This window comes from Rhamphochromis longiceps, linkage group LG5 (assembly GCF_057381845.1).
Source record: "Rhamphochromis longiceps isolate RC_006_pf linkage group LG5, R_longiceps_female_GT1.1, whole genome shotgun sequence".
NCBI lineage: Eukaryota > Metazoa > Chordata > Actinopteri > Cichliformes > Cichlidae > Rhamphochromis > Rhamphochromis longiceps.
The window spans coordinates 38564731-38635702 of NC_140561.1; the positions used below are offsets into that span (position 1 = coordinate 38564731).

Below are 70972 nucleotides of genomic sequence, written 5' to 3' on the forward strand. Positions count from 1 at the left end.
ACATCCCACATTCACTCAACTGAGTGCCTCCTAACTACATTTATACACATTCATACTCTTGAAATGCAGCCAGGGTTCGAACCGCCAACCTTCCGATCAGCAGATGGCCTGAGCTACAGCCACCCACTGGCAAAGATGAGTAAACCGTCACTAGGTTTTGGATAAAGTGTACACTCACAAACCTGTCAAACCTGCATTTTAAACGTTGGCTACCATAGCAGTATAGTATTGCAACATGGCATTTGGGTCTTCTAACTAAAATAGGAAAATAGGAACATAAACAGTGCCATCATTGCCAGACTTGGCCCACATCTGGTTGACATACAACCTGCCATGACACCAGTCAGTCAGAAGTGCCAGCTTGATGCCAGATCCGGGCCAGACCTGTTTTCTATTAGCCTGGGCCACATAAACCAAACCACAATCGGACCAGATATGGCATGCCATCACATAGACAGTGCCATCTATGCCAGGTCTGGCCCACATCTGGATGACATACGTCTTCTTGACATACGGCTTGATACCAGATCCGGGCCAGACCTGCTTGCTATGTGGGTGTGGGATCGTCCAGAGAGAAAACAGGATAAAAGCCAGACAATATCGGAGGTCCTTCAGAGTCTGCTGGACTCTGTCAAGGACATTCTATGACACTGTGGTAGCAGCCGCCTTTTTCTATGCAGTGACCTGTTGGGGGAGCAGATGCACGGACAAGGACAGGAGCAGGATTGACAAACTGATGCAGAGGTCTAGTTCCGATGTCTTCTGGAGTCTGTGGAGGTGGTGGGCGAGAGGAGGATGTTAGTATAGCTGAATTCCATCATGCACAACCCACATCACCCTCCATGAGTCTGAGTGTGCTGAGCGGCTCCTTTAGTCAGAGACTGAAACACCCTCGCTGTAGGAAGGAGCACAGTTAGACTCTAAAACTTTATTTCTTGCATATTTGTACAACCATCTATCTATAACACATTCTGGGTATGCATGTACATAGAACCTCAGCTACTGTTGTATATATTGTATTGTATTATATATCTTATTGTCTTCTAGTCGTCTTATCTTATATCCATTGTAGAAACTGTGGAAGAGTGTCTTAAAGAGGTTCTCCCCATCAATATAAAAAAATAAAAAATAAAAAAAACTTATTTCCCATGTTCCTGGCAAAATATAAAAAATTAGGGTTGGCTCTTACGCAGCACTGCACATTTGAAATCAGCTGTGTGTGGCATGCTGTAATACTTTTATTATTTTACATACAAACTATAAATTGGGCAGGGGCGACCTCTGCTGGCAGGTTGCACTTATGACTTGTATAGTATTTTGCTTTGTTTCATTTATTTTATTTTTGTATTAAATTTTATTAAATTTATTTTTGGTTTCTTTCAACAGTACTGTTCACTGCGTTTCAAGACAAGATACAGCCTAATAAAGATATCCAGCTGGCAGGGATGTGGTCATACAAACACCATCTGCAGTGAACACAACACAGGACAACAAAGGCTCCTGTTCAGGCTCCTGAAATAAACAAATAATTTAAACCGTCCAATGCTGTGCTTTCATACGCATGAAATATGTTATTAATGATTTACTTAGGCTTGTTTATAAAGGATATATTAAAGTGGAATAATGCTATTTAAATAAAGTGTTAACTAATACACTTTTTAATAGCATGTAGTTATAGTTCTAGGATTTTGTTTTGTTAAGTATGAATCATGTTAATGGTGTTTCATCACAAATACCACAACTTGATCCTCATCAACATTGTTGAATGTGAGATTTGTAATTACTACAGAGGGACAGTTGTCTACATAAACACAGACACTGTGGCCACGACAAGGTAGAAATGGTTTCATTTGATTCCTCTTTTTATTTGAGTCGATATGTGTGTTTTGGTATCTGTTTGATTAAAAAAAAAGAATAAGAAATTCATCATTGAGTCATGTAAAAAGTTAAAGGAATTAACATTACTGATGCAAAATTTCAAAAAGCAACAACACAAACATGTTCAGAAATTAGGAACACTTATTTAATTGTGTGAATGCTGATTGGGAGCTCTCCTCATGTAAACACAACGTAATCCACAGATTTTACATGTTTTTGAGAGCCGAGGTTCAATTAGGGACCAGATACAAAAACACTGTATTATTCTAAGAAAACTAAATACAAAAGCATACAAAGGTATACACATTCATTTCTAAACATCTTTATATTACATACTTTTGGTTCTTAGTTCAATCTTTGTTTGTGTATTTATTTGGATGAAAGCTAAGGATAGATTTAAACATGGGGTTCCACCCAACTTAGAAGTGATTACCTTAGTGTCAATCCAGCATATTAATCCAGAAAATAACATTATCACACATTTGATGACCTCAGCGCTGGAACAACACACACAGACACACACACACACACAAAATTTACTGAAGGTCAAAAGTAATGGAAGCTCTGTAAGTTCCGAGCAAAGGACCCAGGCGAAGGCCATACAGGAACAACACAAAGCAGCTGTCAGTACACACAATAGGCATGGCTGCCATTTGTAGCAACTACAAATACCTAAAAAACAAATTCACCTAAAAATGTATTTTAACCAAGAATCTACCTGATCATACACAATATTGTTTTGGATAGGCATACACAGCATTGTTTATACATTCATCCCTGGGTCTTTAAAAGCTGTAGTGTGGCGTAGCAACAGTCTGGTAAGCTGTATATACATTTAAGGCCTTGGATTATGAGAAGGGTTGTACGGTGCTGGCTGAGCGTCCTCTGAATATGGTGGCGGTGCAGTAGCCTGGCTTGCAGGTTGCAGAGGGTACATCGGCTCCCCGGTGAACAGCACTGGGTGAGTAGGATTGGCTGAAAAGACAAAAGAAACTGATTTTCTATGTTTATATTGTTATTGATCAAATTATTTTTTCTAACTCATTAGGCCATATGAACATTTTAATAGTAAATGGTATGAAGAGTCAACAAATTTAATAATTTCCTTTATAACTGTGTATTGATCCACGTAACAGAACAAAGAAACGTGCTGTCTAATAGATCAAATGGACCATCAGCTCCCTCTTGTTTTTAAATGAAAATTAGTCAGAAATCACTGACCACTTTATTAGGTACACCTGTTCAACTGGTGACTAATGCAAATCTGTAATCAGCCAATCACATGGCAGCAACTCAACGCGTTTAAGCACGCCGTATTTCAGAAACTACTGATCTGCTGGAACCATCTCTAGTGTTTACAGAGAATGGTGGGAAAAGAGAAAATATCCAGTGAGGAACAGTTCTTTAGAATGACCGGAGTGCTTTGAGCTGACAGGAAGGAAACAATAGCTGAAATAACCAGTTGTTACAACCAAGAACGTCTCTGAATGCACAGCATGTTGGAACCTTGAAGCAGATAAGTGACAGCAGCAGAAGACCGCACCACTCGTCTCGGCTAAGGAAAGGAAATGTTGACTACATTTCAAACAGACACTGCAAAACTGAACAACAGAAGCTTGGAAATCATTGTCTGGTCTGATGAGTTTCAATTTCTACTGTGATATTAAGATCAGAATTTCATGTGAACAACATGACAGCTTGGATCCATCCTGCCTTATGTACAGTTCAGACTGCTGATGGTGGTGTAATAGTGTGCAGAATATTTTCCTGGTACACTTTGGGCACCTAAGCATAAATTCATTATCAGTTAAATGTCGGAACCCATGTAACTGCTGACTATGTCAATTCCATCTTCTGATGGCTCCTTCCAGCATGAAAACATCCTCTATCACGTGCTCAAATCATCTCAAACTGGTTCCTTCAACATTATAGTGAGTTCACTGTTCTCAAATTGGGATGGTGTCATGTGAATATGGACCAAAATCTCTGAGGAATGGTTGCAGCACCTTTTTGAAGGCAGCAAAAGGGGTTCAAACTCGTACCAGCAAGGCAACTTGAGTGTATATTAAATCACAGCACAAACACAGATACATAGCTTCATCAACACCTGGGTGTCATCAGCCAAGCTTGCTGCCAACTTTAAAAACGGGAAAAGTTGTCAGTTGACATATTTATTATGTTTTAAAATAGAATGAAACAACTTACTACTTTCTTGGTAGGAGGGTGGTGGAGCTGTGGGCATGGGCGGGCCTGAAGGCACAGCCTGGTAGCCTGGGTGGGGCGGCTGCTGAGGTGTGTTGGAATTTATCACAACTGGAAAAAGTCAAAGATTTACTTCAGCTTGAAAATGAGTTTAAAGACATCTGGGAAAACTCCCATCTTTTCTAATCTTTTCAAAAAATCCAACATTAAAAATGACAGATTGCTGTTTTATTGTTCGTGCATCAGACTGTTTCTTGTTTCCAAAACTTCTCCAAAATCCCACCTTATCAACTGAGAAGGTGTCTGGCACATAAAATCTCACAAAACAGACAGCACATGTCTATGAGAAGTAAAACTCATTTCAAACAAGAAACAACTGGATAATATGCTGACTTAATTACAGTGTCACTGCTTGTAACTGTGACCAACTTACTTATCTGTCTTTGAGTCGGCCTTTTTTGACATTTCATGTAGCAAAGGCAGCAAGGAGCCAAACAGCAGATTATGAGAACCACACACAGCAGAAGAATTAAACTCCCTACGACGATTCCTACAATCAGACCGATTTGGCTTGTACTGCAAATAAAACATGAAAAAAAGCTTTAATTTCTACTCACATTTGTATCACGAAAAAAGGTTAAATAGAAGACCACACCTTTCAAAACTTCCAGAACAGAATTCCTGATTTAGCTGATTGGACTTATCCTTGCAGCAGTGTCTTCGATTGCATGTGCCACAGCAGTACTTGCTACATTTTTCAGCATCATGTGAGACACCGAACATGTCCACATAGCTATGGCACAAGTCGTCTGTAAGACATGAACGAGGGTAAAGTGAAGAGAGGGTAAGAGTTGAACCAAAGATCTGGTAGACAGATGCTGTAGTGATGGCGGAGAGAGACAAACACACCGATGAGATCACAGGCCTGATGAAATAAATATCATAATAAAAACTCACCTGATTCTGCTGGGACCAAAAACACACACAAAAGACACACAAGACAAGGTAAGACACTCGAAACTATAAGAGACATGATGTCGTGTAAAAGGAAATGAGCTCGACTTACAGGGACGACTCTTCCTACTTGTGTGTCTGTCACACCCTGTAAAAGGTAACCCAACAACATTCCTTCAATAGCATACATGACTTAGCACTAGATGATCAACAGAGTGCAACTACTTGCAAATAAACCCTTTGAAAACAGTACAAAGTGTATTAATCAAAGGTTAATCCTAACAGTTAGATTTTTTTTTTTTTTTTGTAATCTCTTGCCAGCAGTTTTTAAGCTTTTGGGAACTAAAGCAGTCATATACCGAACTTCTGAAATCAAAACAGCTTCCCATTCTTTCTTAGAATTAGATTAAAGCTCCTCATTATTTTGGGGTCATATTTTTGGTTTCAAATAAGTCAAAAGTTTTCCTCGGGTAGCAGATGTGAACAATCGAGGCCACAAGCTAAAATGCATCAGTCAAGCAGTAAAGTTGCACTTTAGCTTTTATTACATGCGTTTTTAGTACAGAGCCATCGTTTTGCACTATGTGCATGCTTGACACTGACTTTCTGAGATAAGAATCACATTCCCTGATAAGGAAGTAATCTCAGTAGCCATTGATGATGCATTTACAGATGTGCAAGAATTGCTCATTTCATCCCAGATGTTTTCTTTTGATGCATGCTCAATCATCCAGATAGTTAAATCTCCAAAGGTTGATTCTGTTCACCTGGACGTAGCGTTTTCAGTGGGAGAAACGTTTCGTCACTCATCCAGGTGGCTTCTTCACTCTCAGCTGACTGCAGGTTTCCCCAGTCTTGTAAACAGTATATTTGCATAATGACAGAAAGCAGCCCACTGAAGGAACAATGGGCTTTTAATTAAAACAGCATCGAATCCTAGATAAGTCGATACATAAATTAACAAATTCAGGATATTTACAGACACCAGTACTGTAGTCACTGGGTTGCTGCTATACCATATAAGACTTTGATATCAAACCAGATTTACTTCATTAAGCTATCTAAAATCTAGAAAATAAAAAAAAATTCCTGAAGACTCAGAACAAAATGAAGTCTCACATTACCAGTTTAAATGTGAGTTTCTGTTGTTGTGCAACATGTGAATGGAATACTTTTAAGCAGCTCCACCCAAACGTTCTCTGAACCAGTTACTGCTTGTTTTTTTTTTTTTTTTTATCTTGTCTCCACCCAGTCTCCGCTGATTGGGCTGGTTACACTTGTGCTCTTAGATCATATCCTTGTACACTCCCCCCCATCCCCTTACTCCCACCAACCACACACATAAACACCATTATTAAATGTATGCCAAAATGTATTTCTGAATGTTCCACTTTATGAAAACTAGTTTAGCAGGTACTAAAACAAGGACTGGTGGTGAAGCCTTAAATCCACATCATAACTCTGTTGTGTTGCTTGGCCTGTTTTCCATGATAAGCTCAGATGCAGAGCAGAGGACACTCAACTCCTTTCCTCATCTTTTTTTTTTTTTTTTTTTTAAACAAGTAAGTGATCAACAGCCCATCTAATCACCACCACGGTGTACCCATCTTTTTGCTGCTTCCAGCAGGATAACGTGCTCAGCCACAAAGGTCATCTCAGACTACTACGTGGAAACCTTCCTATTTACGTGTTAAATAACCCCCTGGAAATACTAAAATAGATAAAATAATATAGACTAAACAATAACCCTGTATTAATTAGACTAGATGCCATTATATGAAGTCTTTTGAAGTTATACATTAAACATAAATATTAGTGCAGTCATTATTTTCACTCCCCAAACTAACTTGTATTTTATTTATAATTTTTAAAACGTATTCACCAACATGTCAGTTCATTTTCTTTCGTTTGAGTCTGTCGCCCATTTCATAGCTGTCGATAATATATTAACACAAATTCACTAAACTGAAAATTAAACAACCAGCAACTGAAGAAAATAAAAAATAAACTTTATTGAACTTTGTAATAAGGTCTTTTTCACAAAAATATGACATTAACACACAAAGAAAGTCCAACATATACTCTTAAAGTGGAATTATTAGATTTTAAAGGAAAGGGGGGAACTGGAGCAAGAATAAATCTCTGAAAACAACATAATCTACTGTAATCCACACACGCATCAATAAAATAGTCAACACTGGCCAGAGAACAGAAACCACAGGAAGAACACGAATATAAGCAGGAAAAAGGAAAGCCAACAAGTGTTTTTCTATTCGTCAGCTGATGTAACAAACAAAACTAGAAACACGTGACACTGCATCCCTTTCGTTAGCTAACATTCAGGGACTCAAACATGAGTAGATCCCAAAGGCCGCTGCAGAGGTGTGACTGACGCACACTGAAATGTAAAGTTTGCCGCAGAGTTCGACTTAAGCCAAAGTCTAAATAAAGGAGGATGATACATTGTCAGAGAAGGTCAAGGTCTGGACGTCACATGAATTGTAACTGTACTTTTCCAGAATCAGCTGAGTCACGAGAAGAAGAAGAAGAAGAAGAAGAAAAAAAAAAGTCACTTCAAGTAATTTCAGCCAGCAGAAAGCAGAAGTGGTGGCTCTTTTCCACAATCAACACTTGAACACACACACACACACACACACACACAGAACAAGTTAAACAATACCAAAGAAACTTAATGTTGTGAGAACATTAGAGAGAAGGTTTGATGGCACGACTCAGGAAACAGGACACTGCTGAATATTGTGCATCATTCAAGCCTTTATGGTGACATAAAGCAAACAGACTCCATAATAAGTAGAAAAAGATATTTTAAATGATTTGGAATTGCATGTATGTTTCTGCAGGTAATGTGGCTGGAAGGCACAATTGTTTGTGTTTAACATGCGCTCATCATGTTATTGTTTGGTTAACTGAAAAGAAAAGAATCTCCTTTGGTAAAGTAACCAGAAGCTGCCAGCGCATTTCAGCTCAGTTAGATGTGCAACCCCGTTTACAACAAAGTTGGGATGCTACATACAACTAACAGCTAACTGGCAATAACAAAGGATTGGATTCAAAAAGAGCATTGGCAAGATTTAGACGACTTAGAGCTGGAAATGGAGAGCGGTCCGGCACTCTTTAAAAGACCGTGCAAGCAAACAGTTTAAAATATTTGTCAATGTAAAATGTAATAAGCAACAATTTCTTAAGAGCAACAAATCACGATAGCCATCTGGAGACAGTGTATTTTACCTAATATCACAAAAACATTCTGATAAACTGGGAAACTCTTTACATAAAAGGACAAATTAAATATCAGTTTTATACTGGAAAATGCTGCATGGGCTCAACAACACTGCTGGACTCTATATTAATATAGAGTTCATCTTATTCCAGGATTTTCTGGGCCCGTGTTTATTTAAGATGGGCTGTGGAAAACGCTCCTGCTGTCTGACCAATCACAATTTAAGGGAGCGAGCCCATCTGAATGTTTGGTACATTAGCGCACACGTTACAGCTAGCATTCAGCATTTTTCTGCAGCTTACACAGCATCCCAGCCCGGTTGGAAATGTGGTTGTAGGACGGGCAAATAAAACCTGAGTAATGACGGGAAAACAACATCTTAATGCCAATTCTTCTGTGTACGTAAACATCAAAATGTAAAGCAAACCATCCCTGTGTGCGAGGCGTGTTTCGGTGAATTGGAACTGGAGTGTGTGCTGAACACTTGTTAACTACGTGGAATTTGTGTGCTCAGGAAACACTTCTGGTCAACTCACATAACACAAATAATTTTAAGGTATAAACCCTCCAGTGATAAATGCTGCACACTTACAATTTGTTCCCATGTAACATTATTTACAAGGTGATACAAGGAAAATACAGGGAATAAAGGATCAAAGCACTTCATCGACCTGCAAACAGCTGCCAGATGGCAGTGGGAAAATGGCTACAGACACTGAGACACCTTAAGATCAACCACTGAATCTGACTGCAGTCACTGTAGAGGCCAGGTAGTTTGGCTGGTGGATAGTAAAGGCAAGAGGGATACGCTGAGGAATGAGGCTGAAAAAAGTACTTAAAGCAGTGAGAAACAGTGGTCTCATGTTTCATTTCTCAAAATAACTAAAGATGGACCCCAAAAAAGAAAAAAAAGAATATGCATATTGCATGCCCATGCAATGCAAGTAAAAAACATAATTTTCACTTGGTAACTGTTCAACAGAACTGCTGAATCAGCACCGCCCTAAAATTCCCAAATACAGGCAACAATGAACCAAGTTACTCTGAGGTTTCTCTTCTTGATTCAAAGAACAAACTTTCATTTCAGCAGAGTGCTGCAGCACGGACGTCCACTATCCAGGCTAGGGTGGTGGTGCAACAAAAGCTGGGTTGTATGGAGGCTGGACTAGGAAGTCTGCGCCTGCAGGTGGAACGTTGGGCTGCGCCTGGGTCGGAGGCTTCAGCGGGTACGCCGGCTGGCCGGGTGTGAACGCAGCCTGGCTGTAAGGCATCTGTTGTGGAGGATGGGCAGGGCCAGCTGGAAACAAAAAAATGAAGTTGGCGTGACAATGAACACAACCTCAACTTCAGCTCTGCAGCTTGAATGTTTCATTTCCCTTTTTAGAAAAACCTCAAAAAGACCCACGTCTATGCAACCGCAGTTTCCACCTCTACATTGAATACAGCTGTTTTGCATAATTGCAAAATATTATTGCTAAATCTGAAAACATTTAATGAAACACAATAGTTAATAATGTCGAGCATTTCTTTAAAAAACTCTTTAATTCTATCCGAAAACCTTTGTTTCGCACAGATCAGTTTGAAAAAGCTACACCTTCAGAATATTCTTCTACAATAAAAACTAAACATCTAACCTGCATTTTATAAGTGGCTACAATTAAATTACAGTCATTCAGTCTCAAATCAACAGGGCTTTCTGCTCAAACATCCTTGATTTGCATAAAAAGTTTGAACATTTATGATGATATAATTAAAATTTTAGCATTTTCTGCATTTTTGTGATTAAGAATTCTTTATACTTTTTTTTTTTTTTAGAGTGTTGTGAAAATCACAACAAATACTGGCATGCTTGTTTGTTTGAGATATTTTTGGACAGAGCAGCTCCTTTTCCCAGTTAGAAGCTTCAATCAGCATTTCCTCAAACACACTGTTTTGGTGTTCAAAGCCTATTTAAAGCTAGACCAACACAATGTTTGTTAATTACAGGGATGAGGAAAATTCACACTTACTTGCATCCTGATAAGATGGTGGTGGTCCTGGTGTGAATGGTTGTCCATGGTAGGGTGATGTGGGCATGGACTGAGCTGGATAACCAGACTGAGCTGGATAACCAGACTGAGCTGGATAACCAGACTGAGCTGGATAACCAGACTGAGCTGGATAGCCGGGCTGCACTGGTACTGGCTGGTAGGGCATTCCCTGGTAGGACTGAGATTGTCCAGGTACTGCAGTTGGTTGCTGCGGGTAACGCTGAGGAGTGGTGGTGGTGACCACTGTGGTGTGGGTAGTGGTCGCTACCACAGCTGCAATTAAACAAACAAATAGATTAGAAATATAGAAAACTTTGGCTGTTTTACATGCAGTGTAGGAGTACAACTACAGGAGGAATTATTCAGGTATGGAGATAAAAGGATTCAAACTAGTTTCACTTAAAAAAAAAAAAAAAAAGACATCCTCATAAACCCTTATAAATGTTTATTACACACATAACACACTCCATAGGCATATGTACTAAATCCACATTGGCTTTGTCGTGATTGCCAGTGCAGAAAGATTTAAACACATCAGGAAAAACGATCTTAAAAGAGATTCCAGTAGAGTCAAAGGTATTTGTACTTCCTATTCTGTTTGTATCCAGGAGGATATGAGATAACAGAGGATTACAGACCAACCAACAGCACAAATAAAATGATCCAAATGTCCTGAACTTGTTTGGAACATGCCACCAAGTTAAACACACAAGTAACTTGCCTTGGACAAATATGAGGCAAGAGCTACGCAACTTCTGCAATTAACCAACTGTAAAAACCCAGCTGTCAAGAAAAAAAAAAGAAAGAAGAAAACAAAAATAGTTTACAGTTTCGATTCCTGCAAATGGATCTTCTAACACTACAGCTTAAACACAGAAGACAGGATATCCTGGCTGGTAATTAGCCAAATAATTAACAGCCAAGATCCAAAACGTCTTCGATGTGTATCATAATGTATGGATAATATTCTTATAAAGAATGACTGAAAACTGAATATTAATCAGAGAAAGACAAGAAAAGGGTGCAGTCTTAAGTAAACATCCTCGATCATCCTCTCTAGCTTCGCCTAATGAAGAAACAGCCCTGCCATAGTCACACTCAGAGTGTAAACCCATCGCTGTGTAAGCTCAGTAAAAATGAAAGAAAGAGGGGGAAAAAAAACCACCTGGGGGTGTAACGAAGATGTTCTTCAACATCTTCACGACCACTTCCTGTAAATGACGTAGGATGGCTTTCTTTTCTTCTTCTTTTTTTTTTTTTTTTTTTCTCCTTTCCAGTCTGTGGTTGTCATAGAAACAATGAGTCACACAGCGTGGAGCTCTGACTTCCTGGATTTGATCCCATCATACCACTGGAACTGAGGCAGCCAAGGAAGCCAGACTGCGTTCCTCACTTGCATTTTAGCCTCTCCGCCAGAAGACTGTCGCCTAACAGCAAAACATTAACCAGCCGACTGACAAAGCTGACAGGAGGTGCAAGAACTGGGAAGAGCGTTCATTATGGTGAATGCACGTCTCTGTAAACATAAATATGGACGTGTGGAGTCAGATGCTTTCCTCTATTGAGCAGAATTTTTTTTTTAATTCTTTTTAGGGAAGCGGATCAAGATGTGGCCATGGACATTAGCGATTTCAAAAACACAGGATAGTAGAAAGAACTGTTTCAGGGAATTGTGGAATTAAGGAGGATAAAGTGGAATACAATGTTTATAATCTACCGCAGATAAAGAGTTGAGCGCTGCATTCTTGGCAAAATAATCTGTCAAAGTTTTCTCTTTCCTATTGAAGGCCGGTGCCCTCTTCACCTATATGGGAGATTCCTCTTTCTCTCCTCGTTTCTCCTTCACTAACTGAGAAATGCAACAACCTCCTCCTCTGTATATTTAAGCCTGTGATTTTGATGTATTTTTGAGGAAAGTAAATAAGGCACATTAAGTAGAGTTACAGGTAGAAAAAAGGCCAGTTCACCAGATATTTAATGGACAAGACTGATGATGTGGGATATTTTCATTACTCTCAAGAAAGCCAATGAAAAGCCCACAATGTTCCATCTTCCCTACACAGTGTGTGACATCACACTTCCCACTCAAATACCAAGGGTTAAAAAAAAGAAAAAAGGTCCCAAAAGAAACCTGTTTAGTTTAAAAATGTGTCAAATATTCATCTGCATTTTCTGGACTAAACAGTGACGCTTTCAGGAACTACTTTCAGCGGTCTTTGTTGTGAGGAAAAAGTGGAACAGGAGGAAAAGGGATAAACTGGAATTTACATTCAATGTGAATGTGTTATCGACAGATAAATAGACGCCTTTGGAAAAACATCCATCCAAAAGGAAAAAAAACAAAAAAAAAAAACAAAAAACGATGCTTTATGAGAGAAATCAAAGAAGGTGAAGAGGAAAGTAGTAGTTAGCCTGGGTCAACTATTTATATGATAGAGAGAGCTTCACGACATCACAAAAATGATTTGTGATCTAAAAATAAAGAAACAGTCAAACAAACTTCTGAGGTGAGAGAAAAGAATAAATGTTACATAAGCTACACTTAACCTATGTGGTTATCACAATAAATCTGCATTGCACTGAATTCCTAAGCAACTTCAAACAGTCTCGCTATGTTAATACGACACTGGGAAATGCCATTTGCTGTCTTTAATAGTATAAGTTTTTCTTGGTTTGCTATGTGAGTATTTCCCCCAAAAACGTGTTGATCATACTGACTAACAATCTGGTGTATCCAGGAGCCTCGTTTAGAGTGGTGCCAACAGCAAAATAAGGCAGTAGGTCACCCCGTGGAGAGGGGTCAAAGTACGATCCATTGAGGGATCGCTAACACAAACAGAGAACACATCCAGATATACCACAGTCCTCTGCAAAGTGTTGTGATGATGCCAAAGTTGGTTTAATAGCATCAGTTAATTTCTGGCTGTAGTTGGGTGAGATTTGAGAGTGGAAAAAATATATAAAGACACTTAGGAACGCTGGAGTTGTGGTTAAACAGACATAAACACCTGTGCAGGTGACTCCAAGTAGGGCTGGGCCATATCATACTGTTCACGGTAATACCGGTAAAATGTTGGGCAATGATAAGAAAATGAAATATCGCAATAGAATATGGATAAAACACGCATGCGCAGAGCCTTTGTTTTCATACGCACATGGCGGAAAAAGCATGGCGGTGACGGAGAATGAGGAGAGCGAAAGCGGATTGTTGAATGAAACTGATGAACCAGAACTGGTTTGTAGAAATGCTGCAACTTCACTGGTGTGGAACTGGTTTAGCTTTCGTCCGTCAGATACACAACAAAGCACTATTTTTGGTAGCGCATGCTAGCGGGCCGTCGTTATTACCGTGTTGTTTGGAAAATACGGCACACTTAAAATCAAACCTTTGATTTTTCTGAAAGTCGACAGAGCCCCTTATAATCCCGTGTGCCTTATGTATGAACTCTGGTTGTGTTTACTGACCTCGAAACGATTTTATGTGCACGGCACTCGAAAATCTGTCAAATGTTTCAGTACGACTTTGCTGAGCTACGAAGCCGCACCGCTTGATGGATTGTCGGAGCATTACGGCTATCGTAGGCAGGAGCCTCGCGGAGTGATACGTACTGAGCTTCAACATAATGTTACCGTATTGTGTGTGTATAACCTGTTTTTAAGTTTTGTGGATATTATACACGGTTATGCTGAGGATATGTCGGCCAGTTTCCACTGGAAATGGCTTTTGGTTAAACTGTCAGCGAGAAATTTGCATTTGCACGGTAAAAATTTTTATATCGCTTTAATGCACTTAAAAAACAGCTGCTTGTTCAAGTAAAAATACATTGATGGGTTTTTTGCACTAATAAAGTTGTGGAGTTGTAAAGTATTTTGTCTAGTGTCAGTTATATCGATATACAAATTTTCAAATGTATATCGTGATAAATATTTTTGGTCATATCGCCCTGCTCTAACTCTAAGCAACTTAAAGCTGGTGTTTCCATTTGTGGGAAACTCAAAGTACTCAAAGTAAGCAGATTCAAAAGTCAAGTAAAGACATGACCCCTGAAGAGAAACAAATAAAGCAGCATCGTAGTTTGGCACCAACTCTAAACAGCAATTATCTTTAATGACATGCTGAGTCATCGTTCTGAGGGGTAAACTCTCACCAAGAGAATCACTGAAAAGCCAAAACTTGTACAACAAACCAGAGAAACACAAAGTGAGAATGAGGAACTTCACAGCTCTGAAGGGTTCACAAAGCCTCTGTATACTGTAGTGATTCTGAAACATTAGGTCAGGTGGTGCACTGTGCCTCAGCTGTGATGTTAGTCGTCAGGCTACATTTTGCAATAATGAAAGTCATGTGGTGGGTGGGCCAACAGTCTTCAAATGAGTCCCCTCATGATCTGCTTCAAAAACTACACGGACAAATCCTCCAACTCACTAGAAACCAAGAGTCTGGCTTCTTTAAGACATGGCAAAAAAAGCAGACATTCGTGTCTATGTAGGTGAGAAGCTCAACAGCAGACTGTTTTTTTAAAAAGTGTTGCTTGTTGGCCGAGAGCAGACAACCTGCAAAAGTGCAGCAACATGTTGCAGATGCATCAGCACGGGCCTACACGCTGTCTACATACTAAAAATAGGAAGTGTCACCGCTAAAGGTTGTGGTTACTTTACGTGCAATAATTGCCAATAAGTAACAATTACTTCAATGTGTCAGAAATCCCCTGAACTGTAGAAGATTCTCCCAGTGCCATGAAAAAGCTTCTTGAATCAGAGACCACATGAGGTTTGGGATGTGCTGTAGACGAGCTTAGGTATGTGACTTGTGTAAGCTTGTTCCCCGAGTCTGCAGAGAAAATGTGCATACACGACAGTATGACTCGCGCTAATGGGTCCTCGATATAAAGGTGATAGAAAGATTTAAAAGCACCAGTCGTGCAACGCGACTAATGCCGTTACATTTATTTATCTAAGGCCCTCGTTATACTTTTTGCATCTCCGAGTCTTCCTGGTCTGACTGATGTAATCATCACACAGTGAGCGTCCACGTGTCTGCCAGCTGTTTTCAACTGCACTGACCTTTCTGCAGGGTCTTCACATTACAATGCACCAGCTGAATGAGCTGAACTCAATTCAGCACATTAACTCTTCATAAACTGCTACTGGTAAGAGCAGATGCTACAATTAGACCCTTATTGCGGCCCTTGGGAAAATATATTGTCCATTCTTGGCTTAAACAATCAAAGACAGAATTAGTAAAACTTACGGCGTGGTTTGCGGCACATGTTGTACAGGCAACAGCAGGGGCAGACGCAGCAGCAGATGAAGATGAGTACAAAAATGATGGAGCCCACAATACCAGCCACCATGGGTAACGTATTATCGATACGATACTCATAACTAGCACTGTTGAAGCTATCAACATTATTGGAGCTGAAAAGGAAAAAAAGAAATTAGTATGAAAAATTGTCTTTACATGACATTAACTTACTACAAAACAGAAAAAGGAAACATTTACAAGTCACCAAGTCAAATTTAACCATTTTAGGACCTTTTTAAAACTGGAATTAATCACAAACCCAAAGTATGATGAAATAATTAACAAGGCCATCATGTATTTACTAGTACGCTACAATTTCCAGACCTTCAAAGCACTACACAACAAAAACAACTCCTGATACTATAGTTCAAGTAGAACCACGGTGCTGCCTCCCTTTCCTCAGAGTTTGTGTTTGCAGGTGTGTCACCTTTCATAAACCAGCAGAAAACATACAAAAGGTCCTTTTTCTGGGCTTTGGGAGATATTTTTACGAGAAGCTGAATTCACTGTAGTTCAGTGGTTTCAAAAAGAACAGATAACCTGTCAGTGCTACAGCAGGCATGTGGAGGAGTATGGTCTATTAATCTTAGGGATAATGTGAATGAAGGCCTCGGTGCAAGCTGTAGCTGACTCACACTTCAGCTTTATGCTGGTGGTCGTGCACAGGAAAACCTTACTTCCTGTTTCTTAACGGCCTAAAACACACACTTGGCTGTAATTACACAGAGAAAAGGGGGGAAAAATGAAACCAACATCGAAAATAGATTGAAGGAGAAAAACATACCACTTTTTTTGGTCATCTTCTTTAAAACGACTGTAATAACGTGAACAACAATATCTGTTATAGCAGCTCCCACAGCAATATCCTGAATAGCATTTCTGGACACTTTGGCCAGTGTAGGCCAGGCAGTCGTCCCCTGCTGTAACAGAGCAGAAAGAGGGGCAGCAAAAATTAGCTCAATCGTCAATAAATCATTTCAAATAAATCAATTAGTTTAATTATTAGTTATGAAATTTCACTTTTCAGCACTGCAACTTGGTGACTTTTGGGAAACTGTTGATTCACCTTCAGTTTCATTTCAGAGGCTGTAGCTCTGGGTGTTGTTGAAGTCTACGACACTGTACAGAGACGTTTTCACACCCTTATTTATCCTCAGTTTAAAACCCCGCTGTTTCCACTTTGTGGGTACTTTGGATGATGTAGTTTCCACTGCTGCCAAATTATCTTTCACATGTTTCTTATACTACAACCGAGCTGTACCCTGCTCTGTACCTAATTAACTGGCAGCTTTTGCGACCAGATTATGCTTGATGGTAACTATGAGCTGAAACGTTAGAAAACAGCCGTACGTAAACCCCCATTACCGTGCACATGGCTTTCAACAAATAAAATGAGGCTGTAACAAACTAATCTTTCGGTCTTTTTAAAAGGTTTAAAACACGAGCTGTAACTTTAACGAATTTGCGTGTCATCCTTGCGCAGGGGCCATGCTAATCTTCTCTGTATCGTATCCAATTTAGCGTACGCGCTTGCCGAAGCAAGCACTTTAACGACGACCGTCTGTGACATCGCCCAAACAGCGGTCTAATATCGATGTGACGATAACATCACAGACTGCGTGGCGGCCTGAGACAACACGCAGTTCGATAGCTAATGCGAACAGCGACCGTTTACAGATTAAAACAGTCAAACTTACCGGAAACACAAGGGAACAGGACCACATACAAAGCCAACGCAACAATAGTGGACAGGCCTGGCGCCATGTCTACTCCAACACTCCCGGATTCAGTCAAGGAACTGAGAGTCTTCGACAGCTCCGGAGGAGGAGGAGGAGGAGGAGGTGTGATGGACTCTTCGACTGCGGCAAAGCTCGTCTATTCCCGAAGCTGCCTCGCTCGGTTCATGTTCCAGCCCACTGCCAAACTGTTTCTATTCATGGACTGTTTATAGGGCTTTGGAGTTGACGTCACGCCGCAATGCATTGTGGGAGCGCGGCACCATATTCGGGGTCTACGAATCAAATCAAACACACTGTGTTGGAACGACGATTACAAGATGCTTAAAAGTAGCTCGTGAGCATATTAATACGTCTTTATACGCAGTTTTTGGCTACGACCGTAGATGTTCTGTATAAAAACGTTTTACGAAGCGTGAAAACTACAATAAATACGGAAAAGAACTTAACGATAACGGATGTTTTTAAAGCGGCTGCAGACAATGTGGCAGACCTCCACAGGAAGTACTTCCGCGGCGGAAGTTGATCATTATTTTTTTTGTTTTATTTTTTGCTTTGTTTTTCTTTCGTGCTCATTTAGTGACATTTTACAATATTTAAATTAATTTGGGGCTGATTACCCAGAGCCCCAGTGACAGAAGGGGCTCCAACAAGCCTGCAAACAAGAGTTTTTTGTGTAATTTATCTCTAAGTAATAACTGTCACAAATTGACTCGATTTCAACGGAAATGGTTGATCATCGCAAATTGTGCATTTATTTCTTTGTTTAATCATAACTTTAAAAATAAATACAGTGAAAACACGGTATTGAGAGCGTGAGAAGTTTCTCAAAGTTTGTATTGTTGCTCATATTGTCTTTGCTGTACACACATGCAGAGCTTGATCATTTATTTTCAGAAAAGTAGTCGATTGACTCAAAGACCACGTGGAAGCCACTGCTGTGTATGTGAGTGAAGTTGCCCCCACCCCCCACCTTCTTCAAATCCAACAGAAGTGGTATCAAACGTTTGTGCTGCAAAAATTTTCGTTTGTGCTGCTATCATTTTAAAGATATTAATAAAAATTTCTAATAATAATAATGGATTGCATTTATATAGCGCTTTTCTGGGTCCTCAAAGCGCTGTACAATTCCACTATTCATTCACTCTCACATTCACACACTGGTGGAGGCTACAGTTGTAGCCACAGCTGCCCTGGGGCAGACAGACAGAAGCGAGGCTGCCATATCGCGCCATCGGCCCCTCTGGCCATCACCAGTAGGCGGTAGGTGAAGTGTCTTGCCCAAGAACACAACAACCGAGACTGTCCGAGCCGGGGCTCGAACCGGCAACCTTCTAGAGGTCATCAGAGGTCAACCAGCCCCCCCACATTAATTAATCCATCCATCCATTCGCTTCCGCTTATCCTTTTCAGGGTCGCGGGGGGCGCTGGAGCCTATCCCAGTTGTCATAGGGCGAGAGGCAGGGTACACCCTGGACAGGTCGCCAGTCTGTCGCGGGGCTAACACATAGGGACAGACAACCATTCACACTCACATTCACTCGCACATTCACACCTAGTGGCAATGTGGATTATCCAATTAACCTATCCCCACAAACTGCATGTCTTTGGACAGTGGGAGGAAGCCGGAGTACCCGGAGAGAACCCACGCAAACACGGGGAGAACATGCAAACTCCACACAGAAAGACCCCGGCCTGATGGTGGAATTGAACTCAGGACCTTCTTGCTGTGCGGCAACAGTGCTAACCACTGTGCTTCCAGTTTGCTGCCATCAGGAAGGATACTGAAGAGCCTCCGGGCCAGAACACGCAGACTGAGAGACAGCTTCATCCATCGGGCTGTCAGGATGCTGGCCATCTCTGAATCGAGAAGGGGGGCCCAAGGGTACATCTTTCGCCATCATACAATGCTGTGTAGCCATTCCCCACTTTCTGTGAATGGTACTCAGGGCCATTGATCAATAGGCTTTGATTAGTTGTCATTGATCAATGGTCATAAGAATTTGCATACTAATAATCATGGAAGTAACCCCCCAGCACATTGTTCATTCAGTGGTGCTAGTTTCCTTCACTATGCAAATGTACTGTTTATAAGGTTGGAGAAACCTACAGTCAGCTGAGACTGAAGAAGTCACTTGGATGAGTGACGAAATGTTTCTCCAACTGAAAATGTCCAGATGAACAGAATCAACCTTTTGGGATTTACTTACCTGGATGATTAAGCACGCATCAGGATGTTATTTTATTAATATTTTTAAAATGATAGCGGCACACACAAAAATTTTTGCAGCACAAACCAGCACAAGCGTTTGACATCAATTTTGTTGGATTTGAAGGTGGGGGGGGGGGCAACTTCACTCACATCTGCTGTATTTTGTTATGTCAGTGATCTTTGCCACATTTTCTTCTGCATGGATGTCTACGTCGTTTGAGTTAAGAGCAGGGTTTATCGAGGAAAATGTTTCATAATATTTTAAAGACTTGAAGATGTAATGAAGTCATCCTAGAGAATGTAGAGCAACACTTAACACCGGTAGGTTGTATTAGAGGGAGAATCCCAACAGCACATTTATCTGGCATCTATGTAACTAACACACACAAAAAGATTCTAAGTCTGACCAACCGTCTCAGCCGCGGGCAAAAAGATGATGGTCAGTACAATTCTGAAAGGTAATTTATTGACACAATAATAAAAGATAAAACAGTCCAGTGTCCCATTTGCGGATCAAGTAAAAAAAAAACACAGTCCCAAGGCCAGAGCCAGCTATGCCAGTTTCACAGAGAGACAAAATAACACCTTCACTATATAATTCATAGCACAAAACCCATCCATCCCAAACATATCAGCTTTCATCCCATTACATACCTGCACAGAGAGATAAAATAACACAGCAGTATTTGTACTGTGGGCTACAAGTAGGCTAGTGTATCAGAGCAATCAATTACACCTGCCTCTAATTAGTCCAACCCTATTACAGCCATTGGCTTACCAGAAATGTGACACACACACTCACACCCCAGTGCAACTTCACACAATAATATGGAGATGAATTAATACAGGCCCATTAGTCTACCATATTACATCTACTCATGGCTGGGTGGCTGAATCACTGTATCAGCTCTCTGTTGTTAGGTCTGAGGTAACAAAGGGGAAAATCCTAATAACATAAAAATATTTTTGACCCTGCTGAACCTCTACTGGCTTTTTCTGCTTTGTTTTGTTTTCAAAATCACTTATTAAATGTAATTTATTTTATTTATATGCATTTACATTGATTTTATATAATGGAGAGGTTTTTTCTTTTTGTTTTCTTTTAAGGTTGTGTTATACCACCTCCCTTCTCATCGATTTTGTTGGGTTGTTACAGGATTGACTAGTTCTTATGACTACCAGTCCTTTTTGTTGTTTAAAAAACTAACATACTCTTTCAAACCTGAAATAAAAACCTTTTTTCATGTATTGCTTACTTTGTTATGCAGTGATATTATATTTACTGTTAGTGTGATTCAGATAGGATTTTTTAGGGGGGGGGGGGGTTGTCTTGTCTTTCTTACAGCGACGTAGTAGCTGAAATGTACTGAAATGCAACCACCACAATCATCACATCCTCTTATACCACTCACCGCTGTGGTTACACTGACCTGATGTCATGGTCCAGGTGACCCACAGGACCGGCGTTTCCACCCCCGGACGGAGCCGCCACATTCCTTGATTATTATTATTCCTTGATAACTTTGAGCTATTCTAGGTTATGGTATGCACTTTAAGCACCTCTTACCTTTGTTCGCTGTTTCCATCTATTGCACCCACTCTAAATAAAGCTTTGTCACTTTTGGTTCCTGCGTCTCCGATGTGCTGCCTGCCTTAGAGTCCGTTTCCCACACTGGCCTCTGGCCGTGACATCTGATTAATCTGGATGGTGTTTTTTTTCCTCTTCTCAGTCTATATTGTTTCTCATACACACAGGTATTCCTGTACATAACCCTACGATCTTCAGTCTAAGTTAATCTGCTCTACTTGCCGTGTTGTTTTGCTGTGTCAGTGCCCTTTGAACCATTTTCTCTGTATGGATGTCTGTTAACTTTTTTGTAACAGTAAAGGTAAAAAAAAGGCACAAAAAGAGGAAAAGCATCAATCGTGTGATAGAATATGAAAAATACTTTGTGTGGGATATTTTAATATGGTTTAAAGAAATGTAACTTTATTTTCTGGCATTGCAGATTTCCTTCAGGTCAGATCCGAGGTTAAAGGTCAAATAGAGATTGTTATGGTTTCTAAATTTATGGTTTAAAGACATCCAACACACAAGATGGCACAACGCTGCTGCCCTTAACAAGCGAAAAAGAGATGAGAGCCCAGCTAAAAGAAACAGAGGAGGAAGAAGAGCATGAACCAAACACATGATAGGCTGTCTGATTCAGGGTTGTCCCTGAAACTAGTTCTGGTAAACTACACTGAACAAAAATATAAACGCAACACCTTTGTTACTGCTCCCATTCCCCATGGGATGGACGTAGAGACCTAAAATTCATTCCAGATACACAATATAACCATCCCTCCCAAACAGTGGTCACAAATCAGTCCAAATGTGTGGTAGTGGGCACATCTGCTATATTGAGATAATCCATCCCACCTCACAGGTGTGCCACATCAGGATGCTGATCTGACATCATGAGTAGTGCACAGGTGTACCTCAGACTGCCCACAACAAAAGGCCACCCTGGAATGTGCAGTTTTGTCTCACAGCAAAATGCCACAGATGCCACAAGCAATGAGGGAGCGTGCAATTGGCATGCTGACAGCAGGAATGTCAACCAGATCTGTCGCCCGTGCATTGAATGTTCATTTCTCAACCATAAGCCGTCTCCACAGGCGTTTCAGAGAATATGGCAGCACATCCAACCGGCCTCACAACCGCAGACCTCGTGTAACCACACCAGCCCAGGACCTCCACATCCAGCAGGTTCACCTCCAAGATCGTCTGAGACCAGCCACCCAGACAGCTGCTGGAACAATTGGTTTGCACAACCAAACAATTTCTGCACAAACTGTCAGAAACCATCTCAGGGACGCTCAACTGCATGCCCGTCGTCCTCATCGGGGTCTTGACCTGACTCCAGCTCGTCGCCGTAACAGACTTGTGTGGGCAAATGCTCACATTCGATGGCGTCTGGCACGTTGGAGAGGTGTGCGCTTCACGGATGAATCATGGTTCACATTGTTCAGGGCAGATGGCAGCTGAGAATGTCCCAGTTCTTGCATGGCCAGCATACTCACCGGACATGTCACCCATTGAGCATGTTCGGGATGTGCTTGACCGGCGTATACGACAGCGTGTACCAGTTCCCACGAATATCCAACAACCTCGCACAGCCATTGAAGTGGAGTGGACCAACATTCCACAGGCCACAATTGACAATCTGATAGACTCCATGCGACGATGTGTTGCACTGCATGAGGCAAATGGTGGTCACACCAGATACTGACCGGTTCTGGGTCCCCAGACCCCCAATAGCGCAAAAAACTGCACATTCCAGGGTGGCCTTTTGTTGTGGGCAGTCTGAGGTACACCTGTGCACTACTCATGATGTCAGATCAGCATCCTGATGTGGCACACCTGTGAGGTGGGATGGATTATCTCAATATAGCAGATGTGCCCACTACCACACATTTGGACTGATTTGTGACCACTGTTTGGGAGGGATGGTTATATTGTGTATCTGGAATGAATTTTAGGTCTCTACGTCCATCCCATGGGGAATGGGAGCAGTAACAAAGGTGTTGCGTTTATATTTTTGTTCAGTGTACGTTAAAACCAAAACAGAAGTGCCGCTGAATCCCAACTCAACCTAAATGAAGCTTTAAATGCAACAGAAATATAAAATAGGTATGCAGGTGCAGATCGGGAGAAATAGACCCTGACACCAGCTGTTAAACACCAAGCTCCGCCTTCTCTGATTTGTTCAGCAGTGAGAACAAATCAGAGAAGTGAGAAAGCAGGTTAAAGATGCTAACATAAAAACACACATAACATAACATAAATGATGACTGGACCCACACACTGAGGTCACGTATAACAGAGATAATATAACATTTGAACTCTGACAATTACATTTGATAGCTGATGCAGTTTCAGTTCATAGCAGCTCAGTTTCATCAAAATTAGAATAGTTCATGAAGACTGGTCAGCTGAAATCATTACTTGCCTCATGTTCGCCAGAATTCAGGGATCAGAATGGGTTTTATTCATAACTGCTTTCAATTAAAAGCTTTTTGTCTTAGAACTGACCAAGTATCATATAATGAAAACCAGAGCAAACAAACCATTTTAACCTTCAACGACTCGCCTCCTTTTTGTTTTTTGCTGTAAACCACTAGATCGCACCATCCACCAGCACTTACCCTACTTAGTAACTGACCCCAGCACCTGATCCAGCACAAAACACAGTTTTTAGTAAAGAGAAAATAAGTCATCCTAATCTTAAAAGCTGAGAAGATTTATATCTAAAACTATTGAATTGTTTCAGTTGTAATCCGGGATAATATTAGTCAATTATTTTATTTAGTCTATATTGATTCTGAGCTAAATCTGTGACTGCCCAGACCATCATTACAAATTAAGTTGTTTTTTTTAACAGTTTAAAAGGCCTGGTGTAATTATGAGAGAATTGGGGTCGAAACATCTACTATAGAGCAGCAAAATTGAAAGGAATGTGTGCGGGGGCACCTGTGCACCATTGCATCACGCCTCGCCAGCTTAAAATCTGTGTAGAGTCCTGTGTTTGGAGTTGTTTGTTGATGTGTATGGCTGGCAGAGGCAGAGCTGCAGCAGAGTGTGTATAGCAACCATGACCGAGATAATAAAGGATGCTAAAAAGCATGAAGGTACACCCGGGTCTGCCGTGGATTTCTTCCAGCATGTTTACATCTAAATGTTTCCTCTGATTTTTGTATACAAAATCTGTTCTGTGTAGACAGTTAGTACAAATAAAAGCTTTCAGTTTTAATGTTTGACTCCTCGTTCAGTTGATAAAATATTTTCTGACTTTCAGTAACTATTTTTGTAGATTTAAATGAAAGAGTTTGACAGAACTGCATGTGGGTAAAATTTCAACAAACACTCCTAAAGACAAAACAGATCAGCAGAGGGCAGCAAAACACCACAACCACTGGTGTTGGCCCTCTTCCTTGGCCTGGTTGAGAGGAACAAAAGGACTTCCGAACAGAAAATCTATTTTTATTCAAGATTGGTTATCAAAAGGTGTTTGGGCAATTGCCCATTTTGTAGATGAGGAAGGACATGTTTTAGGACATCAAGATTTTTGCCAAAAATTTAATGTCCAATGTTCTAAAAGTAAATTTAATTGGGTTATAAAATCCATTCCATTGTCACTTAAAAACATAGTTGTAAATGATATAATATATTCTCCCCCAAGTTAAGGCAATTATATATAGATGGTATTCGGTTTTGTGATGTTAAATGCAATAATAAGTTTCTAAGATCTTCATTAAGGAGTCTTTATTCCCCAAATTTACTTAGACGTAATTACATATTAAAAGATTTCCAAAGGGAAGAAATTGAAAGAATAAGAACTGATTATATCACCTTCCCTATCCCTCCTAAAGGGAAAGAAGTCCAATTTAAAATCTTGAATAAAATTTACCCGACAAATAGACTCCTTGGTGATAGATTCAAAATAGAAACTGGTAATTGTGTATTTTGTGAAACAGAAGAGGAGGATTTGGACCATCTATCATTTTTGTGCAATTTTAAACAAATTTTTTGGTTGGATTTTCATACCTGGCTTTATTCCAGTGGGATTCAAATTACCCCCATTTACCTTAAATATGGTAATGTTTGGAGTGTTTTTGAAAGAAAAGAAAGCTAATTATGGTGTCAATGTGTTATTAATCTTGTGCAAGCAATTTATACATAAATGTTGTTTTTTTTTTTTAAGACCAAACCAACACTAGCTTACTGGAAAAAACGACTTAAACCTGTTGGTTAAATCTTTGACTTTAATTAAAAAGAAAAAGGCTGCTCTTTTTGTTTCCTTTGTGGAAGATTTTGATTTAGTGAGTTAATAATCTGTTAAATTATGTGACCCCATCTTTATATTTTGTTTTTCCTATATATGAAAGTTGCTAATATGTAAGGAATGTCTATTCTCTGAATGTGTAATATATGGTGCATTTTGTTTGTATGTTAATTTTACTAATAAAAAAGAAAAAAAAGAAAAAAGGACTTCCTGTTTCCTGTCCAGGTATTTGTCCTTTTTGTCCCCCTTCAGCTACTAACCACAGAAGATGCTCAAAGCATGCTATCGCCCACTAGTGGACAGGAGAATCATCTACCCATCATTTCTCCACCTAGCTACACAAGCAAATGTTGACTTACTGATATGCTTATGTTGAAACATGCACTTACATCACGCACCAGTACATCCACAAGAGGAAGGCTACAAACTACAAAAATGTAATTTCTTATACAAATAAAGCTTGTTTAAGCCTTAAAACCTTTGAGATAATTCTTTCTCTGGATAAATTTAGCAGTGGGAGTTTTTACAATAAGTACGTAGAATGAATGGATTAAATATGTACACTAAAACATTTTAAAATGTTTTTAAAAATGCATCGTCTCTGGAAATCACTCTGTCCAAAACGCCACTGTACAAAGAAAAAAACAAACATGTATTAAATGCAATTAAAAGTACAGTGGAACCACGACTTACGAATACCCCGTTTCACGAAAAATTCAAGTTACGAAGGCTCTGAACGGCAATATTTCTGCCCGTGTTACGGCAAAATGCCCGCGTAACGAAATCCACTGGATCTGATTGGCTGAGCCTACAATGCCCACAATGCCTTCCGAATCATGTGACAACCCCTTGGCTTCCGTACTTGCACTTCGCTGTTCCACTTAAGATAAGATAAGATAAGATAACTCTTTATTGTCATTGCACAGTCATACATAGTACAGTAGTACAATGAAATTGGAAAAACTGTCCTACGTCGGCACTACATATAACACAACACGACACGATATGACACATCACAACGTAACAAACAACACAACACAGTATATTAACTTAGTATAAAAAAGAAGAATAAGTGTATGTGTATTGCACACTGTTATTATTGCACATTAATTATTATTGCACCTTGTTATAAATATAAATATTATTGTTATCGTTTTAAACATTGTTACCTCCCCCTTGAACGACATATTGTTGTACTAGTTAGCAATTAGCCTATAGCCTATCGTTCAGCATCGCCTCACTCAAAACGCGCGATGGGTGCTTCGACTTACGAAAATGTTCGACTCACGAAAGACCCTCGGGAACGAATTAATTTCGTAAGTCGGGGTTCCACTGTATATTCAAGCATCACCAATAGAAAAAAAAAATCCTCAAAACCAGAAAAATACACAGGAAATATCGACAAGAAAAAGGGAGACAGCGAGAGAGCGAGAGAGAAACACTTTCCATTACCGTTTTTTTCTCTTAGAGATGCAGTGGGAGAAATGTGTGTAGTTCATGCACACATTAACATCCTAATTCATCTGCTATCATTCATGTACTGCATTATGAATAAACACACTGCAGTATGACCATCATTAATAATATTCAAGAACCAAAAACTGAGGAAAAAAGAAAACATACACTTTAATGAACATCACAATAAAGTATTTTTTCTCCACAAAATTGAAATATGACTAACCAAAAATATATAAAAAAACAAATAAACAGTATTCCTACATACACAGTTTAGACAAAAGGAAAGCATACTACAAAGTGTTTTTGGATTAAAATACTTCTTACATCAATGGTCTAAACTACAAACATGTGACCTTGCATCCCTTTCATTAACTGGCAGATGGTGTCTACAGAGAAGCGACACTGAAATGTAAGAATCTAAACAAAGAAAGATGATGAGATTTTCACAGAACATCAAAATGTAAACTGGCACACGAGTTTGTGACTGTACTGCTGGGTCAGCAGATGCACAAGAAAAAGGTCACATCTGTAAATGATGTTCAAGTAACTTCAGTCAACAGAAAGCGGAAGTGATGGCTCTTTTTCCATAACAACAGTGAAACAACACACGAACAAACCCTCACTCGTACGGGGCACTTTAAACAATAACAACAACAAAAAGAAATATTCGTGTTCTAATAACATTTAACAGGTTCGATGGCAGCATTTAAAAAAACTGCACGCTGCAAAACATCAAGGCTCATTTGAGTGAAGCTGTTATTAAGATAGCCGAGTAAATGTGACAACATTTTGTGACTCAAATGGATCAATAAATAGAATAAAATGAGATAAAATGCTTTAAAATATTTTTCTTTTAAGTTCCATGCATGCTTTTTGTAGGCACAAATCTTTCTCATATTTAACACGCGTCAATCAAGTTGATGTTTAGTTCAACTGAACATAAAAGACTCCTTTGGTAAACCTCGCAGTGCATTTTGGCTCAGTCCTGTTTTTAACAAAGCTGGGACTTTATGTAAAACTGAATCATTACTGGAACATCGCTAAAAGATTTAGAGAGTGTTTTAGAACAGGAAACGGAACACTCGGGAAAAGACAGAGTCAGCAAATTAACAATTCAAACTTCTCAATGTAAAACTAGTCAATTAAATCATCAAAGAAAGTCATATTTGCAGGAAATCACAATAGTTGTCTAAAGGCACTGCATTTTCCATAATAGAATTTAAATAGTGAGATAAGCCGGAAAAATTGCTTTACACAAAAGCACAAAGGAAAAAAAAATAAATCAATATCTGTTATCACTTAGCACAGTTCTGTAGAGGAAATCATAACATGGACTCAGTAACACTATCCAAGTTTAAAAGAGGGGAGACCACCAAGCTTGATATGAGCATGAAGTTACATGACACAGGTCACTGCCATATATCAGTGAAAGCAACATTAAGGCTAAACTAATATATATGTATTCCTGAAATGATAAATATTGCACTTTGTTCCCATGTAACGTGACTTACATGCGAGTACAGGGAAAAAGGCTCAAAGCACTTCCTGGGGCTGTACTGATGTCCACGATCCAGCCTAGTGTGGTGATGAAGCAAAACCTGGATTATATGCAGGCTGAGCAAGAAAGTCTGGAGTTGCAGGTGGAGCACTGGGCTTCGGCTGGGGGCACGGTGGCTGGGGGTATGCTGGCTGCCGGGGCATGAACGCAGCCTGGCCATAAGGCATCGGAGGATAGGCAGGACTGACTGGAAAGTGAAAAAAGAGCTTACATGAGACTGAACATGCAGACAGCACTAAAAAAGTAACCACAGCTAAAGTTCTGTAGCATAAGAAGAAATATTATATTAAAAAAAGTCTCTGGCAGTAATGGATGTGTTTATTTGTGTTTATTTACTGTGTATATTTTTTTCTGTATATATATATTGTATATTTTGATGACACAGATTCATCACCTTTACTTTAGCCAGTCGCAGTATTTTACACAACATGACTCACAGAAACAAGCTTCTGCCTCAGAGGCTAAATGAACTTCTGTAGAAATATTTTGTACATTGAAGCTCCTTCCCCCCCCCCCCCCCCCGAGTCAGGAGCTTCAAATTAATTAGGGCTGCCACGATTACGTTGACTATCAAAATCGTCGACGACTGATTTAATAGTCGACGCGTCGTTTGAAGCTCTGTAAGATCCCAAAAGACGCAGGAATAAGTAGTAGGGTTTAAGAGTGTAATAACGGACTGAAACAGAAGATGGCAGCACTGCATCTACAAGGATGCCAGCTGCCGTTAAACCCCGAAGAAGAAGAAGAAGAAGAAGTGTCCCAGAATTCATAGCGCAGCCCAGCTCAGTTTCCAACAATGGCGGCAGCTAGTTAGTTTTAATATTACTCTTATTATTATTTCTGGGTCACAAAATAAACGTTTAGCATATTTTCAGGCGAGAATGTAGCTGTGTAAACCTCAAATATCTGCTCAGTTTATCAGGACACCACATATTTTCAAAAGCGCTCCGACGTTTTCGGAGACGTCTGTTACCCACTAGCTCGATAGCTAGCCGGGGTTACAGGCTCACTAGAGCCGTGAGAACACCGGACTCCCGGCAGATCGTTTTCAAACCCACCGCCATCTTTCGCTACTCAGGTTAAACATATACAAGTCACTTAGATAACTTCAAAATGTTATTGTTTGGCTTTTTTTTTTAGTATTTTATTTGTTCCTGAGTAAATCGGTTTGGCTGAGCTTAAAGTTTCTCAGCCAAAAAGTTTTTACACAGCTGAATAAACATTAAGAAGACAACTGATTATCAGAAGTGTGAGATGCTCGAGAATATACTCCGGTGTCCTGTTATATTTTAGATAGCAAGGAGTTTATTAAACTTCACCGAAACAATCTGCAAATTTCATTAAAATTTAATAAACTATCATCTTGTCTTTATTTTTAGTTAGCACAGACCTTAAACACTTAAAGCTGTAAGCTAATGATAGTTATATAAGAGCAGATCAGATGCTGCTGGTGCAATAAGCTGTACGTTTTACATCCAATGGATGATGATCTGATTAGTCGACTAATCGCAAAAATAATCTGTGACTAGTCGACTATCAAAATAATCGTTTGTGGCAGCCCTACTATTAATATTTCCACAGATGCGCAGTTTTGGGTTTCAAAGCCTACCTTTCACCTGGTTCTGCAAACAAATATATTCTCTTTAGTTAAATACGGGCCTCTTTTCCAGGAAGCATTTACAAAAAACTACGTTTAAAAATAAACTGAGTTGATTCACTTTGAGATAACTCTGAGTTTCCTGTTTCAGAACAGCTGATCAGATTTAGTTCAATCAACCTTGAGTATATTCACCCAGAGTTAAGCATCTGCATTAGTAAAGAAAGAAAGCCATGATCAATGGAGTTGTGGCATCACGATTCACCATGGCAATAGGTAAATAAAGAGCATGAGAAATATGAAGACCACTCAGTGCTGAGCAGGATATTGATCGTCCCTCTTTCATCATCACTTTTAATGTCTGCTGGAAAGCTGGAATCCAAATGTTGCATTTGATTTTTAAATCAATCTTTTCTAATTATTCAGCTGTAACCTGACAGGGACAAAATGTAGGAACCAGGAACTGATGATAAAAATCTACAGAAACTCATTAGACACAGTTTACTGATGGATCTGTGATATTAGTTACCCAGAGAGCAACAGACTCCACCTTCAGGTCAGTTTATTAAATGAAAACCTGCCTTCACAGCAGGTTATGACCATTTTGTTGTTTGAATAATTATTCTCTAAACATTTCTTTCTTTTTTCTTTTCCTTTTTTGTGTTTCTGCCATTACTGGATAGAAATGCATAATGAGATTCTCAGAAAAAATGTTCCCCAGTTTAATCTGTTATAATCTGATTTCAGTCTTCACTGATAGATAATGGCTCTTACAGCCATAGCACTATCACATTGAACTGAAAAAAGCAAGGCAGCTTTCTGAGTCTTTAATGAATGTAAAATCACATCAGTAGAGACAAACATGTTATAAGAAAAGTCTTAGCTTTTGCAAGGAAACTGGCTGACAGTCTGAAAACATTACTGGCCAAGTTATAGACTATATAGATTTTATTCTGAGCTGATCATAAAACAGTGATGTAATTGCTGTCATCACTTATTCATGGCTGTCAAAGCTCTCACGTTAATTACACAAAATACCAAAACATCCCATAGCGTTTTAGTTTCTGTAAAAATGTACACTTCCACGCTGTGAACGCTGACAGCGACTTTATGAATAAGAAAATGACTCAGTGTGTCACACAAGTGGTTCAGGTCCAGCAGGACGGGAGGAGTCAGAGAGAAGCTCAGGGTCTGTTCCCAGTAACTAACAGAAAACAGGAGTTTCTCTCAGCTCGCAGTTAACAAACTCAGACTTGTTAGCTAAACCTGCTTCCTGGAATAGAGCTCAAGGCAAATCATAAACCACACTCACTGGCTTCCTGATAAGATGGCGGTGGTCCAACTGTGAATGACTGTCCATGGTAGGGCGGTGTGAGGATGGGCTGAGCTGGGTAGCCAGGCTGGGGTAGATGGTGGGGCATTTCCTGGTAGGATTCAGGGGGCCCAGGTGCTGCCGTTGGATGCTGAGGAGTGTTGCTGACCATTGTGACCTGGGTAGTGGCCTCTATCACAGGTGTAAGCAAATAAGTAACAAAAAGTTAGAAATGGAGAAACATGCTACATATTATCCAAAACACCTTTAATGTGTATTGTCATTTATAGGTAATATTCTAATAAAGATTCAAAAATAAATTTTTAAGGAAGGAGAAGAGCAAATGGTGCACTTTGAGTTAAGATACATAATTTATCATCCTCTCCTTAAGGTCTGCATCAAGGAAACTAAACATGATGTCGTTTGCTTATTGAATATACACAGATTTACACTTTTGAAGTTTACAGAGACTCAAAGAAACTCTTTGAGAGATTTTTATCATCGTCAGAGTGTAAACTGATCTCTGCGTAAGTACAGTGAAAATGAAAAGGCACTGCTTAGAACAGGAAAAAAGAAAACTTGTGGAAAACAAGGTGTCTTTAAACAGTGGGTGTCATCACAACCACTTCCTGTAAATGACGTGGAGTTGTCATGGAAACAATGAGTCACACAGGGTGGAGCTCTGACATTCCTGGATTTGATCCCATCATGCAGCGGCTTAAGCCAAAGATGCCACATTGTGTTCCTCACTTTATTGTAGCCTCTCTGCCAGAAGGACTTCCCCTAACGGCAAAACATTTACGAGCTGACCAAACTGACAGGAAGTCGGAAATGTAAAAATGGTTGACTGTAAATACTGACAACAGTCAGCTAAAGTACCAGTTTGCAAAATAGAAATGTGTTTATTTGACACGACAAACTGTTGGTTGAACATAATTTAATCATGTCACGCATTTCCATGTAATTACATTACGTTATGTACAGTAACCCATTCTTTATCATGTCACATGAACACATTTACACAAAACTAACAAGTAGTAATGATTTAAAAACATAAACACTATATGTACATGTTAAATGAACACATGGGATCTAACCAGCACTAAGGGGGTTAAATTAAGATTAAGACATTGTCTATTTATAAAAGTCTAGAGACTCAGAGTTAAACATTCATGTGTGAGGACAATTATGCATTTATGAGTCAAACATTAGCGATGAATAAACTTTGGAGGCCACCGAACATGCTGATACGCTCTGAACCTGAGAAGTAGATGGACCTGTGATTGTAGGTTGCACATACATCTGAGCTGTTTTTCAGCTGTTTTTGACTAACATGTTTAAAACAACAGCCTATTAATAGGGCTGGTCACAACCAAGCAACAAGAAATCCTCACAGCAACCTAAGTGTTTACTGCTCAGAGGTAGATCTGCAGATTCTTTGCACTGATCACATTTCATGTACATCGTAAAAACAACACTAGAAACTACAGGCAAGCACAGGCAAGGCACAGCCTGCTTATTTAAATAAAAAAGAAATTTTGTCCCAAGTAGAAGGGACCAAAAAAAGCAAATTCAGCAATCATTTGATGGGCAGGGGTGGAGATTAGGAATGTAGAATTATTTGAATGACATTGAAAATGCATGCTTCTCCAACAGATCGCAAAGCAAATTGAGCACTCCAAAATCCCAGCGCTACACCTTACACCTGTGCGCCAATCACAGCTGTTCACTGCATCGTAGCCCGGAGGAGTAACACTACATCAAAGACAGGCAACAGACGGTCAAAACAAAAATCAAATGTCTGGAGCAGCAGAAAGCGAGCTTGCTTCCAAAAGCAGGTCTGCTGTTTTGGATTTAGAACAATCATGTTAACCAAGAAGAAATCATCTGCGAAGAGTGCTGTAGATTTGTGTCAGGACCACAAAGCAGCACAGCGAACTTATTCAACCACCTGAAAACACACCTGCAAGGTGAAGTAAAAAAAATGCAATTGTTGCTAAGGTTAATCACCCAACATCAACTCAGATGTACATAAACGCGAACCTGTACAGCTCTTCGTGGTATCGCTAGAGCTCACAAAGAAGCACAATCTCATTTGGCCAAGGTAAGTAATTAAGGCTTTAGGTAATATAGCACATTTAAAAACAGAAAGTTTGCCCATAATAGCCTATAATGAAAAAAGAAGAGGGCCAAGGATTAAGCCCTGGGGCACCTCACAAGAAAATGGGGCTGAGGTGGACTTTTTCAACATTAACACTGAAAGTTCTGCGACTCTAATATGAATGAAGCCAATTCAGTGCAGCACCTTTGATGCCAACCAGGTGTTCCACATGGGAGATAAGAATATTGTGGTCAACAGTATCAAACGCTGCAGTAAGATCTAAAAGCACGAGGATGACCGAAATTCCACAATCAGTAGCTAAAAAGAAAAACACGTAAAAGTGCTGTTTCAGTGGAGTGTAGCTGTTTAAAACCAGACTGAAAAACTTCCATCATACCGTTAGTATCTATATTCAGATGGATAAAAACTATTTTTTCCAATAACTTTGCGAAGAATGGAACTTTTGAAATGAGGGGTCAGCGCCAGGTTTTTGTTAATAAAGGGTTTACAATTGCATGTTTAAAACCCATCAGGAACCACACTGGAAGTAATACTGCTATTTATAATAGCAAGGACTGAGTTCCAATAGAAGGGAAAACGTCTTTAAAGAGCCATGCAGGAATAAAACATCCATGGGAATAGGGCTGCTCAATTAATCGAATTTTAATCACGATTACGATCTGGGCTTTCAACGATCATTAAAAATGACTGAGCCGATTATTAGCCCCTCCCTCATTTATCCGCGACACCTTAAAGGCCGGTCCGTGAAAATATTGTCGGGCATAAACCGGTCCGTGGCGCAAAAAAGGTTGGAGACCGCTGATTAAGAGGACCCGAGGGAAGCTCGGAAAGCTAAGCAGAAGTTATTTGGAGAGGAGAGAGTGACTGCTGTTGGTTGAAAAGAGAGGTAAAAAAACTTCAGTGGTGTTGCACACTATTTTATATTATTTTTTAAAGTCATTGTTAACCCTTTAAAGCCGGTCAGAGCAGCACGCTTCGTGTTGTGTAACTATTTTTAAATCCCTGTAGAACCTGAACCGTGTAAGCTAGCGCAATAATTTGTTTTGCATATGAAACCGGAGGAGTTGTACTTACATCTGATGCCATCAGCTTGTCCTCGGTCACGGTTTCGTTCCACATAAAGCTTTGCAAAAATTGCATAAAAAGCGCTTGCAGGAACAAAAACATAATATTCCAGAAACAGGCTTTGCCGATCCATCAGCTGTTCGTAACACTTCCCACAGTGAAATGATGCACCTGCTGTTTTCTTTGCAAATTTGCATCATAGGATTGTTTTTTGTTTTTCCTGCAGTATATAAAAATTGCTGTATCTCCAAAATAAAACTATGAAGACACTCAAAATAAATTTCCTGTTGTTGTAAACTATTTTTTGCAACTTTATTGTATTTAAAGTTTTGAGGGATAAACCTCTTAAATTTCTCCAAGTAGAAATATATGTAAACAAAACAAAAGCGATTTTCAATTTTTTTTGTAGTTTATTGCACTTTTTTGCAATTTATGTAATTACTATGGACTTAATGCATACATATTATTAAAATATGGGCTATAACAGTTGTATTGATGTATAGCAACTTGAAATGCTCCCACAAATGGCACTACAGCATGTAAAAAAAATAATATAAGCTCTGGTGGACTTGGTTCTATAGTACCCGTTGCCTACTGGTGGTGGTCAGAGGGCCCGGTGGCGCCAGTGTCAGGCAGCCTCGCCTCTGTCAGTGCGCCCCAGGGTGGCTGTGGCTACAATGTAGCTTGCCATCACCAGTGTGTGAATGTGTGTGTGAATGGGTGGATGACTGGATATGTAAAGCGCTTTGGGGTCCTTAGGGACTAGTAAAGCGCTATATAAATACAGGCCATTTACCATTTACCATTTAGGTCTTAAAGGGTTAAATAAATATCGTCAAATAATCGTGATCTCAATTTCAGTGAAAATAATCGTGATTATCATTTTTGCCATAATCGAGCAGCCCTACATGGGAATAACCTTTCCAAAGTGCCAATGCGGGCACTATATGCAAAGCATCCAAGGGGAAAGAGATTAAGCTCTAAGATCGGTTGACTACTTTGCTATGAGTTTCCATCACGCAGATGCCAAGAATGGAGTGAAAGAATTTATATTTTACTTTTAGGAAATGAATAAATATCTTATTTGTCTGCAATTAAGTTTTATTTAAGAAGAATATAGCACAATGGGGAAAGCAGGGCTGTGTTGATGTAATTTTGCATTAAGTTTTTGTACAATTTTCTTTAAACTGACGTAATTTTTTTGCTCAAAGAGAGGCACTGAATTTAAATGAATGATGAGTAACAGCTTTATTACAGCACACATATTTGCAAAGTAGCAGGATCACAACATGACATGCACATGAAATCTGTGTTATGTGATGTCTCTAAATTTATTATGAATATTTTAAGGCCTAATTTAGTTTATATTGACTAATCGTGATAATAGTAATCCTAAGATTGGGCAAAATGATAAGGATTAGCATTTTGGCTATAATTGTGCAGCCTTAGGGGTTTTGCAATTTCATTACTGTCAAGAATTGACAAAGTGATGAAAACACAAGGCTTCCTTGCACAGTACATGGTATTCAAATTCCTACTGAAAATAACAACTGTAAAAAAACAAACAAAATTCCCGTTCATTATTAAAATCTATAAAATCTTAGTCTGCATTTTATCCAGCATTACATAATCCTTATTGCTATTAGCATTATTGCTACTATTATTGCTCCTCGTAAATATCGGCTGACTGGGGATAATAGAATCATTACAGCTAGAGCTGGGCGATATGAGATTTTTTCATATCACGATATGTTTTTTTCATTTCAGGCGATAACGATATCTATCACGATATAAGCCAAATAACTATATTTGTAAGATTTAAATGTGCCGTTGCTCACAAGTAAAATGTGAAATAATCAGCAGCTTGTTTTTATTTAAATATTTATTTCCCATAATAAGTTCAACAGGGTAGATGTACTTAAGGAACATGAGACTTTTTCAGATAAATAAAGGCAAATATTGCAAACTACACAAAAGGCAGCCGCTAAAGCGTTTAAGTTTCAAAATAGAACAAATGAAACAGACTAAATTGTCAATTCCACTTAGAAACAAAATATTAATTCTAAAAATAAATCTTAGTTTGTTTTACAGAAGAACAGACAAAACTGACTAACTTTTGTCAATATCAAATAAACTGAGAACTAAAAGGAAATTCTCAATCTCTCCTTGTTGTATAGCTGAGCTTTTCAAACAGTTTTAACAGTTACTTTAGTCTGACAAAAGCCGAATGACGAATTAGCGCTTCCAGTCAGAGACTGAGGCTACGTCCACACGTACACGGGTATTTTTGAAAACGGAGACTTTCCGTTTTCGTTTTAAAAAATAATCCCGTCCACACATAAAGGCAGAAATGAAGGAAAACGCTGCTATGAACATGCCAAAGCAGCAGGTGGAGCTAGATTCCTAACCGTGCAGAAATGTTGGCCAATCAGAAGTCTAGAAGCCTCGGTGGGAAAAAGTAAACAAAGCTGCGGCATAGAAGCAGAACCGAGTCGTATGTGTGGACGGACAGTAACTGTGTGTATATGTAAGCATTTAAACACTGCAGAGAGTAGAATTAACAGTAACAGTATTGTAGAAATTCATTTCACCGAAACAATAACGTGGCGCACAGTGTGACGCATGCACCAGTTTATTGTATTTCCAGACTTGCTTTCGGCACAATTTACAGTGCACGCTACTCTGTTTTTGTCAGACTTGAAATAGCCGAAATACCTTCACACTACGGAACTTCTATGGCTCTTCCGCTCGACAATCTCTCCGGCATTGGAACCATCATCTGTTTTCTCTTCGGTCACGCTCGGTTGATTTTTCCAGTCGGCACACTCATTTCCTCCATTATGCGCTGGCTCCATTACCCGCTGGCTGCTTCCCAAACAAACACACGTGCGGCTTGGCACTTGTGCTGTACGTAACAAGTCACGCGACGTGACGCTGCGGCTGTGATTGGTTTGGCTCTGCGCTACTTAATTTGGATCGGCTGACCTTTTTTTTTTTTTTTTTTTTTTTTTTAAGAGGACAAGAGCGGCGAGGTCTATCGCGATAGCTTAATTTCTCTATCGAGTAAAAGTTATATCGCGATACATATCGTTATCGTTCTATCGCCCAGCTCTAATTACAGCTATGCTGTGTCTAACAGGTTTGAAATATTGACAATGATTCTCTGGCTACAGAGACAATACTCAGTAGGATCAGTTAACTGCTGGCTCTGATCTTTTCATGTCATTTGAGAAAAAAACAAAATAAAGATGCTAGAGTTCAAAGCCCCACACAGCTGTTTCTGAGCGCCTTAAAGTTGGTATTTGAAAAATTGATACGGCTGAGCTCAAGGAATTTAAAGCACTCAGAGTAAGCAGAAGCAAAAATCAAGTAAAGACATGACCCCAAAAATCACACCAGCATCAAACTTAGGCACAAACTCTAAACACCAATTATCGCTGATGACGTGTTGACTCATTGCCCTGTGGCATATACGCTCACCAAGAACACCAATGGAAGGCAAAAGAATAGAATAGAATAGAATTCAACTTTATTGTCATTGCACATGCACAGGTACAGGGCAACGAAATGCAGTTGCATCCATCCAGAAGTGCTTTAGTGATATAGATATATTACAATATATATTAGCAATAATATAGATATGTGAGTATATTACAGAAATGGGTCTATTATGGTATGTTATAATGTACACGGTATGAAGTATGTTGTGAATATTCTATAACTATAAGTATGTACAGGCTGTAGTGAGTAACCTAATCCTAATCAAACACCAATGAGGAGCTGAAAAGTTTACAAAGCCTCCAATACTGCAGTGATTCTGAAACATTAGGTCAGGGGAGGCTCTGTATCTCAGTTGTTTTGTTTCTTGTCAGACCAAACTGCTGAGGTAATAAAAGTCATGTGGTAGGTGAGCCAACAGTCTACAAACGAGGCCCTCATGGTCTCAGACAAATGCTCCAACTCACCAGTCAATCACTGCAATGTATGAGAAATCACCCAAATGTCAGACTCACACTAATACTGTAGGTCCTTGTTCACATGAAGTGTTCCAAGTACTTCATTCATTTGACTGAGCCGGGCACTTTAGGTTTTTGCATATTGCATCACACAGGCAGGAGGTGAAATCCAGCATCACTAATCTTTTTCAGTGTTTGACATGTTTTGTCCTGCAAGGCTCCGACTTACTGTGAATATGGCTCTATTCAGAGGAACTCAGCCGTCTTTTCTAGTTGACTAACAGGTTTGTTCTAGAAGACGGATACGTTTCACAGGTTTCAGCAGCTGAGTTACTGAAGACTAGAATGAGAAGTTTTGCCGACAGGAAGCAGAGATTTGTTTAAATAATCATTGACTCGTCAACTAATCGAAGGAATTAAGATTAGTCGAGTATGAAAATAATCGTTAGTTGCAGCCCTACCAGTGAGTAAAGATAATCACATTATTGTCTTTGTGGACTTTTTCATCTCTGATAAAAGACATCGAGAAGAAAAAAAAAAAAGAAAGTCAACAGCTACTGATGAACGTTTAATTCGCATTTTCATAGGGTTTTATCTTTTAGCCACTATAGAAACAAATGAGGTGCCTTAAACTCCGTCATGCCACAGTGCCTACTCTTAAGTTTAAGGCATCAATGCATGAAAATTGTGTTTTGAGAGCTTGAAATATTCTGTAAATGCCAAAAGGCACAAAACAACAGCCTTCAGATCTATATCTAAAGCCTTGACTATACTTTGTGTCCGCTGAGGTTTGAGTAAAGTAAAATCCGTCATCAGAGAAAGCGTGTGAGAATCTGTTCATGTATCTGTAACTGCCAATATTTTTTGACTGCAATAACTTTACATTACAATGCACCAACTGTAGTAAATGTAAAGGTGCCTTCCAGAAGTTTCACACGAATGACGAAAGTTGTCTTTGCTCACAACAGAGTACAGTCAAAAAAGCATCACCCAAATTAAAGTACTAGTTCTAGTAATACCTACCACGTTTGTTGCACAGCTTGTACAGGCAGCAGCTGGGGCAGACGCAGCAGCAGAAGATGAGGAATACAAAGGGGATGATGCTCATGCCAACAATGAGAATGAGTAATGTTTTGTTGTTGAAAGCAGTTAACTGATCCTGAAAATTTTTTTCAGGATCTTTGCTGCTGAAAAAGAAGCAAAGTAGGGATTATGCCCAAAACAAAATAGGAAAAAAACAAAAATAAAACAAAGTATTACAGCTAGGCTACGGTCTGTTTACTGTCGATTTTCAAAACTTCCAACTATGCAACAACTCCTCATGCTATAGTTGTGTCTGCTACGTTTTTTGCAACACTGACTGAAAAACAGGTGTAGGTGTGTTATCTTCCAACAACCAGCACACAGCATGCAAAAGCCCTTTTTCTACCCAGATACCCTGTCAGTCCTCCAGCGAGTAAGCAAAGCAGCACACTGATGAATGTTATGTGAATGAAGGCCTTCGTTTCAGTCTAGTGCACTTTGGCTTTATGCTGATGGCCGTGCGCAGGAAGACATTGTGTCCTGTTTTTTAACAGCTTAAATGTGGCCTTAAACACATTTATACTGGGAGAAAAGAGAGACTTAAAAAGAAATCACTTTCTAAAATAGGAAATTGTTCATTTTACACAAACTAGCTAAATGCAGGTTTTTTTGTGGATTGCAGATTGAAAATGAAAACATACCACTCTTCTTCATCAAAGCGTTTTGACGGATCTAAACAACAATATCTGCTGTTGCAGTCCCCACAGCAAAAGCCTCTATGGCATTCCTGGGCTTCCTTACCACTGTAAGCCAAGCAGTCGTCCCCTGCTGTAACAGAGCAGACCGAGAAAATCAGAGAGGGGCAGCAAAAGTTAGCTCATTTCAGGTCAATCAATTAGTTATTAAAATTAACTTTTCAGCACTGCAACATTTTGACTTTTAGGGAATTGGTGATTCACTGTCACTGTAGCTCTTGAAAGTGTACTACGCTGTACAGAGGTGATGTTTTCACACACTTATCTATGCTCAGCCCTGAGTTTGAAACCCTGCTGCTTCCACTTGGTGGTCACTCTGAAGGATGTAGTTTGTACTGCTGCTAAATGATCGTTCACGCGTTTCTTGTTAATTAGCGGGCAGCTCGAGTGACCAGAATATAGTGGATAAAAACTATAACCTAAAACATGTGAAAATAGCCACTGACACTGACTGATTGTATATTATTTTTAAATGACTTTCATTTCTTTTTTTATGGGTCTGTAACAAACTAATCCTACAGTGTTATTAAAAGGTTTAAAACACAAGCTGTAACTTAAAAAAAAACAAAAGAAAACATGTCTTGATGAGTTTTATGGCCTTTCATAAAAATGAAAAGTTTTCGGATAATTAGACGCTACGTCACTGACTTCGCCCTAAACGTGGTCTGAAGTAACGTCACAGACTGCTTGGTGGTCAGCGGCTACAAGAAAACACAGCGGCCGTTTAAGGATGAACATAATTAAACTTACCGGATACACAAGGGGACAGGATCACAAACAGAGCCAACACGGCAGCAGAACACAGGCCTGACGCCATGTCCGTGTGTAAAACTTTCCCGGATTCACTCACGGACCCGGGAATCTTCCCCGACAGTTACTCTGCTCCGCACGGACTGCTGCACAGATCGTCTATACACGAAGCCGCCTCACTCAGGTCGTGTTCCAGCCCACTGACACACTTATTCCACGGACTGTGCAGAATCACGGGTCTGTAAACACATCATTACACACGGTTACGAGCTGCGAACAAAAAGTCTTTTAAGAAATTGTAAACAGAAATGTTTAAAGAGACGAGGCTGCAGACACGAGCGGAAGTTATTCTTCCCTCTTGTCGTCTTTTTCCGGTGAGTTATTGAGCAGATGAAAAAAATACTTTTTCCCTCTTTTTTTACAATTTATACTAATGTAAAAATTATTGCGTATTTTATTTATTCGGGTATCCGAATAGTAATATTACCCAGTGCTAACTAGCTTGAATACCAGTGAATTATTTTACACTATCTTATTACTATGCATTTTAAAAAGTAGTTTACAGACTTGTAATTCGCAATATTTCAGAAATATTGTACATTTAACTCTTTGCTGTTTCTGACAAACCACCACAGTGAAATGCATTTTTACCTAACAGTTAAATCATAAGACATTACATTTTGGACAAGCTGTTTTTAAAATTTAATATTTTGCCTGTAGTCGTATTTTTATAGTACAGTGTAAATGTTTTGAGCCACTTGTCATTTCATTATGTTGGGGAAATGGGTGTAGTGATGTTTTTGGAAAAAGTGCTTACACATGTGCAAGTATACAGTATATAAGGCAAAAATAATGTCTGTATAATTCTAATTATTCTTCAGTACAGCCTAAAATAAGGCAGCTTTCATGTAAAGCTCTGCAGGCTTTTTGAAGGACATTCAAAGCTTTTATTTGCATGTTGGTGCTTTTTGTTCTGTTCTCAGTCAAGATGGTCCCATACTGCTCCCACACTGCTAACCAGGAATGCTTTTACTGCCTTGACAGTGTACCTGCCATCATTGTCATACTACATAATGAAAATACTGCCAATGAGACACCTGAATATTGTGTTTTGTCTCAAAATGTGTTTTTTCTGCACTTGTTATTCCGTCAGTTTGACACGATCCCCTGCACCACCTGCTGAAATGCAGCCCAAAGCATGAAAGAGCCTCCACCATGTTTTACAGATGTGTTTTACATTCACTGTTGTACCTCTCTCCTGACATCCTGCATACATACTGACAATTTTAAATTTGGATTCAGCACTCCACAAAACCTGTTGCCACTGACTTTCTGTCCGGTTTTATGTGTGATGAACATAACTCGGACTCTTTGCCCACATTTCCCTTCCTTAAAAATGGCTTCTTGACAGCCACCTTTCCACTGAGACCATATTTAATGAGGCAATAGCTTAGTCTCTAATTGTGTTGTGCTTTCATTGAGACAGAATATTAACCAAACAAATCCAGAAAAAAGTATGCATCACATAAAACTTAAAAATGAATCTGCAAGTCACTGAGTGAAATAAATAAGATCCCCAAGCAAAACATGACTTAGTGCTTTGTGGAGAAACGCCTGTGTGCAGTACAGGGGTTGGACATTTCTTACAGTTGGCAGGCTAAGTGCAGATGGAACAGAGGAACACTTTAAACGGCTCAAATAACTCAGTATGAGTCACAATGTCTCAAATGTAGCCATGGCTACATCCATTTGCAGTGAATAATGTATAGATCAACGGTTTCACATGGCTGTTTACAAGTCATGTTTAGACAACGATGTTGATGTTTGTTATATTCGATGGCTGGTATTCAAGGCCGTGGCGACGAGCAATGGCTTCCTTTCTCCAACTGTTGCACATGGTCACATGTAGAATGAGAAGCAGCAGCTATTGCCACCATTCTTAGCCAGTAGGTGGATGAGTGACTGTTTTGTCTTTTGTGTTTTTGTTTAAATGGTTTACTAGGCTTTTATTATGCAGTAGCTGTTACTGCATAACTGCATGTCATGTCAACAACATAAACTACTTGTAGATGTTACTGATTATTGCTTTTGTAGCCAACTGTAGAGTCCACCTATCATTTATCAATCTTCCTTAACTATCTTGGTTGTCTTTAATAGCTTGTCGTTTAACTTCTATGTAACAGACTCTTGTTGACTCTACGACGGGACTATTCTAACTACTTTGAGGCTCAAGACCTCTCTCTTGCTCCTATTGAAAAAGGTGGGTCACTTTGGCCAATGTTACCTTAGCAATGGAGTCCAACGTCACCAAATGCCTGCCTCCCGGCACAACACAGACTCCAAGACAAACTCCATATAAAGACAAGAAAACAAACACCGATGTGGCTTCGGACAGAGACAATACTGTGATGCAAGCAAGCCTCGAGGCGTGGCACACGTTTTACATAGAGAGGCTTTCTTTGTGTTAGCTGCTTCAAGAAAACATAAAACCCTGAGTAGAAATAACAGGTGCTGGATGAAAAGGAGGTGTTTGACACCTTTCACTCTTTACAAAATGGAATAACTGAATGTGTTCTACTTCAGTCATATCAAATGAACATGTAGTTAGAAATTTGTAAAGAACATAAAAAACTAGATAAACAAATGAATGAAAACACTGGTGGCTCCAAACAAAACAAGAGAGAAATCCTGTAGACTCTTAATTTTCTGAATGTATATATAAATAAATGTTTTGGGTTTTTTTTATTTCAGCCGCTCGTTTAACTCTCTGAACATTTCAACTTTAACATTACTCGCTGTATTCAGGCCACTGATTGGTGCTTTACAATAGTCTCATGAAGGAAATCTCTTTAGTTTGTTGCCAGATCAAAGTGAAATTATTTGACTGAATATTTGTGTTGATAAAAAGACACAGTACTGATAAATCGTTCTGTTTACTGTAATTCCAGTTATGTAAATCAGTCCTGGCAGTATGCAAATTCCTGTAACTATGCAACGCATTTTGTACTGATGTAACTTAACCACATGAGTTAGGTTTATGGTTTCAGTCAGGTGTGACTCAAAAGTATAAGCATTAACCGTTTTTTCATTTAGTATCATGCTTAGAGCTGCTGTGAAAATGTGATTTCAACCTAAACTCTGAGCAAAACTTGCTCTGGATCAGGTTATGTGTTCAGTGCAGACTGAACAGCACTTTAAGTTCACAAAGCCCCTCAACGTTTAAAAGAAAAATATTTATTTGTATTAGAGTTATGTTGGATGATAAAATAAATCAATGTAACAACAAAAAATAAACTGAAAGTTTAATTTCCACGAGATAACCTAAATGCATTGTGTCATGTGTAGCTTTAGCTTTGAGCAGCAAAATAGTTAATAGTGAAGATTTTAAAGTTCCAGTGCAGTGAGACTTAATTGTTGTGTAACTTAATTGTTACACCTTGTAAAGCAGCAACGCTGATCATTTCGGGGGCGATTCTAGGATCAGAGCTTTAGGGGTGCTGAGCACCCAGAGAGCTGCCCAGCCAGCTAAGATACACTTTACTCATCCTGCATCCTCCCTGTCCTCATCGTCTGTTGTCTTCGTCTCCGTTATCAGTCATCATAATTTTACCATCTCTGTGCAAGTCTGCAAATTTCTTTATTAAATCATAAGATTCTTAAATTCATCAATCTCTATGTGCCTGGGTCCTCATCACAAAACATGACATCACTGTTTTGTACATTTTAACAATTTAATCCCCACATTTGTGAAAGAAAAGCAAAACACTTTTTTGAAAAGTCTGTAACAAAACCATCAAATCTGATAAAGGTTATTTAAATGCTGCTAAAGAAGAATGGATTCTGAATGGAATGGAAAAACATTTCCTAACCTTAATTACTGGGGAAGAATAATGAACGATGCTCATAGTGAGTAAAAAGTAAACTGAGTTCATTTTTTGGACAGAGATTCACTTTTAATGTGAATCTCTGTGAATACAGACACATAAAAAACACTCCCAAAAAAGAATAAATTATTACAAATAAATTATTACAACATATTAATAAAAACTATAAAAATGGAGGCACCTTTGCCTGTGGTAGCATGTATACAATGTATGAAAAAATCTTTACTGCAGATACTAATTTTGTGTTGTAAGATTTATGAGTTTCATGCTTTCATAGTGGTACTTAGGAGAGCTTAACATTTTTATCAGGTGGTCCACACTGTAAAAGGTTTGAGAAACACTGATAAATGTATGTGTGCTTTTGGAAAACATTTAAAGCTGCAGTACAGAATCTTTGAAAGAAGCTTAAAACATTTTTAGAATATAAACAGAGCATCTGCTTCTCTTTACAGCTCCTCACTCCACCAGGGCTGTTTGGCTCTTTCTGTGTGCAAATGTGATGTACGTACTGCAGCAGTCATACAGACAACTGGATGGTCCAAAAGTTGGCCTACCTATTACTGGCTGAGGTTTTAGTAGAGTTGTGGCTGAACCACATAAAAATATAACATTAATTTTAATCTCCCCAATCAATGATAATGTTATGTTGGAATGTTGTTAAAGAGGATAAAAATGTTTCAACCCAGTTTGTTTTGCAGATTCTGTACAGCAGCTTTAATATAGGGAGAACACAACTTCCAGATTGTGTGAGTAAAATCAGGTTTTTTCTCTTTGTCAGTTTAACAGTTTCCTATTGTGCCTGTCACTGTTCCCTGTCTGTTTTCTTACCTGGTTCTTCCTGACCTTGTACTTTCTCCTCACGTTCCCTCTTTCCTCTCTCCCTCTTTGGACTGACAATCATACACAAATAGATTGTATTCAATTAGATGACAAATTAAATTAATATAAAAAAAATACTATTAAGATCACTAACAAAAAGTCCTCTCTCAGTGTACTTTCAACCAAAAGGCAAATAACCAAACCACACGAACATCTAATGAAAGATAAATATTGAAACACTGATCCAACATTATTCTTGATTGACGGATCATTTGATTTTACACTTTTACCTGAATGTGGCTCCTTTTTTCTGAAAAAACTTCCTCATATCCATTATGAACCTGGCTGTCTCTGTACACACACACACAACAGGAGTTATAAGGTTAATGGGCATTCAGTCAGTCAGCTAGTTAGTATCCATTTCAAACAGGGTGGTAACAACAGTAGGCTACAGACAATTTTATGTTTTAGATTTTAAATAAGCTATATAAATTTCAATAGGAGCAACAGAAAGGTCAAATGTTGCTGATTTTACTACAGAGCAGGACAGATTGTAGGGTAGCAACATCGTTGGAAAACACGTTTTCAACACTGCAGGTTACCTGGTGTAATGTTTTTCAGCTAAAAAGAAACATGGTCTGACTCCTACCAACTATATAAAGAGTAACTGAAGGTTAAATGCAGCTAACATGTCCTGTTTTAAGCCAGGCACTAACACCTCCGCTGCGTCTCAGCCACCATCGCTCTGGCAGCAAGAGCGCTAGAGCCAGAGCAGGGGAGAGACGAGCTGGAACAAACCACTTTGGGAGGGGGGAGGGGGGGTTATCTATACTTTTGTTGTTAAAGTGTTACGTCTCAACCAAGTACTGTGTGCTTTTATATTTTTAGTAGTGTGTCACACGAACAGCAAATATTGTCAACAAAGTAAGAAATTTTTGGGGGTGCTGAAGCACCCCCAAAAATGGGCTGAAATCGCCCCTGGATCATTTTATTAAATATGAAAGAATTTCGACCGTTTTTACCTCTCAGTGATGCCGCAGTGTTCCTTTGACTTCGGGACCTGAAGCAGACGAAGGTTTGAACCCAGATTACTCCACGAGGCTCCTGACTACGGTAGCCATAATGTTATGTGCACCGTGTAGCACATAAAATCGGTTCGAGGTCAATAAGCACAACCAGAATTCATACATAAGGCGCACCGGATTATAAGGCGAAAATAAAAGGATTTTGAGTGCGCCTTATGGTCTGAAAATGACAGTACAAATATCCTGTCACATTTGATCTCTGTGAGGTCAGAGGTCAAATTTACAAATGAATACCTCTTATCTGTGACCTACTCCTACATAAGGTTTGTGTAATCAGAGTAAAACGTCTGTGCAATGTTTTAATACAATAGTTGCTACTAAAATCTTTGATTTGAAAAGAATGACAAACAAACACGTTCAGTCTAAGCTGAAAATGTATACATTTGTGTGACAATGAAAACACGCAGAATTCACAATATAATCTTTTTTGGATCTTTTTATTGATGAAAAATACATTTAGAGTGCCCAATACGATAAGTTGTGTATTAGATGGCACAAAACAAAACCCCAATAATTTGACAATTCCCTCTGAGCAAGCACTAGGCGACGGTGGGGAGTAAAAACTTCCTTTTAACAGGGAGAAAACTCCGGCAGAACCAGGCTCAGTGAGGAACGGCCATCTGCCTCGACCGGTCAAGGGTTTTTAAAATGACTCGATTAGATGTTAAATAAATTGAAACTGAAAATGCTACGTCCAGATGAACAGAATCTACTTTTAGGGACTTACAAAACACTAACCAAGTATTTTCTGCCTGCGATCCATACAGCATGACCCGCAGAGAGAAAGAAACTTGTGATGAAATGTTCACTTTCCAATACAGTGATGGCATGCTCCTTGAAAACCTTTACAATTACATCATCTGTATGTTTGTGGCCTAATTCCATGAATGTCAGTATGACATCTGGCTCTTTCCATTTCTCTATTAAAGAGCTGTAAACCATATCACTGAGGAACATCACATTGTCGATTTTGATTTTTTTAAGTCTAGGCCAGAGTTTTATGAACAGCCGTTGGGTGATGGCATCAACTTTTTCAGTACAGCAAGGTGAACTGGCATTGTTAATGACACGCGTCACCACCTTCTTGATAGAGGTTTCCACAGATAACCTGTAATTTTCAGCCTCTTCAGCATCACACAGGGCTGGATTCTGCATAGTGTCGATCAGGTGATTTTTAATGATATCGACCGTCAGTTTTCTCAACACTGGGTCCTCGTCGTTCAGTAACATCAGTAAATGTTTTTCTTTACAGAATGTTTTCTGACGTAGCTCTTGGTAAATGGCCCTGTCCAGATCTTTCAGTTTTTTTTCATGTATATGCAGATCTTTGATCCTGTTGTCAGACAACACGTGTTTTAACAGGTACCTGTGGAGTTTTTTAGAAGGTTTGTAGTGCGAATTCTTCGCAGCCCGTGTGAGCACAGCATCAATGAGTGCGCTCACACATTCTTCTTCATCATCATCATAATCGCTGACAGTAATGCCAGATGATGATTTTTTCTCCACTATTGGAAATATATTACTTTTAAATTCTTCTAAAAGTGTTTGAGAAATGGCTTTAGTTTGTTCGTCCTCGTCATCCTCGGCTCTAACGCACCACGAGAAGAACCTTGCCAGTAGGTTTTTACGGAAGAGGTGATCTTCAAATATGGAGATGATCACCTCTAGGTACGGCTGACCTACGGCTAGCGCAATGATCACGAGATCAGGGCTAATGTCCAGCCGCTTGGTGATGTCTTTAAAAATCCCCTTTTCAAGTTTTTTAATCCCCCTTTGTGTGATTTTGAGAGGCTTTTGCTCAACTTGTGCCCACAGAGCTGTGAAGAGGCGCTGCTGAATCATGTCAGACGGCGACACCTTTGCCTCTTTGGAGGCACGTGTAATAACAGCATTTATTAGCTCTTTAATAAAAGTAGCAATGAAACCACCTTACTACACATGAATCTGTATTATTGGCAAATTGCTCTTAAAGTATCAAGAGTATTCTGCAGAACACATTGTTCCCCATCGGTGTTATACGCTTATAAGGTTGGTCTGAATTTAAATGTTTCATATGCTGTTTGAGCTACAGCAGGGGTCCCCAATCCCAGTCCAAGAGGGCTGGTTTCCTGCAGGTTTTAGATGTGTCCTTGATGCACCACAGCTGATTTAAATGGATAAATTACCTTCTCAACACGTCTTGAAGTTCTCCAGAGGCCTGGTAACGAACTAATCATGTGATTCAGGTGTGTTGACCCAGGGTGAGATCTAGAGCGATACGCGTTTTCACGTCAAAAAGTCGTCATAAACAAGTCTCCAATAATACCAGAAAAAGTCGCCAGATTTGTCGCTAGGGAGTCTGAAAACTCGCTAAATATAGCGACAAAGTCGCTACGTTGGCAACACTGCTACCGAGGAGCCTCGCGGAGTGATACGTACTGTGCTTCAACGTAATATTACCGTATTGTGTGTGTATAAGGACCATAAATGGCACCTGTTAAGAGACACGGTTATGAAGCGGATTTCAAACTCCAGGCTGTCAGTCACGAACTTGGAAAGAGAGCAGCTGTGAAATCTGTCTTTGTTATTATGCTCAGCGTCTTTTAGTTTACATTTTGACTGCACAATTGTGAGCTCTTTGTTATGCACAAGAACAACATCGTTTTCTTTTATTTATGGAGCATTATTATTTAATGAATGCTCATATCTGGTCTGGAGTGTGGGGCCTTCCTGCTGCTGCGGAGTCGGGGCGGTCTGCCTCCTCCCACCGCAGGGAAAAGGGTAACACCACCTGGGTCTGGGTGCAGTTCCCCCCTCCAGGGGCAAGGGTACCTAGACCCGGTTTGTAGAGTACGATTGGGGAGTGTGATCGTGTGTACAGTGTCTCTTTATGTCTGTCTCCACGTTGGTTGAGTGTGGAGTAAGTGCATATGAGAGCATGAGGGTGGGAATGGATGTTTGTGTCTGTGTGTGCCTGTATGTCTGTGTCTATATGTCAGGTTGGGTGTCAGGCGCCACCTCTCTGGGGACATCTCAGGCCCTCCAAGGTTTGGAGGCCTATCTCCCCCTACCACCACTTCCCCTGCCAGTGGCGGACTCCCTCAGACATCGGTGCGTTGGTGGTTCTTTGTGTCCGGGGATGGGCGTCCAGGTACACACCGGCTCACTCCTTGGCGGCCGCTTATCGGGGCCTGGAGCCTGGGGCTCGCTCGGGCCACTTCGGAGGTGGGGTGCCCCCGGCCTCTCGGCCTGGGGCTCAGTCACTCAGCCACGGCTGGCTGCCGGCGGAGCTCACGAGTGCGTCACTGCAACTCCCCCTGGCTTCTGCTCCGCGGCTGCTGAGTGAGCCCTCATCTGGGACTCTCCTCAGCTCTTTCCGGGACAGTGGCGCGGCTGCCCCTCTGTTGGTCTTCCTTGGTCTCTTGTGTTCTGGGGGCCTCTGGATGTCTGGAGTTTTGATCTCCTCCATACCTGCTTCATGCCCTGGAGGACGGGGCTGTGGCCCCCCCACACCCTCTAGCAGATTATTACATGAAGGAACCTTTTAAAAAACAAAAAACAAGCGCGTCCATGCTCACAGGTGTACACACGGGTGATCACACCCACAAACTACACCCTTTTTGGCTCCTACCTCAAAGCACACTGTGTTCTGTTGATCTTATGTGCTGCACAATAATGTTTAATATTTAGTATTTACTGTCATATTCCCATATATCATTGTGATGTTGTTTATTCTATTACTCTTGTTCTCTTCTGCTTGTTTTCTTTTTTCTTTCTCAGCAGGTGACCCAGGTGATTGATATATGCTTTTTTTTTTCTCTGCCCGTTCTGTTGGTTTTTGTCTTTTGCCCTTCTCCCCCGTCCCTCTTCTCAGCTGTTTCTCTTTCCCTCTTTCTTTCTCCCCTTCTTTCCCCCAGTCAAGTCTGTCCCGTATTCAGCAAGTGAAAATAAAATAAACAATAAAAGGTGAATCAAATGGACCATTACGGCGAAGGCTGGGATGGTCAATTTGGTAAAGTAAATCCGTTGGGCATCTTTCTTTGCCTTTAGACAACAATTCTGATGCAAAAGAGCCAAACGGGACAGGAAAAAATAAATAAATAAATAAATAAATGCTCCTAATTTATTTTTGAGTAGTTTTTTTCATGTACATCTATGCTGTATGTTAATACAAGTGCACATGTGACATCTGGGACACAGCTTTGACTAAGAACTCTCTTTTTGTTCTTACCTTATGGCTTTAAAAAAATATCGAGATATATATCTTATATCGCCATCCAGCTAAAAAATATCGAGATATGAATTTTGGGTCATATCGCCCAGCCCTAGTACTAGCACCTCAAATAGTACCATATAGTACTGCTCCTATTCGTTGTTTTGGCTATAACTGATAATATTAAAAGGAGCGGGGGGCCACACTGACATCATAAACCGCACAGCTTTTGACTTTAGTTTACACATTTATCATTTTAAATTTTTTACATTGATGTACTTTTTTAACAATATAAAAATATTATATATACCCACACATAAACTGACACCACTGATGGGCTATGCTATAGGCATGCTTCAAAGCGACTAAATATTGTCACGTCACAGGACGCACATCATTACAAAGCACTCTAAAACCCTTAAATAGGGGTGCTGCTACCAGGCACTATCATTCAGTTGAGTCCATGCATTGGAACCAGACACACGAGGTAAGAGAAAACACTAAAATGTATTCAGATGACATTAACACAGCCACTGTGGGTCCCCTCATAGATGGCTTTTTTGATCAACTAAACATGTCGCAGGTGCGATCCATGCTGGTTGGTCGCCCAGATGACTGCACTGTCCAGCTAATGTGTCACATGTCACATGTCAATATAATAAGATGATATAAAAACTAATTATAGGATTAAGGATTTATATTTACATGCTAGTGGCTAGCCATTTGCACATGCCTTTGCATGTAGCACACTGGCATATGCAGAAATATGACAAAACAAAGTTATGAGCTGTATGTTATACTCAATGTAACATACAGCTCATAACTTTGTGCTGCAGGCCAGACAACCAAAGTTGTCTGGCCTGCAGCACATTTCTGCTTTTATGGAACTTTTGACAAACAGCAAATTGTAACAGAGTGTGTCTTCACTAAACACTCAGTGGATAAATATGACGCCTTCCTGCACACAATAGTAGATACTCTTTGCATGCAGGTGAAGGAGCTGGAGCTGGAGCTGGACTCTGAACAAAAGCGGCACGCTGAGACAGTGAAGACGCTGCGGAAGAACGAGCGTCCGCTGAAGGAACTGCTGTTCCAGTCGGAGGAGGACCAGAAGAACCAGCAGAGGATGCAGGAGCTGGTGGAGAGGCTGCAAAACAAGATGAAGGCCTACAAGAGACAAGTAGAGGAGGCCGTACATCACCTCATCCTCTTACTCTGAACACGTTTCCAAGCATGGTGTTTGTGGGCTTTAACTCACACTGCTGTCACTTCAGGAGGAACAAGCTAACATGAACCTGGCAAAGTACAGGAAGACCGTGCACGAGCTGGATGATGCCGAAGAGAGGGCGGACATTGCTGAATCAGCGCTCACCAAGATTAGGACCAAGAACAGAGGAAGCTTCGGCAAGGGATACTCCTCCGTAAGTATTCTCTGGAACAGTATATTATCAGGTGTATTACGCGGTTTATTAAATAATAACTCCATGTTAGCCTCTTCTACTAAGTACTTGTTCTGACTCTAAGGCCTGTGTCTGTTCTAACAGGGTTACAGCACTCCCAGGCCGAGTCCGGTCACCCAGTTCAGTGGGCTCGGAAGGCGGAGGAGAGAAGATCCTCAACGATGACGAGGAGTCAGTCAGCTCCCTCATCCCAGCCTATCTCAACTCCCTCAAGAAGCTCATGATTGATTAGGAGCATGGCTTCAATTTCACCATCATCCCCCAGAAGTGAAGCATGGTACAGTATGAAGTTTGAAACATCCAAAAGGTTCCATGGGTGGAACCTGACTTTTTTTTGTGTATGCTGTACATTCCTGTTGAGTTTTCTACAATGTACTTGTGGCTTCCTCTCTGAGTGAAAGCTCATAGCCCTGACACATTCCAGCTTTATATCCCCTTTTTATCCATTTATACTGTAACATTTGTATGTAAAAACTAATAAATGTATTTCTAAGTGTTCCAGATTTCCAAATATCTAAAGAACAATCCTCAGGCTGATTCTCAGTCTGGAACACACCATTTTATATGAGATATTGTATTTGTTTAATACATAAAAAGCCAGACAAGACAAAGCATCAATAGTTACAAAATAAAGCTGGCACCCAGAAACTGCAGTTCCTCTAATGGCCACACGAGGCTGTTCAAAAAGCAAGTCAATCCACTACAGACTTCCAAATCAAAATGTGCAACTTTACTGTACTGACATATATACGGGGTGGCTGAGGCTATTCCAGATATTTGTGCTTTAGCAGATATCCTTCTCTTTCTGTAAACATGCAGAGTTTATGGATGCAGCTTGTGGATGGGGCTATGTGAAAAAGTAACTGCCCCTCAAACATAGTAACTGGTTTGAGGGGCAGTTACTTGGGATGGAGCGTTTTTCATACATTTCCAGGAAGGATGTTGTTCCTCTTAGTAAATAAGCTCATTATTTAAAATCTGCATTTTGTATTTATTCCGGCTCTCTTTTTCCGATGTGACCATCAGGAAACTACTGTTGGCAAGGCAAGGCAAGTTTATTTGTATAGCACAATTCAACAATGAGGTGATTCAAAGTGCTTTACAGAGACATTAGAAACAAAAACAAATAAAAAGCATGTAGTCAATGTAGTCAAGATTTCCTACATTTAAGCAAATGCATGACAACCTTTAAGATAAATAAGGTTCAAACTGGCTGCAGTATTTATTAAACCATACATGCGAGAGGCTACAGGGAAGTTTTTGAGTCCGTACATAAGTGGTGACTTAAATACAAAGCACTTTTTTTCATGATTAGTTTTTGCCTTATAAATGACTTCAGTCACTATCATAAAGTGCTGCTGGGGTGCTGTCAGCACATGGAGTAGTTTAGGCCATTAATGTCAGTGTATTTTCAGATTTCAAATGTATCTGTCTGAACTTTTCACTGACTAAACCTGTAACAAGACCTGACCAAATATGCTGTTGAATGTGAATATGTTTTTTTAAGGAAATAAAAGACCTTTTTTTCCCATTAACTCTGTTTTGTTTTTTTTTATAACTTTTTATTTGTCAGTTTACAGTATGAGAATACAAAACTTACGGTCAGCATAGGAGACATACACAATTCCAGTAATAGCATCTTCTTACATCATGGTAATATTCAGTTATTCAGTACAAAGGGAGTACACAACCCATTTTTCCCAGAGCTTCTTAAATTTCTCAAGCTCGAGTCTAAGGGCAAAGGTAAGTCTTTCCATTCCAAAAATTTCTTCCACTACCCCACGCCATTGGGCCCTAGTTGGAGGGTCTGCCTTTTGCCATCTTCGGGTTATGGCCTTCCTGCAGCCAGCCAAAAGTATTTTCAATAAATAATTATCTTTATGTGGGAGTGCCGTAGGCAATTTGCCAAGATACAACGTATCAAATGAATAGACTATTTTAATCCCAATTATTTTGTATATCTCAAGGGCCACCTCCCCCCAATATGGCTGGATCCTTGGGCAGGCCCAGAAGACATGAAAATGGTTTGCCATGGGGGTTCCACAACCTCTCCAACATAGGCCCTGGCTCTGTGAGCCTGTTTGCCGAGCTGTGAGTTTAGGAGTGATAAAGAATCTCACTACATTCTTCCAACCAAACTCTCTTAAGGACCTTGAATTTGCAGTGGTAGCCTGAGACTCACATATTCTCCACCAGCTGTCCTCTGAAATTAGTGAGCCTGATTCCCTCTCCCATTTCTGCTTAATGTACACCGTAGAGTGATTTTTAGAGGCTTGTATACTACCGTATATTTTTGAGACCATCTTTTTAGAGTCCTTTCTCTTGTATGCCTCTTGGAAGATATGAATTAGGTCGTATTCGTTTTCATCTCTGATTAGTAACGTCTTGTTGTAATAGTCTCTAACCTGCAAGTATCTAAAGAAGTCATGCTTTGCCAGTCCGTATGTATCTGAGATGGTTTCATAGCTTTGGAATCCCCCATTTGTTGCTAGTGAACAAAAAGAAGTAATTCCTCTCAGAGACCACTGTTTAAAGGTCCCATCCAGCCTGGCAGGCACAAACTCCGGGTCATAAGCTATCCAATTCAAGGTCCTAGCCTGTTTTTCTATTTGTAGTTTCCCCACTACCCTGAACCATAGTTTCAGGGTGAACCGGGTCAAATGGTTCAAATCTTTATAAAATTTTTCAGCTTGGTTCTTATTTCCTAAAAGTGACTGTAGTGGGAAGTCTAATTGTGTAATTTCCATATTTTTCCATTTAGCTTCATAGTTTGGGGAGCACCAGTTTACCAGGGGCTTCAGTTGTGCGGCGTAGTAGTAATCTTGTAAGCACGGCAAAGCTCTCCCTCCCTTCTCTTTTTTTAGTTGCAGCGTTTTGTACTGGACCCTCGGTCGTCTGCCGTTCCAGATGAACCGTGAGATCCATCCGTCCCACTCGTCAAATTGTTTTTGGGGTATCTCCAGGGGTAGTGACTGGAAGAGATAGAGGATTCGAGGCAGAACGTTCATTTTAATTATTTCTATTCTATTACTCATATCCAATGGGAGGAGAGACCACCGAGTTAGGTCAGATTTGATCTCTTTGTTGAGGGGGCAATAATTAATTTCATAGAGTCTAGACATGTCTTTCGTTAGGTTTACTCCCAAGTATTTTATTGTGGTAGAGTCCCATTTGAAGCTGAATTTCTTTACAGTTTCCGGTCGAGGTGTATAATTGAACGTAAGGGATTGAGTTTTTTGAATATTTAGTTTATAGCCAGAGTAGTGATTGTAGGCTTTTAGTAAGGTCATCAATTGGAACAAACTAGATTCAGGATTTGTAATAAAAAGAAGAACATCATCCGCGAACATACAAGTCTTGTGTTCTTCACCCCTGATCATTATTCCCCCATTAACTCTGTTTTCTTGCTTTTTTTCTTCATTTTTTGGAAACAAACAAACCACAAAGCAACGCATTGAGACATGAAATACGCATTTCCATTTTATTTATGAAAAATGACAACTTTTAGCTGTTAATGTACAAAAACATCTCATTTGTCTCTTTGTAGTAGTCAAGCAGTACTAAGCAGTAATACTGGAAAAGAACATTTGGTATGGCATTTAGCTTCTGCAGTACAGTCACCAAATCCAACTGACGCAAATGATACATATTCCAAAACTATCACCACCGAAGCACTTCAACCTTACAGTACCATCTAAATGCAAAACATGTTGCAGCAGCACAGAGACTTTGAAGCTCAAGGGAGAGCCTTTTTTAGATACCTGCAGATAAGAGAATATATCAGGAAATACGTACAGGGCTTTGAGAGTCTCAGCATTTCCGGTTTCGACAAGTGTCTCCATCTCCAACTCCATCACATCTGATCTTAAGTTCAATTCACAAACCAGAAACAAATCATATAAATAATATATATGTAGTGGCACACGTGGGTATCTGAAGTCATTTCCGGTGCTGTGCTTAAAAAAACGTGAGCTCCACCGTGAGAAAAACGCGTTATTTTCATCTGCATTTCAAAGAGCTGAACAGCTGCGCTGAATGACAGAAATGACAAAGTATTTTAAAAATCCACACGGCTGAAAACTTTCACGTATAGCTCGCTTTAACGTGACCACTCTGCTAGCCGAGTGAAGCTACACGCACATTTACGTTCCCGTCGCTTACCCGCCATCACGGACAGCCTGGTGACAGCACAAACTATAACGGAAGGGTTTTAAAAGTATTCCGTGTCGGTGACAGCAGTGGACGTGCAGGCTCCACGTGATCTCTCCCCGCGTTTCACATCCACGCGGCTAGCGCCGGTGCGTTTGTGTGACGCTGTTGCTAGGCATTCTTTTTAGAAGTGGGCGGGGCTTATAGGCATACTTCAAAGCAACTAAATACTGTCACGTCACAGGACGCACATCATTACAAAGACCTCGAGAACCCATAAATAGGGGTGCTGCTACAGGTACTGTCATTCAGTTGAGTCCATGCATCGGAACCAGACACACGAAGTAAGAGAAAACACTAACACGAAAATGTATTCAGATGACATTAACGCAGCCACTGTGGGTACCCTCGTAGATGGCTTTTTTGATAACCTAAACATGTCGCAGGTGCGATCCATGCTGGCTGGTCGCCCAGATGACTGCACTGTCCAGCTAATGTCTCACATGGCTGCTCAGATGGTGCAGCTCTGCCCGGAGTCAGATCACGGAGCCAGAGAAGGCTTCATAAAAGAACTGATCCAGGTGTTGTTAGGGAGATTTGCACACTGCACGTGCACCCAGTCAGGCAGCCAGCAGGACAATCAGCAGGTCCCACAGACAGAACAACCAGAGAAAAATCTGGAGTCCTCGCTGTCTGTGGAACCTTCACAAATGGCAAACACAGAAGCCTCAGAGGCTGAAAAAGCAGCCGTGGCTTCTGAGGAGCAGAAACCCTCTGCGTCACCTCGAGGTGAAGCAGAGAGAAAAGGGCTCATAAGCGTGGTCCTTCAGGCTGTCCTTTCCCAGGCTGCAAAAAAATCCACAGCCTGCCCATCAGACTCCCTCCACCAGCGCCTTTTAGATCAAATCTGCTCTGAAATAAAAACAGCAGATTTGACTTTATCACCAAAGGCCCTACAAGATCTTGCAAAGGTCATTTTCAAAGACTTTTGCAAGGAAGCGCTCTCCAACCCAAAGCACACCTTAACTCTATTGAAATTAGGAGAGCCAACAGTTGACAAACTTTTCATATCCATCTTCAAGAAACACTTTGTAGTGTCCACACAGAAACTTGAGCCAGAGTCTTCTGAAATCAAAGCTCAGAAGCAGCTTTCAGTTGAAGTCTGTGTGGAAGAACTTGTCAGGCGTGCTTTTAAAAAGGCACGTGTTCTGTATACAGATGACACAGTTTCTGAAATTACAAACCGTTTGTTGAAGAAAATCTGGGCTGATGTCCAACATATCGATTTTCAGCCCTCCTCAAAGTCCTTCAGAACCTTACACAAGGTCATTTACAAATCTCTCCTTAAAGAGTATAAGGACCCCGAGTGTGTCACGATTCTCTTTCATCTCGACCATGAAGTAGGTGAGCAAAGAATCATCGAAACCTTTAAAGAACATCTGATGTCGGCAGCGGCGCCAGCAGGTCGCATCAGAAGGTTCTTCTCATTAATAGGTCGGAGGTTAGCCATCACCCGCAGAGAGTCGCGGGTGTTTCCCCTTTAAAAACAACAATTTGACATTGACTAGCTGGCATCAAAGTGACTCTTAAATTGGCTAACAACAAACAATTCAAACAAGCCAATTTATTTAACATCCAATCGAGTCATTTTAAACACCCCTGGACCGGTTGCGGCAGATGACCGTCCCTCACTGAGCCTGGTTCTGCCGGAAGTTTCTCCCCGTTAAAAGGGAGTTTTTCTTCCCCACTGTCGCCAAGTGCTTGCTCAGAGGGAATTGTCCGATTATTGGGGTCTTGTTTCTAGTCAGTAAATTACTGACTAGAACACTCTAAATTATTGAACAAAAATCAGAAAATCTAATAAAATTCTAAAAGAAAAATCACACTCTGATTTCTGCTTGTTTTCACTGTCTGTTGGACAAATGTGTGTGTGTGTGTGTGTGTGTGTGTATGTGTGTGTGTGTGTGTGTGTGTGTGTGTGTGTGTGTGTGTGTGTGTGTATACAGCTTTGACTGAACGTGTGTTGAGTAGTTGTCATTCAATCCAAACTGTTTAGGTAGAAAATGCCGAGAACATCCTGTTGTGATATTTATTAGTGAGATTTCATCCATACAAAGTCGTACATTTACAAGAAAACATACATACAGAGGTGCGCACAAGTGGAACAAACCGTCAACAGAATACATGAGATACACTTTCCTGTTTCAGCAGCCAAAACATTAAGCACAAAATTAATAGAAATAACTTCATTTAATAAAATGGATTGGAATGAGGTCTTTACAAAAAACAAAAGGATATAAGTTTTAAGCTCAGGGGCCAGTCTGTGGAACAAGAAATCCCCGAAAAGAGAAAACATCACACACAGTCTGAAGAAGCTGTGACCGCCGAGGAACAGAAACCTTCTGTGTCACCTCAAGTTTGGAGAAAGCACAAGAACAGACACAGTCGTTCACTCTGCTGCAGCTTAAAACATTAAAATGTATTCGGACAATATTAACGCAGCCACTGTGGGTCCCCTCATAGATGGCTTTTTTGATCAACTAAACATGTCGCGGGTGCGATCCATGCTGGCTGGTCGCCCAGATGACTGCACTGTCCAGCTAATGTGTCACATGGCTGCTCAGATGGTGCAGCTCTGCGCGGACTCTGCCACAGCAGTACTGCTGAAAAACTGTATCCCACAAGAGCGATGCATCCACAGCCTCTTCAGAGAACTGGAGGGGCGCATCGGCTCGATTGCTTCCTCTCTCACCCCGGAGTCAGATCACGGAGCCAGAGAAGGCTTCATAAAAGAACTGATCCAGGTGTTGTTAGGGAGATCTACAGTAATGTATTATATTCTAAAATGATGCTAAATGATAAAAATGAAGGTGTTGGCAAAACAGCTGGTTAAACCATCTTCAGCTAAAAACCTTCTGCTAAAGTAGACAGTGAATAATTTTTTTTGTAAATGTGTTTTTATATTTATATATATTAATTATTATATTGATGAATGAATTCATTACTGCTATTGTTTGTATTGGCAAAATTTAGTAGATTACAGGTGGAGGTGGTCAACAAGTACAAGTACCTCGGGCTGTGGGTGGACAACAAACTGGACTGGTCATGCAACACAGAGCACCTGTATAAAAAAGCCCAAAGCCGACTGTACTTCCTCAGGAGGCTGAGGTCTTTTAACATCTGCAGGAAGCTCCTGAGGATGTTTTACCAGTCAGTGGTTGCTGGAGTACTTTTCTATGCTGTGGTGTGCTGTGGGAGCAACACAGCAAAGAAGGACTCATGCAGGCTGGAGAAACTGATCAGGAAGGCTGGCTCTGTGGTCGGCATGAAGCTGGACACTCTGGTGACAGTGGCAGAGAAAAGGACACTAAAGAAACTGCTGGACATTATGGACAATGCTGGGCATCCTCTGCACACGGCCATTAACAACCAGAAGAGTCTGTTCAGTGACAGGTTGCTTCTCCCAAATATATATATATATATATAATATTCTGTAACTCTGTAACTTCTGTCGGTGCTGTGCTTTTTTGGAAACCGAATTTCCCAGAGGAACCCACCCGAGGGATTAATAAAGTTTTATCTTATCTTACCAATATATGTGGACAGCCCGTTCTCATTCCCGACGTGTAACATACCGACCATTAGTCGCGCTCCAAGGTGTCCCACAGACACGTGAAAGGTAACCTTCCGCATCCATTTGATACGCGCCGGATTGTGGATGATATCCAATAGAATGACGCTCCCGGTGTAATACACGTTCCAGCTGTGTATTCCAGCCATAACCCTAACCTTAATCCTAACCCGTATCATAACCTAATCGTGTTAGATAGTGTTTTCCAAAGCAATTACAGTAAAATAAACATACACGTGTAGATTGATTGGAAATGGTTCTCATGTTTCCTCATTTTTCCGAACAAGTAACACAGGGACATGTTGGGTGGCCAAAAGCGTAACATACTGACGATTTGTCACCTAGTGTAACATTTTACACTTTGAGAGTGAGAACGTGTTGATGTGGATTCTTAATATGAAATTATAGTTTACATACAAATATCCTGAAAATGACAGTACAAATATCCTGTCACATTTGATCTCTGTGAGGTCAGAGGTCAAATTTACAAATTAGTACCTCTTATCTGTGACCTACTCCTACATAAGGTTTGTGTAATCAGAGTAAAACGTCTGTGCAATGTTTTAATACAATAGTTGCTACTAAAATCTTTGATTTGAAAAGAATGACAAACAAACACGTTCAGTCTAAGCTGAAAATGTATACATTTGTGTGACAATGAAAACACGCACAATTCAAAATATAATCTTTTTTGGATCTTTTTATTGATGAAAAATACATTTAGAGTGCCCAATATGATAAGTTGTGTATTAAAACAAAACCCCAATAATTTGACAATTCCCTCTGAGCAAGCACTAGGCGACGGTGGGGAGTAAAAACTTCCTTTTAACAGGGAGAAAACTCCGGCAGAACCAGGCTCAGTGAGGAACGGCCATCTGCCTCGACCGGTCAAGGGTTTTTAAAATGACTCGATTAGATGTTAAATAAATTGAAACTGAAAATGCTACGTCCAGATGAAGAGAATCTACTTTTAGGGACTTACAAAACACTAACCAAGTATTTTCTGCCTGCGATCCATACAGCATGACCCGCAGAGAGAAAGAAACTTGTGATGAAATGTTCACTTTCCAATACAGTGATGGCATGCTCCTTGAAAACCTTTACAATTACATCATCTGTATGTTTGTGGCCTAATTCCATGAATGTCAGTATGACATCTGGCTCTTTCCATTTCTCTATTAAAGAGCTGTAAACCATATCACTGAGGAACATCACATTGTCGATTTTGATTTTTTTAAGTCTAGGCCAGAGTTTTATGAACAGCCGTTGGGTGATGGCATCAACTTTTTCAGTACAGCAAGGTGAACTGGCATTGTTAATGACACGTGTCACCACCTTCTTGATAGAGGTTTCCACAGATAACCTGTAATTTTCAGCCTCTTCAGCTTCACACAGGGCTGGATTCTGCATAGTGTCGATCAGGTGATTTTTAATGATATCGACCGTCAGTTTTCTCAACACTGGGTCCTCGTCGTTCAGTAACATCAGTAAATGTTTTTCTTTACAGAATGTTTTCTGACGTAGCTCTTGGTAAATGGCCCTGTCGAGATCTTTCAGTTTTTTTTCATGTATATGCAGATCTTTGATCCTGTTGTCAGACAACACGTGTTTTAACAGGTACCTGTGGAGTTTTTTAGAAGGTTTGTAGTGCGAATTCTTCGCAGCCCGTGTGAGCACAGCATCAATGAGTGCGCTCACACATTCTTCTTCATCATCATCATAATCGCTGACAGTAATGCCAGATGATGATTTTTTCTCCACTATTGGAAATATATTACTTTTAAATTCTTCTAAAAGTGTTTGAGAAATGGCTTTAGTTTGTTCGTCCTCGTCATCCTCGGCTCTAACGCACCACGAGAAGAACCTTGCCAGTAGGTTTTTACGGAAGAGGTGATCTTCAAATATGGAGATGATCACCTCTAGGTACGGCTGACCTACGGCTAGCGCAATGATCACGAGATCAGGGCTAATGTCCAGCCGCTTGGTGATGTCTTTAAAAATCCCCTTTTCAAGTTTTTTAATCCCCCTTTGTGTGATTTTGAGAGGCTTTTGCTCAACTTGTGCCCACAGAGCTGTGAAGAGGCGCTGCTGAATCATGTCAGACGGCGACACCTTTGCCTCTTTGGAGGCACGTGTAATAACAGCATTTATTAGCTCTTTAACGAGCAGCTGTTTCCCCGGATTCTGATGCTGGTTGCACGACTGAGGGCAGCACACACAGTGCTTCGATTTCCCCTCGTCGCTCTGTAAAATGTTTGCGCCAGAGACGACACTACATTCAGAGTCATCTGCAGTGGCGCAGCTTTGAATCGCATCGGTCGTTTCAATGGCAGAATTCATATTTTCAAATGATATAAGTTTTTACAATCTGGACTTGATGAGTTTGTGTCTTAGACATTAATCTCTCTTACTCCCTCTTACTAAACTTACCTTGTAACTAACCCTGTGCAAATGCTTCTATTTATAGACTTTGACCAAGGTGATGTCACACAAGACATGAAAGGATCAAAGGGATTCTAGCGCTAAGCCCCGCCCACATCCGATATGACGGCGACGTGACGTTACCCTAGCGACCGCTATACAATGGCGATCCTCAGTTGTTGGGATTGAGTGAAACTTGTTTGGATTCAAACATGTAGCCTGCTGGTCCACTGCTGTAACCCACAGCAAATACTGTTAAAATCCTTCCTTTAAAGTTAGAATGCCAAGCGACCCCCCCTCCGACCCTCACCCACTGTGTTGTTGTCGGGTTTACGGCTGGTAAGCTATGCTAATTTAACTGTTTATGTAGCTTCACTCATTCACCTGCAGACACAGACGGCTATCAGAATGGTCACACGTCTTCTTAGAGGACGTTCCAGGTGAACACGCGCGGTGAGTTACAGCCAGCGAGGAGTCACGCAGTTTTTGCGTGCATGTCTGTGCTCGTGGACATTTGTGAGCAGAAACACTTATTATTAAATTATGCACTTACACTCAGAGTTAGAAATGAAATATTTGTATTAGAGGGAAGGAGTATAACAAACTATAAATGAAGCTAATTTGCACATTTTATTCTGCTTTTCTAATCAAAAAATTGTTAATGCAAGAAAAATATCCAAATATTAACAGGAAAATCTCAAACCAAACTCTTACCACCCCTCTGTAAAATCAATATTTAATATCAATGACTTACATGAAATACAGTTAAGTAATAAAATGAAAGAAAACAAGTGAGCACTACTGCATAGAAACCCGACTAGATACATACACATATACACTTGTGCTAACAATTCAAGAAACATTTGGTATATTTTATATCCCCCCTCTGTCCTTGTTTCCGGATCCTTGTAGTACTTTGGTAGTAGTATTGTGGTCTTAGGAGCTGATGTGTCAGTGGAAATGAAAACAGCTAAACTGTGACAGCAAAATGTTAAGAATACATATTCTTACCCAAGGTGGCATGCTGTGGCTTTTACAGAAATGCAAGCGGAGATGACCACCTCAATTTTTAGAAGCACTCCTTTAATAAAAGTAGCAATGAAACCACCTTACTACACATGAATCTGTATTATTGGCAAATTGCTCTTAAAGTATCAAGAGTATTCTGCAGAACACATTGTTCCCCATCGGTGTTATACGCTTATAAGGTTGGTCTGAATTTAAATGCTTCATATGCTGTTTGAGCTACCGCAGGGGTCCCCAATCCCAGTCCAAGAGGGCTGGTTTCCTGCAGGTTTTAGATGTGTCCTTGATGCACCACAGCTGATTTAAATGGATAAATTACCTTCTCAACATGTCTTGAAGTTCTCCAGAGGCCTGGTAACGAACTAATCATGTGATTCAGGTGTGTTGACCCAGGGTGAGATCTAGAGCGATACGCGTTTTCACGTCAAAAAGTCGTCATAAACAAGTCTCCAATAATACCAGAAAAAGTCGCCAGATTTGTCGCTAGGGAGTCTGAAAACTCGCTAAATATAGCGACAAAGTCGCTACGTTGGCAACACTGCTACCGAGGAGCCTCGCGGAGTGATACGTACTGTGCTTCAACGTAATATTACCGTATTGTGTGTGTATAAGGACCATAAATGGCACCTGTTAAGAGACACGGTTATGAAGCGGATTTCAAACTCCAGGCTGTCAGTCACGAACTTGGAAAGAGAGCAGCTGTGAAATCTGTCTTTGTTATTATGCTCAGCGTCTTTTAGTTTACATTTTGACTGCACAATTGTGAGCTCTTTGTTATGCACAAGAACAACATCGTTTTCTTTTATTTATGGAGCATTATTATTTAATAAATGGTCATATCTGGTCTGGAGTGTGGGGCCTTCCTGCTGCTGCGGAGTCGGGGCGGTCTGCCTCCTCCCACCGCAGGGAAAAGGGTAACACCACCTGGGTCTGGGTGCAGTTCCCCCCTCCAGGGGCAAGGGTACCTAGACCCGGTTTGTAGAGTACGATTGGGGAGTGTGATCGTGTGTACAGCGTCTCTTTATGTCTGTCTCCACGTTGGTTGAGTGTGGAGTAAGTGCATATGAGAGCATGAGGGTGGGAATGGATGTTTGTGTCTGTGTGTGCCTGTATGTCTGTGTCTATATGTCAGGTTGGGTGTCAGGCGCCACCTCTCTGGGGACATCTCAGGCCCTCCAAGGTTTGGAGGCCTATCTCCCCCTACCACCACTTCCCCTGCCAGTGGCAGACGCCCTCAGACATCGGTGCGTTGGTGGTTCTTTGTGTCCGGGGATGGGCGTCCAGGTACACACCGGCTCACTCCTTGGCGGCCGCTTATTGGGGCCTGGAGCCTGGGGCTCGCTCGGGCCACTTCGGAGGTGGGGTGCCCCCGGCCTCTCGGCCTGGGGCTCGGTCACTCAGCCACGGCTGGCTGCCGGCGGAGCTCACGAGTGCGTCACTGCAACTCCCCCTGGCTTCTGCTCCGCGGCTGCTGAGTGAGCCCTCATCTGGGACTCTCCTCAGCTCTTTCTGGGACAGTGGCGCGGCTGCCCCTCTGTTGGTCTTCCTTGGTCTCTTGTGTTCTGGGGGCCTCTGGATGTCTGGAGTTTTGATCTCCTCCATACCTGCTTCATGCCCTGGAGGACGGGGCTGTGGCCCCCCCACACCCTCTAGCAGATTACATGAAGGAACCTTTTAAAAAACAAAAAACAAGCGCGTCCATGCTCACAGGTGTACACACGGGTGATCACACCCACAAACTACACCCTTTTTGGCTCCTACCTCAAAGCACACTGTGTTCTGTTGATCTTATGTGCTGCACAATAATGTTTAATATTTAATATTTACTGTCATATTCCCATATATCATTGTGATGCTGTTTATTCTATTACTCTTGTTCTCTTCTGCTTGTTTTCTTTTTTCTTTCTCAGCAGGTGATCCAGGTGATTGATATATGCTTTTTTTTTTCTCTGCCCGTTCTGTTGGTTTTTGTCTTTTGCCCTTCTCCCCCGTCCCTCTTCTCAGCTGTTTCTCTTTCCCTCTTTCTTTCTCCCCTTCTTTCCCCCAGTCAAGTCTGTCCCGTATTCAGCAAGTGAAAATAAAATAAACAATAAAAGGTGAATCAAATGGACCATTACGGCAAGGCTGGGATGGTCAATTTGGTAAAGTAAATCCGTTGGGCATCTTTCTTTGCCTTTAGACAACAATTCTGATGCAAAAGAGCCAAACGGGACAGGAAAATAAATAAATAAATAAATAAATAAATAAATGCTCATAATTTATTTTTGAGTAGTTTTTTTCATGTACATCTATGCTGTATGTTAATACAAGTGCACATGTGACATCTGGGACACAGCTTTGACTAAGAACTCTCTTTTTGTTCTTACCTTATGGCTTTAAAAAAATATCGAGATATGAATTTTGGGTCATATCGCCCAGCCCTAGTACTAGCACCTCAAATAGTACCATATAGTACTGCTCCTATTCGTTGTTTTGGCTATAACTGATAATATTAAAAGGAGCGGGGGGCCACACTGACATCATAAACCGCACAGCTTTTGACTTTAGTTTACACATTTATCATTTTAAATTTTTTACATTGATGTACTTTTTTAACAATATAAAAATATTATATATACCCACACATAAACTGACACCACTGATGGGCTATGCTATAGGCATGCTTCAAAGCGACTAAATACTGTCATGTCACAGGACGCACATCATTACAAAGCACTCTAAAACCCTTAAATAGGGGTGCTGCTACCAGGCACTATCATTCAGTTGAGTCCATGCATTGGAACCAGACACACGAGGTAAGAGAAAACACTAAAATGTATTCAGATGACATTAACACAGCCACTGTGGGTCCCCTCATAGATGGCTTTTTTGATCAACTAAACATGTCGCAGGTGCGATCCATGCTGGTTGGTCGCCCAGATGACTGCACTGTCCAGCTAATGTGTCACATGTCACATGTCAATATAATAAGATGATATAAAAACTAATTATAGGATTAAGGATTTATATTTACATGCTAGTGGCTAGCCATTTGCACATGCCTTTGCATGTAGCACACTGGCATATGCAGAAATATGACAAAACAAAGTTATGAGCTGTATGTTATACTCAATGTAACATACAGCTCATAACTTTGTGCTGCAGGCCAGACAACCAAAGTTGTCTGGCCTGCAGCACATTTCTGCTTTTATGGAACTTTTGACAAACAGCAAATTGTAACAGAGTGTGTCTTCACTAAACACTCAGTGGATAAATATGACGCCTTCCTGCACACAATAGTAGATACTCTTTGCATGCAGGTGAAGGAGCTGGAGCTGGAGCTGGACTCTGAACAAAAGCGGCACGCTGAGACAGTGAAGACGCTGCGGAAGAACGAGCGTCGGCTGAAGGAACTGCTGTTCCAGTCGGAGGAGGACCAGAAGAACCAGCAGAGAATGCAGGAGCTGGTGGAGAGGCTGCAAAACAAGATGAAGGCCTACAAGAGACAAGTAGAGGAGGCCGTACATCACCTCATCCTCTTACTCTGAACACGTTTCCAAGCATGGTGTTTGTGGGCTTTAACTCACACTGCTGTCACTTCAGGAGGAACAAGCTAACATGAACCTGGCAAAGTACAGGAAGACCGTGCACGAGCTGGATGATGCCGAAGAGAGGGCGGACATTGCTGAATCAGCGCTCACCAAGATTAGGACCAAGAACAGAGGAAGCTTCGGCAAGGGATACTCCTCCGTAAGTATTCTCTGGAACAGTATATTATCAGGTGTATTACGCGGTTTATTAAATAATAACTCCATGTTAGCCTCTTCTACTAAGTACTTGTTCTGACTCTAAGGCCTGTGTCTGTTCTAACAGGGTTACAGCACTCCGTATCCAGGCCGAGTCCGGTCACCCAGTTCAGTGGGCTCGGAAGGCGGAGGAGAGAAGATCCTCAACGATGACGAGGAGTCAGTCAGCTCCCTCATCCCAGCCTATCTCAACTCCCTCAAGAAGCTCATGATTGATTAGGAGCATGGCTTCAATTTCACCATCATCCCCCAGAAGTGAAGCATGGTACAGTATGAAGTTTGAAACATCCAAAAGGTTCCATGGGTGGAACCTGACTTTTTTTTGTGTATGCTGTACATTCCTGTTGAGTTTTCTACAATGTACTTGTGGCTTCCTCTCTGAGTGAAAGCTCATAGCCCTGACACATTCCAGCTTTATATCCCCTTTTTATCCATTTATACTGTAACATTTGTATGTAAAAACTAATAAATGTATTTCTAAGTGTTCCAGATTTCCAAATATCTAAAGAACAATCCTCAGGCTGATTCTCAGTCTGGAACACACCATTTTATATGAGATATTGTATTTGTTTAATACATAAAAAGCCAGACAAGACAAAGCATCAATAGTTACAAAATAAAGCTGGCACCCAGAAACTGCAGTTCCTCTAATGGCCACACGAGGCTGTTCAAAAAGCAAGTCAATCCACTACAGACTTCCAAATCAAAATGTGCAACTTTACTGTACTGACATATATACGGGGTGGCTGAGGCTATTCCAGATATTTGTGCTTTAGCAGATATCCTTCTCTTTCTGTAAACATGCAGAGTTTATGGATGCAGCTTGTGGATGGGGCTATGTGAAAAAGTAACTGCCCCTCAAACATAGTAACTGGTTTGAGGGGCAGTTACTTGGGATGGAGCGTTTTTCATACATTTCCAGGAAGGATGTTGTTCCTCTTAGTAAATAAGCTCATTATTTAAAATCTGCATTTTGTATTTATTCCGGCTCTCTTTTTCCGATGTGACCATCAGGAAACTACTGTTGGCAAGGCAAGGCAAGTTTATTTGTATAGCACAATTCAACAATGAGGTGATTCAAAGTGCTTTACAGAGACATTAGAAACAAAAACAAATAAAAAGCATGTAGTCAATGTAGTCAAGATTTCCTACATTTAAGCAAATGCATGACAACCTTTAAGATAAATAAGGTTCAAACTGGCTGCAGTATTTATTAAACCATACATGCGAGAGGCTACAGGGAAGTTTTTGAGTCCGTACATAAGTGGTGACTTAAATACAAAGCACTTTTTTTCATGATTAGTTTTTGCCTTATAAATGACTTCAGTCACTATCATAAAGTGCTGCTGGGGTGCTGTCAGCACATGGAGTAGTTTAGGCCATTAATGTCAGTGTATTTTCAGATTTCAAATGTATCTGTCTGAACTTTTCACTGACTAAACCTGTAACAAGACCTGACCAAATATGCTGTTGAATGTGAATATGTTTTTTTAAGGAAATAAAAGACCTTTTTTTCCCATTAACTCTGTTTTGTTTTTTTTTATAACTTTTTATTTGTCAGTTTACAGTATGAGAATACAAAACTTACGGTCAGCATAGGAGACATACACAATTCCAGTAATAGCATCTTCTTACATCATGGTAATATTCAGTTATTCAGTACAAAGGGAGTACACAACCCATTTTTCCCAGAGCTTCTTAAATTTCTCAAGCTCGAGTCTAAGGGCAAAGGTAAGTCTTTCCATTCCAAAAATTTCTTCCACTACCCCACGCCATTGGGCCCTAGTTGGAGGGTCTGCCTTTTGCCATCTTCGGGTTATGGCCTTCCTGCAGCCAGCCAAAAGTATTTTCAATAAATAATTATCTTTATGTGGGAGTGCCATAGGCAATTTGCCAAGATACAACGTATCAAATGAATAGACTATTTTAATCCCAATTATTTTGTATATCTCAAGGGCCACCTCCCCCCAATATGGCTGGATCCTTGGGCAGGCCCAGAAGACATGAAAATGGTTTGCCATGGGGGTTCCACAACCTCTCCAACATAGGCCCTGGCTCTGTGAGCCTGTTTGCCGAGCTGTGAGTTTAGGAGTGATAAAGAATCTCACTACATTCTTCCAACCAAACTCTCTTAAGGACCTTGAATTTGCAGTGGTAGCCTGAGACTCACATATTCTCCACCAGCTGTCCTCTGAAATTAGTGAGCCTGATTCCCTCTCCCATTTCTGCTTAATGTACACCGTAGAGTGATTTTTAGAGGCTTGTATACTACCGTATATTTTTGAGACCATCTTTTTAGAGTCCTTTCTCTTGTATGCCTCTTGGAAGATATGAATTAGGTCGTATTCGTTTTCATCTCTGATTAGTAACGTCTTGTTGTAATAGTCTCTAACCTGCAAGTATCTAAAGAAGTCATGCTTTGCCAGTCCGTATGTATCTGAGATGGTTTCATAGCTTTGGAATCCCCCATTTGTTGCTAGTGAACAAAAAGAAGTAATTCCTCTCAGAGACCACTGTTTAAAGGTCCCATCCAGCCTGGCAGGCACAAACTCCGGGTCATAAGCTATCCAATTCAAGGTCCTAGCCTGTTTTTCTATTTGTAGTTTCCCCACTACCCTGAACCATAGTTTCAGGGTGAACCGGGTCAAATGGTTCAAATCTTTATAAAATTTTTCAGCTTGGTTCTTATTTCCTAAAAGTGACTGTAGTGGGAAGTCTAATTGTGTAATTTCCATATTTTTCCATTTAGCTTCATAGTTTGGGGAGCACCAGTTTACCAGGGGCTTCAGTTGTGCGGCGTAGTAGTAATCTTGTAAGCACGGCAAAGCTCTCCCTCCCTTCTCTTTTTTTAGTTGCAGCGTTTTGTACTGGACCCTCGGTCGTCTGCCGTTCCAGATGAACCGTGAGATCCATCCGTCCCACTCGTCAAATTGTTTTTGGGGTATCTCCAGGGGTAGTGACTGGAAGAGATAGAGGATTCGAGGCAGAACGTTCATTTTAATTATTTCTATTCTATTACTCATATCCAATGGGAGGAGAGACCACCGAGTTAGGTCAGATTTGATCTCTTTGTTGAGGGGGCAATAATTAATTTCATAGAGTCTAGACATGTCTTTCGTTAGGTTTACTCCCAAGTATTTTATTGTGGTAGAGTCCCATTTGAAGCTGAATTTCTTTACAGTTTCCGGTCGAGGTGTATAATTGAACGTAAGGGATTGAGTTTTTTGAATATTTAGTTTATAGCCAGAGTAGTGATTGTAGGCTTTTAGTAAGGTCATCAATTGGAACAAACTAGATTCAGGATTTGTAATAAAAAGAAGAACATCATCCGCGAACATACAAGTCTTGTGTTCTTCACCCCTGATCATTATTCCCCCATTAACTCTGTTTTCTTGCTTTTTTTCTTCATTTTTTGGAAACAAACAAACCACAAAGCAACGCATTGAGACATGAAATATGCATTTCCATTTTATTTATGAAAAATGACAACTTTTAGCTGTTAATGTACAAAAACATCTCATTTGTCTCTTTGTAGTAG

The 70972-nt window shown here is 40.4% G+C and overlaps 5 protein-coding genes and 1 non-coding gene across 8 annotated transcripts; 2 read left to right on the plus strand and 4 right to left on the minus strand.

The window, feature by feature from the left end:
* Positions 1-2001: 2001 nt before the first annotated feature.
* Positions 2002-5177, minus strand: LOC146670576 (uncharacterized). Its single transcript, XM_085408041.1, has 5 exons — positions 5038-5177; positions 4736-4889; positions 4514-4656; positions 4084-4191; positions 2002-2853 (listed from the first exon to the last, which is right to left on the minus strand). Exons 1-5 carry the CDS (start codon positions 5111-5113, stop codon positions 2714-2716), a joined length of 621 nt encoding a protein of 206 aa, XP_085264167.1. The 5' UTR covers positions 5114-5177; the 3' UTR covers positions 2002-2713.
* Positions 5178-7022: 1845 nt separating this feature from the next.
* LOC146670577 (uncharacterized) lies at positions 7023-17740 on the minus strand. The gene is made up of 5 exons (XM_085407592.1): positions 17308-17740; positions 16395-16530; positions 15557-15723; positions 10285-10578; positions 7023-9572 (listed from the first exon to the last, which is right to left on the minus strand). The coding sequence occupies exons 1-5, from the start codon at positions 17372-17374 to the stop codon at positions 9397-9399; spliced, it is 840 nt and encodes a 279-aa protein (XP_085263718.1). The 5' UTR covers positions 17375-17740; the 3' UTR covers positions 7023-9396.
* Positions 17047-17156, minus strand: LOC146670578 (U6 spliceosomal RNA). The gene has a single exon (XR_014911908.1). It is a non-coding gene; the product is annotated as a U6 spliceosomal RNA (small nuclear RNA).
* Positions 17741-26356: 8616 nt separating the features above from the next.
* On the minus strand, positions 26357-42892 carry LOC146670579 (protein shisa-4-like). 2 transcript variants are annotated; one of them, XM_085407593.1, is made up of 5 exons: positions 40983-42892; positions 40179-40305; positions 39478-39641; positions 31312-31503; positions 26357-28589 (listed from the first exon to the last, which is right to left on the minus strand). In XM_085407593.1, exons 1-5 carry the CDS (start codon positions 41047-41049, stop codon positions 28420-28422), a joined length of 720 nt encoding a protein of 239 aa, XP_085263719.1. In that variant the 5' UTR covers positions 41050-42892; the 3' UTR covers positions 26357-28419. The 2 variants fall into 2 exon arrangements, with proteins under 2 accessions (XP_085263719.1, XP_085263720.1); XM_085407594.1 differs by having other exon boundaries at positions 39478-39638; positions 40983-42890.
* Positions 42893-51373: 8481 nt separating this feature from the next.
* LOC146670580 (myosin-16-like) lies at positions 51374-53943 on the plus strand. Its single transcript, XM_085407595.1, has 3 exons — positions 51374-52154; positions 52237-52383; positions 52507-53943. Exons 1-3 carry the CDS (start codon positions 51948-51950, stop codon positions 52585-52587), a joined length of 435 nt encoding a protein of 144 aa, XP_085263721.1. The 5' UTR covers positions 51374-51947; the 3' UTR covers positions 52588-53943.
* Positions 53944-62776: 8833 nt separating this feature from the next.
* Positions 62777-68943, plus strand: LOC146670581 (putative uncharacterized protein MYH16). 2 transcript variants are annotated; one of them, XM_085407598.1, is made up of 4 exons: positions 62777-63831; positions 66949-67137; positions 67232-67378; positions 67502-68943. In XM_085407598.1, exons 1-4 carry the CDS (start codon positions 63742-63744, stop codon positions 67652-67654), a joined length of 579 nt encoding a protein of 192 aa, XP_085263724.1. In that variant the 5' UTR covers positions 62777-63741; the 3' UTR covers positions 67655-68943. The 2 variants fall into 2 exon arrangements, with proteins under 2 accessions (XP_085263724.1, XP_085263723.1); XM_085407597.1 differs by having other exon boundaries at positions 63540-63831; positions 66949-67149.
* The last annotated feature ends 2029 nt before the right edge of the window (positions 68944-70972 follow it).

What these genes read in the sequence shown, in the direction of transcription:
- LOC146670581 (XM_085407597.1), top strand. Translation starts at nt 63,742, where the DNA reads ATGAATCTGTATTATTGGCAAATTGCTCTTAAAGTATCAAGAGTATTC. An exon ending in CGGTGTTATACGCTTATAAG is followed by an intron (nt 63,832 to 66,948) that starts GTTGGTCTGAAT and finishes CTTTGCATGCAG; the next exon opens with GTGAAGGAGCTGGAGCTGGA. An exon ending in AGAGACAAGTAGAGGAGGCC is followed by an intron (nt 67,150 to 67,231) that starts GTACATCACCTC and finishes CTGTCACTTCAG; the next exon opens with GAGGAACAAGCTAACATGAA.
- LOC146670577 (XM_085407592.1), bottom strand. Translation starts at nt 17,374, where the DNA reads ATGGCGCCAGGCCTGTCCACTATTGTTGCGTTGGCTTTGTATGTGGTC. An exon ending in CATGTGCCGCAAACCACGCC is followed by an intron (nt 10,579 to 15,556) that starts GTAAGTTTTACT and finishes GTTTAATTGCAG; the next exon opens with CTGTGGTAGCGACCACTACC. An exon ending in ACCATCTTATCAGGATGCAA is followed by an intron (nt 9,573 to 10,284) that starts GTAAGTGTGAAT and finishes TTTTGTTTCCAG; the next exon opens with CTGGCCCTGCCCATCCTCCA.
- LOC146670576 (XM_085408041.1), bottom strand. Translation starts at nt 5,113, where the DNA reads ATGTCTCTTATAGTTTCGAGTGTCTTACCTTGTCTTGTGTGTCTTTTG. An exon ending in TTTGGTCCCAGCAGAATCAG is followed by an intron (nt 4,890 to 5,037) that starts GTGAGTTTTTAT and finishes CATGTCTTACAG; the next exon opens with ACGACTTGTGCCATAGCTAT. An exon ending in ACCCTCCTACCAAGAAAGTA is followed by an intron (nt 2,854 to 4,083) that starts GTAAGTTGTTTC and finishes TTGTCTTTTCAG; the next exon opens with CCAATCCTACTCACCCAGTG.
- LOC146670580 (XM_085407595.1), top strand. Translation starts at nt 51,948, where the DNA reads ATGCAGGTGAAGGAGCTGGAGCTGGAGCTGGACTCTGAACAAAAGCGG. An exon ending in AGAGACAAGTAGAGGAGGCC is followed by an intron (nt 52,155 to 52,236) that starts GTACATCACCTC and finishes CTGTCACTTCAG; the next exon opens with GAGGAACAAGCTAACATGAA. An exon ending in TCGGCAAGGGATACTCCTCC is followed by an intron (nt 52,384 to 52,506) that starts GTAAGTATTCTC and finishes CTGTTCTAACAG; the next exon opens with GGTTACAGCACTCCCAGGCC.
- LOC146670579 (XM_085407593.1), bottom strand. Translation starts at nt 41,049, where the DNA reads ATGGCGTCAGGCCTGTGTTCTGCTGCCGTGTTGGCTCTGTTTGTGATC. An exon ending in CAAGCTGTGCAACAAACGTG is followed by an intron (nt 31,504 to 39,477) that starts GTAGGTATTACT and finishes CACCTGTGATAG; the next exon opens with AGGCCACTACCCAGGTCACA. An exon ending in GCCATCTTATCAGGAAGCCA is followed by an intron (nt 28,590 to 31,311) that starts GTGAGTGTGGTT and finishes TTCACTTTCCAG; the next exon opens with TCAGTCCTGCCTATCCTCCG.